This window comes from Rhipicephalus sanguineus, chromosome 4 (assembly GCF_013339695.2).
Source record: "Rhipicephalus sanguineus isolate Rsan-2018 chromosome 4, BIME_Rsan_1.4, whole genome shotgun sequence".
Classification (NCBI taxonomy): domain Eukaryota; kingdom Metazoa; phylum Arthropoda; class Arachnida; order Ixodida; family Ixodidae; genus Rhipicephalus; species Rhipicephalus sanguineus.
Genome location: NC_051179.1, coordinates 127,551,183 through 127,609,042, shown reverse-complemented (window position 1 = coordinate 127,609,042; position 57,860 = coordinate 127,551,183). Strand labels below are relative to the sequence as shown.

Here is a 57,860-nt window from a genome sequence, read left to right as displayed (position 1 = left end):
GCTCGCGCGCTCACGCCGTCGCGTGTCTCAGTGATAATTTCCGCTTGCGCAGTCGCATGTCAAGGTTAGTTTCATTAGACAGTATAGTTTAGCGGGCTTAACGGAATAGTGGGCTTACCGGAATAGCGGGACCGAAATGCGCATGCGCAGTACCGTACGTGACCCGTAGCGTTTACCGTACGAGCACGCTATAGCGTGTTTGCGTGGTTAACGTAGTGTACGTAAAACATGGCGGCGGTTTTCGACGCCTGCTTCGAACTGAATTTAGCGTTGATGTGGACGGATCCACATCTTTCGTAGCAAACGACTGTGCGAAATAGCTTCGCTTGCCTTCAGGTAGCTTCGACGACACGGTATTACGGATAACTTAGCGTAGTTTTGGAGATCGCTTCCCATTTCGAACGTCCCTAGGCCTATCTAGAAGATCGGTGTAAACAAGCCTGCCAACATGAAAATTTCGCTTTGGTGCTTAGTTCATATTAATTATTCTTATACTTTTATTTCACTAAAAAAGGAGCAATATTGCTGCGTGCGGGGATGCAGGCAAGCATTCTCGGTTTTGTTCTTTTCACTTTTTTTTAACGCATTCACAATTCGCAAGGTGGCGCCACCGTCCCGGCTTGGGCACGTAAACGCTATCCCTAAACTAAAACATGCTTTCCGCAACCAACGTTTGCGGCACGGTAACGCTACTCCCTTAACCGCCGCTATGACGCTAACGCTAAATTATAACTGTCTAGTGTCGGAAATTGCTGCGCTTGTCTTTGTGACTCGCGAGATTCGATCGAACATCAACAACAACTTTACATCACTTATGTTAGATCTAACCTTGAATATGCATGCTCGATATGGGACCCTGGCCATGCTACTATGAAAAACATAATCGAAAATGTGAAAAATTGAGCGGCCCGTTTCATCCTTAACAATTACCATCGAACTGGCAGCTTCACAAATATGAAACTAACACTTGGCCTTCCTTTCCTTTCTTCACGTAGGAAGTTAGCTCGTCTTTCCCTCTTTCACAAGTTCTACTATCATAACCATGAGCTCAAGTCCCGATACATCACACCAGCATCTTATATATCCCCACGTGTCGATCATCTTGCAAAGTCATTACTTCACAGCGCAGTCACCTACTCATATTCATTCTTGCCGAAAACATGTCACGAGTGGAATCGCCTGCCTGCGTCACTTGTCGCTATCAGAGACACAGATCGTTTCCGCAAAGCACTAACAAACGCGTTATAAGCCTGCACCAAGCTGCTTCGCTACTGCATTTGCGATTCATTGTTTGATTGCCACTTACTTTTTATACTACGTCTTTTTTTGTTGTTAGTCAATATTGAATTGTGTTTTGCTTTGTTACTTTGTATTCATTTTTACAGCGAAAGCTGTTATGAGATCATTTCACCGGCCGTTTTTGGCGCCGTAGTTGTCCGCCGCCGCCGCCGCCGCCGCCGGTGTCCGTAACCAGTATCGCTCGAAATAAGAAAAAAATTCCAGGATGGAGCGAGGTTCGAACCTGGGCCCTCTGCGTGGGAGCCTAGTATTCAACCTCTGAGCCATGCCGGTGCTTGAAACTGCTTTGCTAAAAGGTCCTATACAGGCTTCATGCCGGGAAGGAACCACATTAGCATATGCAATATAGCGTGGTAGAAGAGTAAAATAAGCACCAAGCGTCGCACAACGCGAATTCTGTAACCAGGCGTCACACAATGCTAATTGCGCAACGAGTAGGTTGTTGAATGCTTCCAACCCATTACAAAGGACTCTGCCATAATTCTTCATCGTCATCAGGCACAGCATCAACAAAGTGCGCATAATCCCTTACATGGGTTTAGCAGGTACCAACGCTCTCCCTAGAATGACGAAAAATGGCACAGTGCCTGCTGCCCTACTTCTCAAAAATTACAATAATTTATAGCGTAGTGGGTTCCTCGCAAGTGCACTTGTATTGGTTGCCAAGGAAGCACATAAGCGCGATCCACTTCCTCGGGGTCTCAGTAAAATTACAATGATTTATAGCGTAGTGGGGTCCTCGCAAGTGCGCTTGTATTGGTTGCCAGGAAGCCCATAAGCGCATGATCCATTTCCTCGGGGTCTCAGTAAAGTTCCTCGCCCCCCCCCCCCCCCCCCCTCCCCGTCTCTCTCCCACGTCAACGTATGTTATACAGCATGACGGGAAAGGGAAATAGCGACCGGGCGTCACCCAATGCAAATTACATAACTGGTGCGCCGTTTAAAGATTCCAACCCATTACAAAGGGCTGAGCCATAATTCTTCATCGTCATCAGTCGTCGCGTCAACAAAGTGCACATAATGCCTTACAGACGTGTAGCTGGTGCCTCACTTCTCCGCAGAATGACGAATAATGGCTTAGTAGGTGGTTCCCAACTTCACAAAAATTGTGATTTATGGCGTAGTGGGTACCTTTCTAGTGTACTTGTATTGTAGCCCCAAGAGAGCTAGCTTACAACGGGCTCTAGAAATGCCGCTCTTCCAGCTTTCGCTGTGACTGTGCTGCGGTTTTAGCGCAGGCCTGGCGTTTTTTTGCCATTCTTGTAATCCGGTATGTTTCCGTTCATCTACCTGTATCATTACTATTTGTATCTATATTTATGCACCAAAGTACATGATTCGATTCTTGTGTTTTTTGTATCCACTGCCATTCTCTGTTTACCACTGCTTTCTTTTTTATCTTGCGTCGTATTTTCGTCAGCTGATGTCTATATAACTATATATATATATATATATATATATATATATATATATATATTCCTTTGTTACCATTTGTGCTCGTTTACCTACACTCTTATATTTTCCTTCCGTTATAATATGGTTTTTTGCTTTATATTTCGTTGTATTATACATATTTTTTGCATGTATCGATGTACCTTAGCCCCTCCCCTCTATAGTGCTTCTTGTAAGACCTGAGGGTATAAATAAATATATAAATTTATAGAATATGGCGCGTCCATTTAATATCTTCGAATGCCCGAATCGTATACGCCACCTGACCAAGCGCTGCAGCACCGAAATCAACGACTTTCCAATGGGTGCCACGCAGGGAACTCCTGCGCTCGAAGTGTGCAAGGAGGAGAACAAAAATATGCTTGTATGCTCCCTGCATTTTCTTGCAGAGGATTACGAAACCAACCGTAACGTAAGCAAGTCGCGCAGCGGTGTTCCGTCGGTCATGTCAGGCAGGGGCGTAGCCAGAAAGATTTTGGGGAGGGGGGGGGGGATGTTCAACCATATTGTATGTATGTTCGTGCGTGCGTTTGTATGTGTGCGCGTATATATACGCAATGAAAACTGAAAAATTTCGGGGGCGTTGAACCCCCCAAACACCCCCCCGGCTACGCTCCTGATGTCAGGACACTGCGTGCCCGTGTGAGGGAAAGGGAGGAATAACGAAATGGTTGAAACGTCATTTGGGCACTTCAGAAGGACCTGCTTTTTTTCTTAGATTCGTGCCTTTTCTTTTGTTATATTTAGTTTCTTCATGCAGTGCAGCGAGCAAAACCAGTAAGTCTAAACTGTGCAATGCTCCTTCCAGCTGCAAATAAAGCCACCATAACCGAGGACCCGAGGTACTCCGGCCGTTATATGAGTTCAAATTGAAAAAGTTTTATGTGACAGTTCCGTCAATCACCTACACGGCACGTTACAAAGACATGCTTCATGTTTCCCAAGGGGACATAAAAAAGCTCAAGATTAAAATTCTGTAGCAGAGAAATTGCAGACTGAGCAAAAAGAGCGAAGCTCGATCCTCAAGCGATAACAAAGGAGATCAAGGACCAAAAGCTCATGTCTGAGCAGGGGGGTGTTCACAGCAGTCTTCCGCCATATATACAGCAACCCCTCCACCGGGCACGAAAAGACCAGAAAGGCACGTATTTTTCCGAGCTGCGGGCATCTGAATTAACGCTGCGCTTCTATATTCTCCATCAGCTTATGTGTGTACGCTCGAAGTTTAATCGAGCACTGTCAGCAGAGCGCACTATACGAGAACGGTATGCAGAATTCCATCTAGGGAAATGCTGGCTTCACAGATGAGTCACCGTCTCGAAAAAGCTAGCCCAATGCCGCAAAAAGGCTCCGTACTCTAGTTTAATTGTTGATGACAAATCAGGAAAGATGTTGAGATTGTGGGCGACTAAGTCGTTAGATATGTGGACTTTGGGACTGGAATGCATGATGACAGACAGATATGTATACACTCGTTGGCTTAAACGACTTAGGATGCCACTTGGACGAAGTTTAATTGATTCATTGACAGTATAAGAGAGAGCCGAGCTAACGAAATAGTATCGAAAAGCTATATATCTATTGTAATAGCGTCTATTGCAAGCTGAATGCCCATATTTGAAGTACGTTCATGCAAAGCCAAAACTATTGGTTTTGGGGGTTTTAAGATTTTCTTGAGAAACGAAATAGCTTTCAAGCCTTGATGAGCATATCCTTCTCGATGAGCATATCCTCGAGTGTGCTGCTTTGGACACCCACATTTATATTCCGCGCAAGGAAAGTGGTCGAACTCCGAATATGCATAAGACTCCGTCACATGACGAATGAAATAAACAGGAAAACTACTGCCGAGAATGTGAGGCGTGCACTTACGAGGATAATTATTTTAAAAAACCAGTGATACAGACCCTTCGTCGGTGTGCATGCTTGCAAGGAAAACGCCAAAAGAAAACTGAATGAATTCCTATCTGCCACTTGGCTTCTTGAAAACTTGTCCTTTAATGCTCGCCATAACCGCGGCGGAGAGACGGGGTCGGCGCGGCGGGCGCGCTATGGCTCCTGTTTCTTGCCTATGGCAAGGTGGCCCCGCCGCGCGCGCGGCGCATGCTTCACTGCGGCTCATTGGTAAGTATAGTTGGCCTCCACTCCAGCAAAATTTATGTAAACCTCCTTGACTGCCACCTCAAAGCTTAATGGGGCGGTCCCATCAAATTGGTGGCTTGCACGTTTTTTTGTTGCAAACGTTTCTATATATAATTATATATATATATATATATATATATATATTATAGATAGATATACTATATATATATATATATATATATATATATATATATAATATATATATATATCATATATATATATTCAGGGAGCGTGATACACGCACTAATATTCACGTATTCTTGCTAAATAATTTTTAATATCGCGTTATTTATGTGCACAACTTTAGTTTCCATGGAAGCAAGCGCTGTTAAAGTCACTGGAACGGGAAAAGTACCGCGACCATCCTGCCTGCCGCCATATTTGGTACAGCGCGGCCGACGCTGCGGCGGCGCGGTGTTGATTTCACGTGGAGTACCGCATGTTTTACGCATTGCGTGCGCTTTTGCAGCCCCGCATGAAGCATACCGTTGTTCTCTACCTGATTAGGAAAGAAATAGCGGCATTTTTCACTTGGCTACACGTGCACGCACGCGTACTAACGCGATAAAGAAATGCGAACTGTGCGGCATTTACGCGCTCGGCTGTCGGCATTTATTAAATGCGAAGCATTTCTTAACCAATTTCTGCGAGTTTGACTATCTATCTATCTATCTATCTATCTATCTATCTATCTATCTATCTATCTATCTATCTATCTATCTATCTATCTATCTATCTATCTATCTATCTATCTATCTATCTATCTATCTATCTATCTATCTATCTATCTATCTATCTATCTATCTATCTATCTATCTATCTATCTATCTATCTATCTATCTATCTATCTATCTATCTATCTATCTATCTATCTATCTATCTATCTATCTATCTATCTATCTATCTATCTATACGTAGCCGCCCATTACTATGTGCTCTCCTGGCCGTTTCGCTATTGGGATGTATACCAAATTTGGTATGGCATAACATGACTGTAGGATGAAAATATTGACATGTATGCCATGTACGGCATGGCTTACATGCCACGCTCATGGAACGCTCGCGGCCGCTTTGCTAGCTTGATACACACCAAAATTGATATGACGTGACAAGAGTGTATGACGAATATAAGTTACTGGTCTTAACGTGCAAATCATGGCAGGCATACCATGTAAAACATGATTTTCATGACATGTTCTAGGGACACTCGCGGTCGTTTAATGAAATGCATATATACCAAAATTGATATGACCAGATATTTCTGTATGAAGAACGTCAGTGACAGGGGGTAACATGAAAATCACGACTTACATGCTATGTACAGCATCACATACTTGGGACGCTCATGGTGCGCTCGCGGCCGGTTCGGTAGCATATATACACTAAAATTGGTATATCGCGAGGTGACTGTATGACGAACATGAATGACAGGTGGTAACGTGAAAATCATGACATGCATGACACGTACGGCGTGGTTTACATTACACTGTTTTTGTGAGCTTCCGGCCGTTTTTTTACCTGGATGTATACCATTTTGGTATGCCATGAGATGGGTGTGTGACGAACATAAATTACAGGTCATGCGTTGTGTATACCAGATTCTACATGCATGTATGCGTGAAAAACATGCGATATATAGTGAACTAGATGTCATGACATGAATGACTTCGTCTGCCTCAAAGACGAACAAGGCGATTATGCACATCTTTACTGGCTGTTTCGCATTAGCTTGATTCCCACAATGCGTGGTATCTGCCGGATTGACACAAAATGCAAAATTTACATGGCTTGTTCACGCTGCCAGGAACTGGGCGACTTGATGCGGAAAAAGAAACACACACAGTCGTCCAGTTCAGCTCGAACAAGACATGTATTCGCACAAGCCCCCATAGCAGCTTTACTTGCACAATTATACAGTCACGTCACGCGCTACCAATCTTGGTGCATATCAAGCAAGCGAACCGGCCGCGAGTGCACCAAGAGCATGGCATGTAAATCACGCCTTACATGACATACGCGCCATTATTTTCATGTTACCGCCTGGTATTTATGTTCGTCATACAGTCACGTCGCGCGCAATACCGATTTTGGTGCATATCAAGCCAGCGAACCGGCCGCGAGTGCACCATGAGCATGGCATATGTGAATGATATGCCTTAGATGACATGCGTGCCATTTTTTTATGGTACACACTGTTATTTATGCTCGTTATACAGTCGCGTCACGCAATACCAATCTGTAGCACTCAGTTTTCATGGTGCACTGATCGTTATATGTGAGCCCAAAGGAGTCAATTTTACACCAAGCATAATTCAGACCTGCCCGGCAATAATTATTGTGCATGAATCTTCCGCGGCAACCACGCGAAACAAGCTGCCCTAGTGCAGCGGAGACGCAAACATTCCCCGAAACAACATTTGCGAATTCTCAATGAAACATTTGCCTCACGAAGGCGGGTATTAGTCGTGGGCAGGGCCGTACCCAGGAATTTTTTTCGGGGGGGGTTCGCGTGTAGAACGGCTGCCATTTTTTAAGATTTATACTGGCTTATTTTCGTGAATAAAACAAGTACATCGCTTACTTGTAATAATTCGATGGTACTTTTCAATTATTTGTACCCAAATAAAGAAATTGGTATGTCAACCTCAAATTCTGGTTAAAGCAAGAAATAAGTTTGGACAATAGCACCACCAAAGCTGGGGACACCGCGACCAACGGCTCCTGATGAAGTAACACAATGTAACCGCGGTACAAAAACGGTATGTATGTGTTACAAGCTGCCACTCTAGCGTCGCCAGCGCAAAGTCGGCGACGGGAATGGCAGCAGGTTAGGTCGTTCCGTACGTAAGCAGAGACAGTAAAGAGATCAGAGACGTGTGAGGGGAGGCGAACCAGAATGTGTAGGTGCCATGCCACTCACCTTCCTTGGGCATTGCCCAGTGGTAAAGGCGTCACTTTGCCCAGCGTTGAACGTAGAACAAAGGTCACTTGGAGTTGCACTGCGGCCACCATCATTTCCCGGCGGCGCATGGGTGTCCTGCTTGTGTTCGTTCTCAGGTGATTCATATAAACCGGTGCATTCTCCTGAGTCGCTACAGAAGTTCGGACGCGCTTGGCTTTCCACCAGTGCTGAGGAGGGCGAAGTTTTATCCTTCGAAGGAGGCGGTTCTTCTCCGTCCGCTTCATCGGTTCGAACTTTCTTGAAGTAAGACGCAAGACTCCTTTGCTTCGTTGTTGCAGAGTGTCTTTTCATTTTGCTGCCGCAATCCTGTGCACGCACACAGAAGTGGCCAGTGGCTCCAAAAAGACGTTTGCGACTGCTTCGACTGCCTGGCGTGAACGGCGGGCGATGTTTTCTTCCTCTCTTATCCACTTTGCAGTGGCTAGAATGTAGAAGTGTGATGAACGCGCCGGCTCCCGCGTGGCGCATGTGTTTTCTGAACGCCGCTACAGCTGGTGTGCATGCAGGCCCATTATTGTACTCCAGCTGCAGCAAACTGGGTTAACGCTACTTAAAGACCTTTTCACAGAAGACTCCACGGGCACTGCATACTCCCCTTAATATACGTGAACCCCCAAGAATGCACTGCCGAAACATTTGCACTCCCCTGGTACAGTCCAGAAAGGAGGTGTTGCTCCGTTCCTGTGAAAAAGTCACCTTTTCACAGACGGCTCCCTGGGCGCCTGCATAATTCTCTCTGGGCTGCGCTAATTAAATAGCCGTGACCCCCCAAAAATGCACTTTGTAGGCTGTGACGTCAGCCTCTGTACTCCCGCGCGCAGCCCAGCTTGGCGGCGTTTTTTCTCTCCTGTGAAAGTTGACCGCTGGTGCCGGATTGTGTGCCGGCTGTATCCTCGCTTTGTGCGCTTTGTAGGGAGGCGCATATACCTTCTGTGTACAGAAGAGGTAGATGTCCTTGCGTGTGGTTAAAGTTGTTCGAAGTTGCTCGGATATGCCAGTCTTTCAGTAGATGTCATCTTCGATGATTCGTTTCGGTGGCGAGGACTACAGTTTGAGAAAAGTTTACCCTGCAGCCTGCGTCCTCGGAATGCGCCGCTGAGTTTTTCCGCTTAGGGGTTTCGTTCCCTGGCAAATTTGCGCACGTCGTGTTGGTGTTGCCGTTGCTGTCGAACTGTTTACCTTCACAGAAGGAGACGCGCTTTTCGTAGGAACCCAAAGCCGACACGTGCGGTCCACACAGACGGATAACTTCTCCAGCGGCAATGCACAAGGAAAGCATCTGGAATCAATAAAGGAGCTGCTACGGGGTGAAAGACGAAAAAAAAAAAAAAAGACTCGAAGGAACGCGAGGGCGAAGTGCAACGCTGTACAAATAGGGCAGGTGCGCGTGCGGAGGAGGGAGCGCTGAGGTGTTCTGGTAAAAGGGTAGGTTTGAAGAAAGGAAGAAGAGGGAAGCAATGCCAGGAAAGTTGCAGTGTAACTTTGGCAGCTGGTGGTCGCTGTGAAGGCGTGTAAATATTTTAGTATCACCCGAAAAGTTAAAGCATCAAAAAAATTTCGGGGGGGGGGGTCAGAACCCCCTCAACCCCCCCCTAGTTACGGGCCTGGTCGTGGGCACAAATTTTTCGCGCCTTATTCTGTGCATGCAGCCACACAACCCGTCGCTTGCCATTCTTTTTCCCGCTGGGAATAGCAAAGAGGGCTTTGCCCGTTTCCCGCCGGTTGCTGAAACCAAAAGCGCAGCACTCAGGCGTTCTTCGATGCCTCGACAGGCTTGCGATGAAGTGTCCAGACGTTTCGGGATGTCGTAATGTACCTTCACGCTTTTCTGGGGCTATGAAAACAATCGCCCTTCAAAGCGCCCTGCGTCGGCGGCCGGGAGACACTAGCGAGGCGGGCGAGCTGGACCATTTCTGTGGCGAAGCCGCCGAAAGGGCGCGGCGGCGAAGAGAAAACGAACGCGGTACTTTTCCCGTTCCAGTGACTTTAAGCGCTGTAGGCGTCTAGCGCCTGCCCTACCGAGTATCATTCCCATGCGCTCTGATCACTGCGATATGCTGTGGCGTCACTAAAGGTTTCGTTGCTCTTCCCATAGATCGACGTCAGTGCGCGCCAGCGATGGGTCTCGATCGCGCGAACGAGCATTTAGGCACTCTTTGGAAGGGAAATAAAATATTTATTACAAGTTTGCGGTGTCCAACCCTTCGTGTTGAGTGTCCTTGCATACAGAAAAACCCTCAAAAGGCTCTTTATAGCCTCGAAATTTGATGGCACCGCCCTTTTAACAAGGAGTGTTCAATAAAGAGCAGTGATACAACACATCTTAAGCGAAGGCTTCTTTGTAAACCTGTGTATAAGAGTGGTATGGTCAAGATGCAATAAAACTATACTACCACCTCAAGCTTAACAAAGAATGTTTAATCAAGATAAGTGATAGATCATATCTGAAAGACTTGTAAAACATAGAAATGCATTATCCTGACGAAGGGAACGCCACCAGCGTAGCTGTTTCAGCGGTGTCCGCAAAGCGGAGCTGGCTGAATTGTTTTTAAAGACGATAGTCTTTCTTGGGGAACTTAAACGCAGAAATTTTGGTCTGTCTTTCTGTCTGTCTTTCTGTTTGTCGGCACGTCCCTCGATTCAGCCACTCGGCCAAAGTTGAACCACTTGCCCAAGGGCCAGCCATCGTGAACGGCTGACTAGGTTCATACTTGTGTACATTGTTGATCAAAAAGCAAACATTACGCATATCTGAGGCGCAACATCACTAGGTAAGTATTAGGTGGTGTGTTCCTTTAATAGAAAATACATAGATACGTAATTTTTTCCACACTTGCGTCTACGGCGTGGCGCGATGCACCGGATTTTGTGCCGTTTCCGTTACAAAAACCTTTACAGGTCACCATTACGAAAACTGACCACCGTAACAAAGTGGCTACACGCACTTTGGAAACAATATTGCATGTGCTTTGAAAGAGCACTTTGGGTGTTGCAACGGCTTAGAACCAAGCTTGCGCTTCTTCGATAAATTTAAGAGTGCTCTTTTGTACTGAACCAAATACACTCTAAGAAAAAGACCGAGTATATGGGGAGTATTTCTGCCACACAACAATAATCGTCATCCACCTCGCGTACTTTCCTCGCGTTATACCATGGTCCCGGCACTTCCCTGTCACGAACGGCGCGCGCGTTATCAGCGTAACGTAGCATTTTTCACGAGAGCTCCGACGAGAGCTTGACGAGAGTCGGGGTTTTCAAGTTTTCAAGAACGGAAACGCAAACAAGCCAGGGCCCGTATTCTCAAACGATCGCGAAAGCGATAGTATAGCCATCAGGGGCGTAGCCAGGGGGGGGGATTGGGGGGGTTCAACCCCCCCCCCCCTCCGAAATTTTTCAGTTTTGCTTGCGTTATATACACGCGCACATAGAAACGCACGCGGGAACATACATAAAGTATGGTTGAACCCCCCCGCCCCCGAAAAAAATTTCTGGCTACGCCCCTGATAGCCATGGTCCCTCACTACTTTTTACTGGTCATGAAACTCCCTCGAAAGTTTCATATAGGGATAAAAGTGGCCACCAGAGGCGCCACTGTACGCAGAAGGGCATTGATCTGCCGCGCTTGGTAGGGCAGTTGCACGTTCGTGGAAGCGTTTGCCGTCAAATACACTTGTTCAGATATTTGAATTCTCCGTGTTCTCGCTAACAAATGATAGCAGTGATTAGTATTGTCAATATGGTACATGATGCGCGTTGTCAAATTGCCCAAGTCATTTACTGTTGGCAATGTTTTGACTGAGGGTGTCTGTCAAGTGACGCGTGTGTTCGTGACGCTCCTACATTTCTCGATTCCTGCGTAGTCGCTTTCGGGCTTAAACCGAACATTGACTAATTCTAGATGACTGACAGGTAGGTGGCGATATTTGCTCTGACAAAGAACTTGTTGTGATGTTACTGTTATTCTTTCCTATGTATGTACCCCACTCCTGCAATAGCCCTGCATTGGGCTGCAGTATTTGAAAATAAATGAAAATAAATAAATATGCATATTTATTCATTTTTATTTATTTTCAAATACTGCAGCCCAATGCAGGGCTATTGCAGGAGTGGGGTACATACATAGGAAAGAATAACAGTAACATCACAAGTTCTTCGTCAGAACAAATATCGCCACCTCCTAAGCACAACCGGGTACATAAATGAGAAAAAAAATAGGTCAACAATGTCATTCAAGTGCCTCCAAAAAATCTGACATATTCATTTCACGAACCGAACCTATAGATCGTTCCAGGAGACAATAACTTTCGAAAAAAAACTGTATTTGAACATATTAGTACGTGCGAAGAATGGCCTTATGTTAAGATTGTGACCACGTCTAGTAGGCAGAGCATTAGCATACAGGATGTAATGGTCATTAGATAGCCGGCATGATGAGTCAACATAAGAGTGCAAAAGTATCAGAGTAAATATCACGCCTAGTGCACAACGGAAATAACTTCAAAGATTTCATTGCAGGGCGAAAAATCATGGTCATAGCAATGAAAAATGAAGCGAACAGATTTCCTTTGGACAGGTTCAATTTTATTCACGTCACACACTTTGTATGGATTCCACACACACTAGCTATCCCCTTTTCCCGACCGGATACTAACACCGTAGTGTACACACTCCTGAGTGAGACTACAGCAGCATATTGGTCTTTACCAAGCCATCGTCACCGCCGGCTTCACGAACTTGACCCAAATATGAGTGTTAGAATCCCACCAACCATGAAAAGGTGTATTACAAGCTTGTTTCACCGACTACGACTAGGTGTGGCATTCACTCGCCGTTACCTACACCTTATCGGCCGTGCCGACAGTCCCAATTGCGAGATGTGTGGCACTCCTGAGACTATCGAACACCTCCTGTGCGTCTGCCCACGATACTTCACGCAAAGAAATTCAATGGCGGCCGTCTTGTTGTCATCGAAGCAACAAGTTTCAGAAAAAGTTCTGTTGGGACCACCACCATGTCATCAGCGCGATAGTCTGAAAGCGCTGAACATGTTTTTGCGCGATACAGAGCTCGACGAGAGACTGTAAATAGTTTTTGGACATTCAAGGACTTATTTCGTCGCCACTTTTTTCCATCATCATCATCCGCATCTTCTCTCCACTCTCTATACTACCACTCTCCCCTTTCCTACTGCTGAGTAGCAGGCCAGAACATTGATTCAGGCCGACCTCTCAGCTTTTCTGCCATAATAAACCATTTCTCTCTTCTCTCTCCACACACACGAAGCGTACTCGAATATAGGGCGGATCAGTGTTTTGTACATTAGTAATTTGGTGGATTTTGGCCATGTAGATAGTGTACGTCTGAAGTAACCTAACTTTTTCATGCTTTAAATGTAATGTAATCTATGTGATGCGACCATTGCATGTTGTGTGTGAACATAACGCCAAGGTATTTGTCTGTGCTCGGGGAACTGGGCTAGAGGTTGCGGAGTAGCCGTGTTCGGGCTGCACGTAACGCTTATTTTCGGACTAATTGTCACTTCATTCTATAGTGCATCACGAAGCTGCAAATAAAAGTTCGCGTGCCAATAAACAAGCCTGTATATCAGTCTAACTTGGTATTAATAGCTTTGAAGTGCCTTTTCAGGGATATCGTTAGTGAAACATAGCTTTAAAAATTAAAAGCGCAGATTCAGATACCAGAAAACGGAGAGAAGTGCTCGTGTTGTTTTCCTTCTTTTTCTTTGGTGTCATAATTTGCGTTTTTGATTTTGAAGATAAAAAAAATAATGAGGTCAAACTGCTGTGAGCTGCTTTTGCTAGAAGTCGGCCATATTGACTGGGCCGATTCTCCTGTCTTGCTTACATGCGGACAGTGCAGCAGAAGGCACGTTTCTCTCTCCGGCTCAAAAACCATGTGGGCGGTGAGGCGCGCGTCCAGTGGCAATCCGAAACGAACGGAAAGGAACACGCCGGGCCAGCGCGATACCGTTGGCGAAATCATTTCGTCCGAGTATTATGCTCTTGCACTGAAAGAAATTTGTGGGAGCATTGTAAGTTATACCGTAAGATCTTGCTTTTATTTGCTTATTTGAAAATGAAGATGATTTATCGGCCGACCGGTCAAATTACTGTTCCGACGACCAAGCGCGTGCAATTTGTATAGCTTTTTTTTAACGCTGTATAGTTTTATGCTGCTGCTATGTTTTCATCTATTCGGGCTTGCAGTCAGACTGCTAGCTAGGTGGCGCGATATGAAAAAGTCCGCATATTCTCACGGCTCAAAGAATGCTCTGCGATTCATACTTGGCGTACGAGAACAAACACGTATTTTGGTCGTGGCTTGAGGAATCGATCGTTTTAACTTACTGAACAAGTGTCGAGTGGCCAAGCAGCGGGGAAATGTGGAGAGCAACAGCGGGCCGACAAGGACGCAAGCTCAAGACAGCGCCGCGGAGTAGATACACTGATGCATGTGGTGTCAATGTTTATACAACTTTTATTCACGCAATGTACAGAAAATACGATCGGCCGTGCGCCGGCTCGCGTGGCTGGATTGCCTCACTCTCACGCGACCCGCTGTCATATGCACCGTCGTCAGCTATATGAAACTGGTGAACTTGTGCACCGTACAGATGTGCCAACGACACTTGAATGCATGCGTGTGCTCTGTGCTGAAAGCGCACTGCTAGGAGTGGGCACCGTGGTCGAGCAAAGCAGGAAACGTGTTTGAACACGCACAAGCAAGTTGTTACTGCAAACGTAAACATATAGAACACGACACTATGATGTCCTCATTTCATCTTGCGGGGCACAAATATTTCGTCCGCTGTCACAAGCAGGAACACTGCACAACCATCACTGACCTGCAAGGCGTTCATCGAGCATATTCTGTAGCGCAGCGGTTCCGTCCTGTCATGGTGCCTTAGCACGATTTCGCTGAGCACTTGAAATTCTTCGTCTGCTTCTTCAACTGCCGGGACAACACTGTGGAGCTTCCAACGTGGCACAAAGAATCAATACTGTCCGCCACTATTCCGCACGTGACCCACGGAAGCACGTACGGGAGCGCACATGCCGCTGCCGCTACACCTACACAGCAGGGCGCGCCACGTAACCATAGCAACGTCGCCATTGTGCGCAGTGGATATGGCCTCTATGATGTCATTTCCTTCACACTTTTCTCACAGAGCGCTGACTGGGCAGGACCTCTCCCTGAGTTTTTCCTTCCTCCATGCGCGCCCGCCATTTGTTGGGCTAACTGTTCCCTTACTCCTTTTTAGTGGAAGTTGTATGTGGTGGGACTTACCCCGTTTCTGTGGCACATACGCGCTTATGATGATGACAGGTTTCTGATAGGCCGCACAGATTTCCTCCACACTTTTCTGAAAGAGCGCTGACTGGGCAGGGCCTCTCCTGAGTTTTTCCTTACTCCATGCGCGCACGCCATTTGTTGGGCTAACTGTTCCCTTACTCCTTTTTAGTGGAAGTTGTACGTGGTGGGACTTACCGCATTTCTGTGGCACATACGCGCTTATGATGATGACAGGTTTCTGATAGGCCGCACAGATTTCCTCCACACTTTTCTCAAAGAGCGCTGACTGGGCAGGGCCTCTCCTGAGTTTTTCCTTCCTCCATGCGCGCACGCCATTTGTTGGGCTAACTGTTCCCTTACTCCTTTTTAGTGGAAGTTGTACGTGGTGGGACTTACCGCATTTCTGTGGCACATACGCGCTTATGATGATGACAGGTTTCTGATAGGCCGCACAGATTTCCTCCACACTTTTCTCAAAGAGCGCTGACTGGGCAGGGCCTCTCCTGAGTTTTTCCTTCCTCCATGCGCGCACGCCATTTGTTGGGCTAACTGTTCCCTTACTCCTTTTTAGTGGAAGTTGTACGTGGTGGGACTTACCGCATTTCTGTGGCACATACGCGCTTATGATGATGACAGGTTTCTGATAGGCCGCACAGATTTCCTCCACACTTTTCTCAAAGAGCGCTGACTGGGCAGGGCCTCTCCTGAGTTTTTCCTTCCTCCATGCGCGCACGCCATTTGTTGGGCTAACTGTTCCCTTACTCCTTTTTAGTGGAAGTTGTACGTGGTGGGACTTACCGCATTTCTGTGGCACATACGCGCTTATGATGATGACAGGTTTCTGATAGGCCGCACAGATTTCCTCCACACTTTTCTCAAAGAGCGCTGACTGGGCAGGGCCTCTCCTGAGTTTTTCCTTCCTCCATGCGCGCACGCCATTTGTTGGGCTAACTGTTCCCTTACTCCTTTTTAGTGGAAGTTGTACGTGGTGGGACTTACCGCATTTCTGTGGCACATACGCGCTTATGATGATGACAGGTTTCTGATAGGCCGCACAGATTTCCTCCACACTTTTCTCAACGAGCGCTGACTGGGCAGGGCCTCTCCTGAGTTTTTCCTTCCTCCATGCGCGCACGCCATTTGTTGGGCTAACTGTGTCCTTACTCCTTTTTAGTGGAAGTTGTACGTGGTGGGACTTACCGCATTTCTGTGGCACATACGCGCTTATGATGACAGGTTTCTGATAGGCCGCACAGATTTCCTCCACACTTTTCTCAAAGAGCGCTGACTGGGCAGGGTCTCTCCTGAGTTTTTCCTTCCTCCATGCGCGCACGCCATTTGTTGGGCTAACTGTGTCCTTACTCCTTTTTAGTGGAAGTTGTACGTGGTGGGACTTACCCCGTTTCTGTGGCACATACGCGCTTATGATGATGACAGGTTTCTGATAGGCCTCACTTTTTTTCTCCACACTTTTCTCAAAGAGCGCTGACTGGGCAGGGCCTCTCCTGAGTTTTTCCTTCCTCCATGCGCGCGCGCCATTTGTTGGGTTAACTGTGTCCTTACTCCTTTTTAGTGGAAGTTGTACGTGGTGGGACTTACCCCGTTTCTGTGGCACATACGCGCTTATGATGATGACAGGTTTCTGATAGGCCTCACTTTTTTTCTCCACACTTTTCTCAAAGAGCGCTGACTGGGCAGGGTCTCTCCTGAGTTTTTCCTTCCTCCATGCGCGCACGCCATTTGTTGGGCTAACTGTGTCCTTACTCCTTTTTAGTGGAAGTTGTACGTGGTGGGACTTACCGCATTTCTGTGGCACATACGCGCTTATGATGATGACAGGTTTCTGATAGGCCTCACTTTTTTTCTCCACACTTTTCTCAAAGAGCGCTGACTGGGCAGGGCCTCTCCTGAGTTTTTCCTTCCTCCATGCGCGCGCGCCATTTGTTGGGCTAACTGTGTCCTTACTCCTTTTTAGTGGAAGTTGTACGTGGTGGGACTTACCCCGTTTCTGTGGCACATACGCGCTTATGATGATGACAGGTTTCTGACAGGCCGCACAGATTTCCTCCACACTTTTCTCAAAGAGCGCTGACTGGGCAGGGCCTCTCCTGAGTTTTTCCTTCCTCCATGCGCACACGCCATTAGTTGGGCTAACTGTTCCCTTACTCCTTTTTAGTGGAAGTTTTACGTGGTGGGACTTACCCCATTTCTGCGGCACATACGCGCTTATGATGATGACAGGTTTCTGATAGGCCGCACAGATTTCCTCCACACTTTTCTCAAAGAGCGCTGACTGGGCAGGGCCTCTCCTGAGTTTTTCCTTCCTCCATGCGCGCACGCCATTTGTTGGGCTAACTGTTCCCTTACTCCTTTTTAGTGGAAGTTGTACGTGGTGGGACTTAGCCCATTTCTGCGGCACATACGCGCTTATGATGATGACAGGTTTCTGATAGGCCGCACAGATTTCCTCCACACTTTCTCTCCGGGCATTTCATTAAAGAATCGTATCTCTCTCTCGCCACACTTTTCTCAAAGAGCGCTGACTGGGCAGGGCCTCTCCTGAGTTTTTCCTTCCTCCATGCGCACACGCCATTTGTTGGGCTAACTGTTCCCTTACTGCTTTTTAGTGGAAGTTTTACGTGGTGGGACTTACCCCATTTCTGCGGCACATACGCGCTTATGATGATGACAGGTTTCTGATAGGCCGCACAGATTTCCTCCACACTTTTCTCAAAGAGCGCTGACTGGGCAGGGCCTCTCCTGAGTTTTTCCTTCCTCCATGCGCGCACGCCATTTGTTGGGCTAACTGTTCCCTTACTCCTTTTTAGTGGAAGTTGTACGTGGTGGGACTTACCCCATTTCTGTGGCACACACGCGCTTATGATGATGACAGGTTACTGATAGGCCGCACAGATTTCCTCCACACTTTTCTCAAAGAGCGCTGACTGGGCAGGGTCTCTCCTGAGTTTTTCCTTCCTCCATGCGCGCACGCCATTTGTTGGGCTAACTGTGTCCTTACTCCTTTTTAGTGGAAGTTGTACGTGGTGGGACTTACCGCATTTCTGTGGCACATACGCGCTTATGATGATGACAGGTTTCTGATAGGCCTCACTTTCTTTCTCCACACTTTTCTCAAAGAGCGCTGACTGGGCAGGGTCTCTCCTGAGTTTTTCCTTCCTCCATGCGCGCGCGCCATTTGTTGGGCTAACTGTGTCCTTACTCCTTTTTAGTGGAAGTTGTACGTGGTGGGACTTACCCCATTTCTGTGGCACACACGCGCTTATGATGATGACAGGTTTCTGATAGGCCGCACAGATTTCCTCCACTTTTCTCGCAGAGCGCTGACTGGGCAGGGCCTCTCCCGAGTTTTTCCTTCCTCCATGAGCGCATGCCATTTGTTGGGCTAACTGTTCCCTTACTGCTTTTTAGTGGAAGTTTTACGTGGTGGGACTTACCCCATTTCTGCGGCACATACGCGCTTATGATGATGACAGGTTTCTGATAGGCCGCACAGATTTCCTCCACTTTTCTCAAAGAGCGCTGACTGGGCAGGGCCTCTCCTGAGTTTTTCCTTCCTCCATGCGCGCACGCCATTTGTTGGGCTAACTGTTCCCTTACTCCTTTTTAGTGGAAGTTGTACGTGGTGGGACTTACCCCATTTCTGTGGCACACACGCGCTTATGATGATGACAGGTTACTGATAGGCCGCACAGATTTCCTCCACACTTTTCTCAAAGAGCGCTGACTGGGCAGGGCCTCTCCTGAGTTTTTCCTTCCTCCATGCGCGCACGCCATTTGTTGGGCTAACTGTTCCCTTACTCCTTTTTAGTGGAAGTTGTACGTGGTGGGACTTACCCCATTTCTGTGGCACACACGCGCTTATGATGATGACAGGTTTCTGATAGGCCGCACAGATTTCCTCCACACTTTTCTCAAAGAGCGCTGACTGGGCAGGGCCTCTCCTGAGTTTTTCCTTCCTCCATGCGCGCACGCCATTTGTTGGGCTAACTGTTCCCTTACTCCTTTTTAGTGGAAGTTGTACGTGGTGGGACTTACCCCATTTCTGTGGCACACACGCGCTTATGATGATGACAGGTTACTGATAGGCCGCACAGATTTCCTCCACACTTTTCTCAAAGAGCGCTGACTGGGCAGGGTCTCTCCTGAGTTTTTCCTTCCTCCATGCGCGCGCGCCATTTGTTGGGCTAACTGTGTCCTTACTCCTTTTTAGTGGAAGTTGTACGTGGTGGGACTTACCCCATTTCTGTGGCACACACGCGCTTATGATGATGACAGGTTTCTGATAGGCCGCACAGATTTCCTCCACTTTTCTCGCAGAGCGCTGACTGGGCAGGGCCTCTCCCGAGTTTTTCCTTCCTCCATGAGCGCATGCCATTTGTTGGGCTAACTGTTCGCTTACTCCTTTTCAGTGGAAGTTGTACGTGGTGGGACTCACCCCATTTCTGTGGCACACACGTGCTTATGATGATGACAGGTTTCTGATAGGCCGCACAGATTTCCTCCACTTTTCTCACAGAGCGCTGACTGGGCAGGGCCTCCTCGAGTTTTTCCTACCTCCATGCGCGCTCGCCATTTGTTGGGCTAACGTTCGCCCATGAACATTTGTGTTGTCGCCACTGTCTTTTGTGCCTTGGCGCTGCCGCAAGACGCGATCGGCCGTTGTGTTCTACTGTGCGTTTCTTTTTTTTTAACAGTGAACACGCTCGCCCTTGAATATCTGTGCTGTCTGCTGTGTCTTTGGGCCCTCGCATTTTTGCAAGACATAATCGTTGCTAAAACTGCTGCTTGGGCGAGTTGGTTCATGATTAACATAGATTTACCAGCGTCGCGGAGCATTTAGGACGGACCATTTAGGAAGGACACACACACACAGCGCTGAACTCACAACTGATTTATTACTTCTGATTTATTACAATTGATTTATTACTATGGCGAGCAAATTGTTAGAGAGATTTTAGAGGCAGCCGAAATTCAGAGGCTGGGTGACAGATGTGTCAGCAGGCCCTCCATTTCCCTCTCAAATAAGGAAGTAAGCTACCTACGGCGCATGCCTTTTCAATAGTTTTTACCCTGTGCTTTACACGTCTTATATTTCATTTCAGTTTCTAACGTTTTAGTTTTTAACGTTTTAGATCCTCTTTATCTTTCTTGTGTGGCTGCCTTGGCTTCTCTGGCTTTAACGTGTTTGCCGGTTGGTTTTAGGATCAATTATACTTTTCACTTTCATATCGGGGGCGTACTTTGTGGCGTAAGAATTTTCGACTGCGCGGTTACCTTTGGCTGATTGTCTTTTCGGCAAGCAGTTGTCACGGTGGTTTTCATCGCTTCTTTTCTTCATGTTATCTTTCTGTTGCTTCGACGCGTGCCTAGAAAAAGGCCCAGCGTTCGAAGTAATAAATCAGTTGTGAGTTCAACATGTGTGTGTGTGTCCTTCCTAAATGCTCCGTCTTTTTTTACGCTGGTAAATCTATCTTAAACATAATCGCTGTTCTGTTGGACTGATTGCTTTTGTTTATTTTTTTAACGCTGAACGCGCTTTCATGTGAATATATGTGTTGTCGCCGTGGGTTCGAGTGTGCGTTGTGTTTTTTTAAATGCGAAGCATTTCTTAGCGAACTTCTGCGACTTTGAGCGTATCTATCTGTCTATCTAGCCGCCTATGACTTTGTGCCCTCCTGGTCGCTTGGCTAATCGGATGTACACCAAAATTGGTATGGCGTAACAAGACTGCATGATAAACATCAATGACAAGTCATAACATGAAAATCATGACACGCATGTCATGTACAGCATGATTTACATCCCCGCTCATGGTGCGCTGGCGGCCGTTTCGCTAGCTTTATATACACCGAAATTGGTATCTTGCGACGTGATTGTGTAATGAACATAAATAACACGAGTTAACATCAAAATTATGACACGCATGTCATGTACAGCATGACTTACGTGCCACGCTCATGGGGCGCTGGCGGCCATTTCGCTAGCTTGATCTACCCCGAAATTGGTATCTTCGGACGTGACTGTGTAATAAACATGAATAACACGAGTTAACATGAAAATCATGACACGCATGTCATGTACAGCATGACTTACGTGCCACGCTAATGGGGCTCTGGCGGCCGTTTCGCTAGCTTGATCGACCCCGAAATTGGTATCTTGGGACGTGACTGTGTGACGAACATAAATACCACGAGCTAACACGAAAATTATGACACGCATGTCATGTACAGCATGACTTACGTGCCACGCTCATGGTGCGCTGGCGGCCGTTTCGCTGGCTTGATATACACCGAAATAGGTATCTTCGGACGCGACTGTTTGACGAACATAAATACCACGAGTTAACACGAAAATTATGACACGCATGTCATGTACAGCATGACTCACGTGCCACGCTCATGGGGCGCTGGCGGCCGTTTCGCTAGCTTGATCTACCCCGAAATTGGTATCTTCGGACGTGACTGTGTGACGAACATAAATACCACGAGTTAACACGAAAATTATGACACGCATGTCATGTACAGCATGACTTACGTGCCACGCTCATGGTGCGCTGGCGGCTGTTTCGCTAGCTTGATATACACCAAAATTGGTATCTTGCGATTTGACTGTGTGACGAACATAAATAACACGAGTTAACATGAAAGTCATGAAACACGTGTCATTTACAGCATGACCTACGTACCGCGCTCATGGTGCGCTGGCGGCCGTTTCGCTAGCTTGATCTACCCCGAAGTTGGTATTGCGCGACGTTACTGTGTGACGAACATAAACAATAGGAGTTAACATGAAAACCATGACACGCATTTTCCTCAATGACATACAAGACGATGTATGCAGCTCGTTGCTGGCTGCTTCGCATTACATCGATTCCCACAATGCGCGGGATCTGCCGGCTTTTATTATTCTTTTTTTTTTCGTGGCTGTTCTTACCAACGCATTTCGCAGCCCTGCAACGCCGGTGTTGTACGGCTATGGCCACGGAAAACAGTGCATGTGAGACGTCGGCGCGCCGCGCGATCGAATACGTTAAAGACAATGACAGTTCATCGCCTGACGTTGACGTGCTTCGGGCGAACATCACTGATGAACAAGATGCCTGCAGCTGGGGAGAAGATTACTTCTTGAAGACGAAGACATCGTGGGTTGTAGACTTCGTGAAGTCATAAGCAAAGTGTGAAAGGTAATACAAAAATGATGTTTTATAACTTCAAGAATAACAGGCGGCATCTTCTGTGGTACGATTTGCGCTTGAACCATTTCTTTATTCTTCCATTTCTCTCACACGGGCACGCCTGACATGGACAGACGGAACAGCGCTGCGCGGATGCAGTACATTGAAGGGCGGGTTGCGCGACTTGCTTACGTTACGGTTGGCTTCGTAATCCTCTGCAAGAAAACGCAAGGAGCATGCAAGTATTTTTTTTTTAATGCGAAGCATTTCTTAGCGAACTTCTGCGAGTTTGAGCGTATCTATCTATCTAGCCGCCTACGACTTTGTGCTCTCCTGGCCGTTTCGTTAATCGGATGCATACCAAAATTGGTATGGAATAACATGACCGTATTAGGAACATAAATGACAGGTCATAACATGAAAATCATGACATGCATGTCATGAACAGCATGATTTACATTTCATGGACTTGGGGCTCTTGCGGCCATTCCGTTAATTTCATATATACCAAAACTGGTATGACGTGACAAGAGTTCATGGCGAACATAACGACAGGTCCTAACGTGCAAATCATGGCACGCATGTCATGTGCGGCATGATTTACATGACATGGTCTCGGGGCGCTCGCGGCTGTTTAAATGAATGGATCTATACGAAAACTGGTATGACGAGACATTTCGACATGACGAACATAACTGACATGTGGGAACATGAAAATCATGACACGCGTGTCATGCACGTCATGATTTACATGTCACGCTCATGACGCACTCGCGGCTGTTTGGCTAGGTTGATATACCCCAAAATTCGTATTGCGCGATGTGACTGTATGAAGAACATGAATAACAGGTGGTAACATGAAAACCATGACATGCATGTCATGTACGTCATGATTTACATGGCACGCTCATGGTGCATTCGCGGCCGTTTCGCTAGATTGATATGCACCGAAATTGGTATTGCGCGATGTGACGGTATCAAGAACATGAATAACAGGTGGTAACATGAAAACAATGACATGCATGTCATGATCTACATGTCACGCTCATGGTGCATTCGCGGACGTTTCACTAGCTTGATATACGGCAAAATTGGTATTGCGCGACGCGCCTGTATGACGAACGTAGAGGTGGTAACATGAAAATCGTGACCAGCAAGTCATGTGCGACATGATTTACATGCCGCGCTCATGATGCGCTCGCGGCCATTTCGCTCGCTTGATATACACCAAAATTGGTATTGCGCAACGTGACTGTATCACAAACATATATGACAGGTGGTAACTTGAAAATTATGATATGCATATCATTTACGGCATGATTTACATGCCACGCTCATTCTCCGATCGCGGCCGTTTCGCTAGCTTGATATACACCAAAATTGGCATTGCGTGACGCGAATGTATGACGAACATAAATGACAGGTGGTAACATGAAAACCATGATATGCATGTCATGTATGGCATGATTTACATGCCACGCTCATGGTGGACTCGCGGCCATTTCGCTCGTTTGATATACACCAAAATTGGTATTGTGCGATGTGACTGTATGACGAACCTAAATGATAGGTCGTAACATGCGAATTATGTTATGCATGTCATGTACGTTATGATATACATGACACTGTTATGGTGGCGCTACCGGCCATTTAGATAACTGGATATATACCAAATTTGGTATGGCATGACAGGAGTGCGTGATGAACATAATTAATGACCGGTCATGCAGTGTATATACCAGAATATACGTTTCATTGGCAAGGTATATACCACATTGTGCATGGCAAACGTGCGATATATGGTGAACTAGATGCCATGGCATGAATGATTTCATTTGGCTCAAAAATAAACAGAGCGATGTATGCAGCTCTTTGCTGGCTGCTTCGCATTACATCGATTCTCACAGTGCGTGGGATCTGCCGGATTTTTTTTTTTTTTTGTTCTTGTTCATCCCACTGTTGCAAAAGTGGGGCATTTGCACACTTCGAGCGTAGGAGTTCCCTGCGTGGCACCCATTGGAAAGTCGCCGATTTCGTTGCTGCAGCGCTTGGTCAAGTGGCGTACACGATTCGGCCATTCGAACATATATGGACGTGGCATATTCTGTAATTTGCAGTTCGATCGAATCTCGCGAGTCAGCAAGACAAGCGCAGCAATTTCCGACAATGAAACTATCCTTGAAATGCGACTACGCAAGCGGAAACTATCACTGAGCCGCGACAGCGTGAGCGAAGCGGGCGGCGAAAACTGAAAAATTTCAACCTTTCGCGCCGTTTTCCAAGGCAACGCAAAAAAAAAAAAAAAAAAATGGCGAAGCTCGCACTAAACCGCGCAAGGCTTGAAACAGCAACTGGACGATTCTGAAGACTAATATGGTTGCTTCTAGGCCATAGCAAGGTGATGCAGATTTTGATTAGGTTGCTTCTAGGTTGTTGCTACGCTTTAGCTAGACTGCTTCCACGTTGATTCTCAACGCAGAGAGGTTAGCGTTAAACCATAGACAGTGAAAGACACAACACGGTTGTCCAAACTCCAAGAGACAGAAACTCGCGCTGAACGCAAGCGTTCGCACTTCTCATAGATCTACGGGCGCATCGTCGTTGGCGCAGGCCTTCCATCGCTTCGGTGTCTTCTCGCAGCCGCCGTTGCTTTTCCCGTTCTCTACTACTTCCTCGTTGTAAGTACTCGGGGTCTTCGGCTCGCCGCCGTCGCATCGCGGCAATTTCTTGGGCTAACGACTACCTTCTTCATTTTTAGTGTACCGGTGGCGAGTAGCGGTACTTACCCAATTTCTGCTCCACATAACCGTTTGCGATGATGACAGTTCTGATTGGCCGCACAGTGGCGTACACTCATTTAGATGATGATAGCTTTCTGCGATCGACTCACGAGGAAGGATTTGCTCAACAGCTTCGCTGTTAGGTTCTTTATTTCATGACTCAAATAGTAACCCACAAGCAGTATTCAAGTGCGTTTCGTAATGCACGGAACGTTATTTTTCCTTATAAGTAGCCTGAGTACTAGTGAGTACTGTATTCGGGACTCTTGACGTCATCGGGCTCATTCCAAAATGTCCCACTTGTGGCGCATATTGTGCGCTATACTTACATAAATTTCTCGTCTATTAGAGCACTGCTGCTAACACTGACGTTTTAGACGTTCTCAAATATTGGCCTTTCATTCTTACATAAAATGTTATTAATTTGTATTTAGGGTCCCTTGAAACCAAACTTTCACAGTGACTTTTACTGAACAAACTCTGCTCTCTCGGCCACACCTCTTAAGAAAAGCCCATAGGCCCGTCACATTCATGGCTTCTCATTTTTATGATGGCGGGAAATGTGGTCTATGAGGAGGCGTTTTCGTGGAAAGGATGCATTGCAGTGGGCACAGAAGGGACGCTCTCCCGTGTGAGTGCGGAGGTGTCTCTCGAGGCCCTTTTTCTGCTTAAAGGATGCATCGCAATGGACACAGGAGAAGGGACGTTCTTCTGTGTGAGTCAGTATATGTGTCACGAGGCTCCATTTGCGCGAAAAGGATGCACCGCAGTGAACACAGGAGAAGGGACGCTCTCCTGTGTGAGAGCGCATGTGCTCAACGAGGTAGCATTTAGTCACAAACGATGCATTGCATTGGACACAGGAAAAGCATCCCTCTCCTGTGTGCATGCGGACGTGTTTCAAGAGGTTCTTTTTCTGCGTAAAGGATGCATTGCAGTGGACACAGGAGAATAGGGGTTGTGCTGTGTGAATGCGCATGTGCGGCACGAGGTCGGCTTGCATCACAAACGATGCATTGCAGTGGGCACAGGTAATGGGACGCTCTCCCGTGTGCCTGCGGATGTGCCTCACGAGGTGGTATTTCTGCACAAAGGTTGCACTGCAGTGCACACAGGAAAAGGGGCGCTCTCCTGTGTGCGTGCGGATGTGTCTCACGAGGTGAGATTTTGTCGTAAAGCATGCACTGCAGTGGACACAGGAAAAGGGGCGCTCTCCTGTGTGAGAGCGTATGTGAGTCACCAGCTTCGACTCCGCAGTGAATGCAGCTGGGCACATGTGACACTGAAAGGGGAGCTCGCCCATATGTTTCTGAAGGTGTCTGTTCATCGTTGACTTGTCCAGGGTCACATAGGTGCACTGCTGGCAGGAATGGAGTCGACCTCGAACAGACGCCAAAGAATAAGACTGCTCCGGGGACGCAAAGGACAAGGAACCTGCAAATCCACCGAGAGCACACAAAGGTGATGCAAATTATATGTCATACTCTATATGGAACTATGCTGTTCCAGCAGGCAACAGTATAGTACACAATGGTTGCTCATCATGTAAGTGCAGTAGATGATCACCTTGTCTCAATCAAACGAAAGCAACTGTTATGCAACAGTACACCGACCCAGTACATTGGCATCAAAATATCTTGGAGCACATAAGTGCTATGCTTTATACATGCGAACACCAGGTGCCAAAAAAAAGTTGATTTAAATGTCATTCCGATGCTATATCTAAAGAGGCAAAGTTGTTTGAATACGCGCCAATAAACACATTGAAGTATGGACTTTTGTTTGCATAGAAATATCCACAAAACACTGCACAGCAAAAGGACCATTTCATATTCTCACGCATGAAGCATATGAAATAAAGTATGGGTGAAAGACTTATATATCAACCAAACTGGAAAAAAATGAATACTGAAAAAAATTGCAAGGATTACAATGGCACCACGCTTTTTGGTGTTGAGGACTACAAGTCGATCAATGTCCATTAGATATGGCGCTGTTTCTTTATTTAACGCCACAGTTTACACATTTCCCACTAATGTCTGTATCCTAGCTGCTTCAATGAAAGCGTAGTGATACCACGGAATGCAACGTCACTTACTCGCCAGATGATGCTTGAGTCACTTACACACCCCCTTACGGATCATTATTTACATCTTGCAATGTCAAATCAAAGGGCTATTGCAGAACATTGCGTCAGCTTATCTGCAAAACTGTTTCCTCAGCACAGACAATATGTAAAAAAAAACATGGTTGATCCCTCCGTCATAGGAATCGAAATAACACGAAAGTAAAGCGTGCCCTTACAGAAGTAACTGAATGTTCATTGTACATTGACATAAGAGAGTTTGCACAATGTATATTGATGTCTTGCAGCTATGGCACCGTTTAACGTGTATGCACCCACTTTGATGATTGGTGGCACATCTCCATCCCGACGACTAACGTCTATGTTAAATTATTAAACAAACCCTTGTGGTAGCTGTAGTAGTTAACGGTGAAAGCGTAATCAGAGAACGAGGTGTGACAGCCAGAAGAGCGTCGCATATTGGACGCAGAACTTGGTCGCCATGCCGCGGCATGTTAAAATGTGATTGAACACCACGGCCGGACTAGAGGGAAACGCAAAGTGCGTCGTGCCGCCCCGGTAGCCCGGCCGCGATTTTTCTCGGGGCGAGCGCGTGATCGGGGAACGAGGTGTTACAGCCAGGTGAGGCAGGCGCGCGTCGCAGAGCTATTTGTGGTTTGGATTAGCGTGATGCTATGAGCGAGGCCGACGCTTATACGACGCTTGGGCTAAGATCGCCACCTCGCGGTGCGTTAAGGCATTGACAAAATTGAACTTCTATTGAAGACGCGCCGAATGGGACGGACGTGTAACGCGTTGCAGGTGCTAATCGCGGAGGCCACAGTAATCACGAGTTACTTTACCGCTCCCAGAGGACAACACCACCCCGCAGACCGGGAGAGTGGTAGATATAAAAAAGGCGCGTTTGTAAAGCCCCCTAGAGCCCGTGACCGTGGCGCAGTGGATAACGTGCCCGGCATCTGTTGTTGCGGACCGAGCGGTCATGGGTTCGATGCCCCTTTGACGGAACTTTTAAAGACGATAGTCTTTCTTGGGGAACTTAAACGCAGAAGTTTTGGTCTGTCTTTCTGTCTTTCTGTTTGTCGGCACGTCACCCGATTCAGCCAACCGGCCAAAGTTGAACCACTTGCTTACCGCCCACACATCTTGAACTGGTACGGCTGTTCATACTTGTGAACGTTGTCGATCAAAAAGTAAATATTACGCATATCTGAGGCGTAACATCATTAGGTAAGTATTAGGTGGTGTGTTCCTTTAATATAAAATACATAGATACGCAATTTTAAAGACCTTGATGGTATGCGTTTAACGTTGAGACAGTAACGCGTTCATTAAAAGATTGCCACAGCTGAAGCGATCAGCGGTCCAAGCCGAGCAAGCGCGAGCGCCAACAACAACCGTCTTCGTCTTCTGCTTTCGCAGGCGTTCTTGTCTGCGCCCTACCATGTTACAAATCACTCCCCCGCGGAAAAGGAGCCATCCTGGCGACCTAAGGAACAGGTACAACTGGTGGATGCTGGGGATGCTTGACGTAGGACGCGGTTGGGGCCTTCGTATACTTAGACAGTAGCTTTGTGGAAAGGCCAGGAGCGGAGGAGGGAACGCGAAGCCACACCAACGTTCCAGGCGAATACGACTGAGGAGGCAGGTTTTCGTCGTGACGGTCCTTCTGGCCCTACTCGCCCTACCATGTTACAACCCTAGTTTCTTAAGGTGCGCTGAAAATGCGACTGCGCTGAAACGTGTCTTCCTCCGTGCCCTCTGCACAAGCTCATGTTGTGTTTCGGTTTCGGTTCAGTATCGCATTGTACGAACGACAGGGGGCGCCGCTCTGGCATTCCTGTTTTACCCAGGCGACGTGTAAATAAGAGAGTTTGTGGAGAGTACTCGTTGAATGCGGACGTTTCTCCTCCTTCGGCGCATCGCGCCAAACAGCGTGTTCGGGCTGGCCGGCGTCCCCACCGGTCAAGTTGGTCACCGCCGGTCTTCGCATGCCGCTGCGCCGGGACTACCAGCCCGCAACACAGCACTCATGTTTCCCAACGTATTGCCAGATGGCGTCCATATCTCACGCAGCGCCTCTTCTATCGTCTTTAGACGACATTTGCAGCGAAGCACGCAGATACGCGGCCAATTTTTTTTTCTTTGCCATCTGATCGTGTAAATTTTTTCGACGTCATTTCCGTGACGGAAATACGTCACTGAAATCTCGGTGAACCCCGGTATAAAACACTTTCGTGTTAAAATAGAACCATGTATTATTAATTACGTAGTCTGAATGAGCAATTTGCGAGACAAGCGTAATTTCTTCGCGCTGATGATTGAGACTTGCATATTGTAGTGATATGCATTATTTTATTCCCTGTTCAATAGACTAGAAGTGCAAAAAGTGAACAGTCAGTTCCATACGTTTCAATATAGCCAATGCAATGCAGCAGTCTAGAAATGGTCATATCATCATCACAATCCCAAGTTTATAATGGATTAGGCTGCAAAATAAGCGTAAAATGGTAAATGATTTCCAAGAACAGCCTGTTGCAATGTCGTTTTGGCAATATTCAAAGCATGCAACATTTTGGTTGATAATTAGGGCGAATATAAACACGTGCAACAGCTCACATACCACTGATAAAGCGAGCACAAACAACACAGTACACCCGCAGATACTTTTACCCTTGACACCAATCCGGCTTGAACGTTAAAAATTCCTTAATCAATTACATTTTCTTAGCATTGTAATTCAGTGATTACATTTGTTTTACTTATTTCACACAACTGGCTATCTGTTTCAAAAGACAGGAGCAATATCACTGCTTTTTCGCTCACAACCAATGACGCCGACAGCGGAATTTCTGCGAAACGAGCTCTTTAACACTATCGCATTAATATCCAGCGAAGGGACGTCCGCAGACACTACGAGGTTTACTGCGTTCTTTAGAAAAATAAATCCGGAAGTATACTGGGGAGCAGTGCTGCCAGTAATGCGTTACAAATACGCCGTTACCGGTAACGCTTCACTTTTTTTCGGTAATTTAGTAACGTACTAGTTACCATTTCTTGACTATAACGGGTAACGTACTTACGCTAACATTTTTGGTAACGTGAGCTATCACTTTACTCGCTACTTTTTATTCGAATTATCCAGGAAGTCTTACACAAAACTCCTTCGTCTCGTAGGCGCCGCATTCCCAGAGCTATCCTTATGACGCAGCCGCGGACTGCTGTCGGCCTGCCAGCTGTTGACAATACGAGCGGACGTGTTAACTAAAAAGCGAGGCATGCTGTCCGACGACAGCTTAGAAGTAGAGCCGTTGCTTCAATTCTACAAGTTGTAGTTGCCAGCAAGTTGTCCCTGCAATACTATACACAGCTTACACCTATGTCACTTGATGTCACTGTTCGGAGTGAGTCGGCCATATTGGCGAACAGCGGTTACACCTTGTTCAGCGCTGCCTTGTAGCATCTGCGAGCTTCTTCCTCCACTATAAAAACGGCAGGAAGTGGAAGATGGAAGCTTGCGATGAAAAAATCCGTAAACAGGGGGTGGGTGCTCGAGGCGACGTTTCGACAAGTGGACTTGTCTTCTTGTTCCAGCCTTGAAGAAGACAAGTCCACTTGTCGAAACGTCGGCTCCAGCACCCACGCCCTGTTTACGGATTTTTTCCTCCACTATGGTTATATGCGCAGTTGTATGCAGCTCTAATCGCATCGACAGCTGCGGAAGAAAGAAGCAGCCCACTAGTATGCGCTTCTTTCAAATACCAAAGATTATTAAGGCCAATGCGAGCGTGCTAATAAAATGCTCAGCGCATCGGAGGACCTGGCTGGCGCGCATAAGGTGTGCGAATTTCGACGAAGGAAACCCCAACGTTCGTGTGTGCGGAGCACACTTCGTAGCATGCAAGCGAAGAAGATAGGAGATATGAAGACACTAATTAACGCGGATGCTCTTGTGTTCCTAGGGGAGCCGTCGGCATTCGACGAGACGAACCCAGGCTGGGCGCCGCCGATCTCTAGGACTCGGCTACAGCTGCAAGCATGCAGGCTCAGCGCGACATGGCGCGCGGAAAAGCGGCGTCACGAAAAGCGGCAAGCGGAGGCCGAACGGCGCCGAGCACAGGCGGATGCATGTTCACGAAGCCGAATGCACTGCGTTCACACACGTACTACCTCCCTCTACGTTTATGACAAAACGGACAGCAAAGGGGACGCGCGATCGAAAAACTCGCTGCCGCGTGAGCACCGCCCTGCATTCAGACGAGAACTAAGCGCAAACATCAGCATTTGTTGATTTAGCAGCGTTCGTGCATCGCTGTTTGATAACTAGGCGCTGGCGAATGGGTGACGCGAAGTTACTAGCCATCACATGCAACTCTACAGTAAACATTACGTTAAAGTTTTCTAGTTAAATCAGTAATTCAGCTAAAATCGTAGGTTCGGTTATAGGTTTTATGCGAAACATAAATATGAGGTTTATAAAATTATTATTCTGGTTCTTGCAGCAAGGGCGCACTGATTCCAATTTCTGACCCTGGAGTAACGGCAAAAGTAACGTGCGTTACTTTTTTCGGTAACGGTAACGCGTTACCTTTTTTGTAGGTAACGTACAGGCGGTAACGCGTTCCTTTTTCGTTAGCGTAACGAGTAACGTTTTTAGTTACATTTCTTTCGGTAATGCATACAACACTTCTGGGGAGCTGGCGTTTGAGCAGCGGTTGGAAATATGTGAACAGATTAACGAAACAACTTCAAGCAAAGCGTAGGGTATCATGAGATCCCTTCTGGGCCAGCGCAAAATATCTGATGGCGCAGCACGTGTTGTACTGAAGGAAGGCATCACCAGTGCAGAACTCTCAGAAAAACTAAGACATCTTTTTTACGCAGACAAATGTTGCCACGCAGAGAACCTATGCGAGGGATGATGCCCGAGCGGGAGACGACGCTTTAAAGCAACCTTTCACGGTCACCGAAATGGAAGAGAACGAACACACGTGGTGCGCCAGGCGCTGACGGAATACCAGGCGCTACGGTAGCGACATGGTGTAGCGTCGACGGTAGCGAGGACTTGCCGCCAGGAAACGTGGCAAGCCATCCGAAATACAAAGTTGTGGCGCTTATTTTTTGCGTTTAGTGTGTAGTGCTCCACACACCAGCCAAGGCGCAGGTGATCTATGGCTGCGACAGCACCAAGAAAACTGTGATGAATGAATGCGACGTACGCCACTTGTTCTGCAAAGGCCACAGACAAGCAAACAACCCCACCACAACATGGTTCAAATCCATTTACTGTTCAATTCTTTTTGTCTGCCTTCCTTTGAATGTCGGCTGTTTTCCCTTACGATGTACAGAAGGAACTTTGACTGTTTATTCACAACAAACACTTCTACAGCCAGCATAGAAGAGGAGAGGAACCTTCATCTGTGCTGTCTGCTCACCTTCCTCCACTGCATTCACCCCTAATAGTCACAGCTATGCTGAATGTTCAAAGGGTCCTCTTCGAAAACGGGAGGCGCGAGGTGCGGTTCCCAGTGCCTGTAGCAGCTCACCAGTTTTTGTGATGGAGAGTCATCCTGTGCTCGCCCTCGTTAGTGTCAATGTTCGAGTAGTAAGGGAGCACGGCTCAGCGTCATTGTCGAAAGAGAAGACAGCTGGGAGTGACAGAAGCTAGAGAAAAGAAGAATGAACCTTCTCGATAAATGAGTACCCACAACACCAAGCTAATGGCCACTTTCTCTGCCCATTAGAAAAACGACGGTACCGGGAATAGAACCCAACACCTTCGATAAGCTCGCCTCTTTATTCTGCTTTCTCTTCAACTACTCCTGTTCCCTCGCACGAGGTGGTGTCATTCTCGCCTTCGAGTGGCCGAACTAAGCATCTTTCAGTGCTTTTTCAGTGCTGTTCTTTCAGTGCTGCAGCATCTTTCAGTGCTGTTTCAGTGCTTTGAGAGCGGTTTCTGTCACGTCATTACTCTACAAGCTTATACAAAGCACGGTCAATACAAGGTTAGTATGGTGGTTAGAAGAAGACAGCCTTCTACCGAACACCCAACACAGATTCAGAGTTGTTCTTTCCAATCAGGATATTATATGCTTCGCCTAGTGGCCGAACTAAGCATCTTTCCTAACCTTAAATTGACACTAAAGGCAACTTACAGCTCGGTACGCGATATCACGTGCACATCGGTAGCGCACATCAATTACAGTAGCGCCTAGCAAGAAGCTCACCGCAGGATGCAAAATCACTCTTCTGGAGGAGATCAACCTTATAGGAAAAATGGATATTTTTCAGCGGATTGACGTCCTTCAGTTTTCAAATCTATTCCGAAACCGAACAAGTCACCGAACTGTTTCAGTTATTTGAGAGCGGTTCATGTCACGTCATTACTCTGCAAGCTTATCAAAAGCACGGTCAATACAAGGTTAGTATGGTGGTTAGAAGAAGACAGCCTTCTACCGAACACCCAACACAGATTCAGACTTGTTCTTTCCAATCAAGACATTATGCTTCGCCTAATGGAGAACGTGGACACCTCGCTTTTATGCCGTCGTATAGTCGCTGGAGTATAGAGGTCCAAACGACCGCAGAAAGCCCTCCCCTTGTATGAATTATGCAAGCTGCACAAGAAACGGACATCAAGGGCAATATGTACAACTTTAATGCCGCGTTTCTGGAATGCAAAACGTTTCAGGTTCAAGTTGGCGACGAGCGCAGCTCTTATCTTCACAACCGGATTAGTCTTCTGCAGGGGGCCGTAATCTCCCCTACGCTATTCAATCTTGTCCTAAAGCCTATTTTCCTCTAAGACCTGAAGAAATCGAACGCATTGGGAATGTTACTCATGCTGAAGATGTGACGCTATAGGGACTATACGAAAGGTGCGTTCCCTGGAAAAGCAATAGGAGTCCATGCAAATCAAGCTAACTATAGCATCGATGACTTCACCAGAGATATTGGACTCACACTGGCGCCAGAAAAGACCGACTTTCTTGTCGTCCATAGGGGCAAAAGGTAAAAGGCAATCGACGAAGAAAAAGCCAGCGTCCATCTCTCCACCGGACAGGCACCCATCTCAGCAAGCATGTGATCCGCGTACAGTGAAACCTCGTTAACAGGTATCCGCTTTACTCGTACTAACGGTTAAAACGTAGTCACGACGAATCCCCGACCGAGTCTCATTGAGACTAATGCATTCGCTCACCGCGTAATCAGTAGTGGTTCGTCCTATGCCTTTACTGGTTATTGTTTATGCTTTTTTTGCTATGTATACGCCCCCCTCTCTGCAATGTATTTATACCTTAAGGGTACTATAAATAAATAAATAAATAAATAAGCGTTAGTGCGTACTCGCAGGACACCGCGATAACTTTTTGTAAGATAAAGTTTACTGCGCCGCTGAACTTGCCGACACCAAAATGTGCTGCGAAAGGTCTTCCATGCATCTTTTCTATAGAAGTGCAGACATCGGTGGATAAACGATTCTGACTTTCGCGCGATTTCCGCAACGCCTTTGCGGGTAAGCATCCGGAAAGAATAAAGGCGAGATGGCGGCCACCGACGAATGCGTCAAGTATTACTAATGGCCGACAACCCAGTCACCTTCAGTTACCTGCTTGGGCACGAGCGTGGCGTAGCACTACTTGAAACCTACTGCCCCCTTTTGATAGGCGACAACCTGAGCGCGCTGAGCCGCCGATCGCTGCCAGCTCTTTGTGCGGGACCGTATTCAAGTGCACGCCGCTTTGCAGAAGCGAAAGCAGCTTGCTGTTGCCGATGGCCAATTCCACTGGGAGAGCTGGTGGGGCCACCAAAATTCTGGAGCGAGCACTTGGATTGCACGAAGCTAAATCTGCCAATGGAACATGTGAATGCTTCGCGTGAGGTAACTTCGCAAGTTGTTTATGCACACGTAACGTAAACAGGCTCCGTTTTATTTTAACGGCGCCTTAATTTTAATTAAAACAGCGTTTTAATTTGTCCGGCACACCGCTATACGCAAAATGCTTTGCGCGTACCGGAATAATGGGTGTTAACTGCGCATGCGCCCTCCCGGTAAACATGGCCGCGCCGCCGAAAGCGATTGCCGTCCACCTCGAATCTAGCAAGTGGCCGTCGTGCGCTCTGTAGCTCCTTAGCTCCGAACTGATGCTTTTATTTGCTTTATATTCACGCCCGTGAATATAAAGCATTTGTGTCGATTCGGCACCGTTTTCGAGAGTCATACATTCGTGTCGATTCGGCACTGTTTTCGAGAGCCATACTCAAATAATCAATGCTGCAGGCTTAGCGAGTAGCAATCCTGAAATCTCGGAGGACATAGGTTACTGTTCGTTGTTTTTATGCTCCATAGCTGGCGCCACTTGAAGTGGCGAAAGCTATGGCACACGCCATCCGGTATTACGCTATGCCTTCGCATTACCGGAATACCAAACAGACTAAAAAACGGTTCTGTCACTACCCCGCATGTCGATACAGTATCCTTTTCGGCAGGGGCGTAGCCAAGGGGGGTGGGGGGTTGAAATCCCCCCCCCCCGAAAATTTTCAATTTTGCTTTAGTATATATACACGAATACATACAAACGCACGCACGAACAACATGACGTATGGTTGACCCCCCCCCCCCCCCCCCCCGCGGAAAAAAATTTCTGGCTACGCCCCAGTTCTTCGGTACCCAGGAAACGCACGCTATATTTGTGTATCCTATTCTAAAACTAGGCAGTTTTAGATCAGGGTGCGCGTTCTTTCCGTACACACGCTTTGCCAGTCTTTAGGCATTTTAGTATAGCATACGCAAAGATAGCATTCGTTGCGGTCGCCCGCTATTTCCGTCACTTTACGGGGGCCCCCCCAAGATGATTTCGTACGACGTATATGCGCAGTGGCGACAAACGCTAACGTAAAGCTTTGCGTACGCTATTCTAAGACTCCCTAGCGTCAATGCAGCGAGATGTCTCGGTCCGGAAGAGGATTTCACGATTTTTCACGGTCCGAAAGCGGATATATCGTATGAATATGACGCATGCACGCGCACTGGCGAGAGACGCCACTGCGAATGCTGCATACGCATGCGCGGTGTCTATAACTGTCTAATTATGTGTAAAAATTGTCTTACTTTAGTTTAGCGTGAGCGTGATAGCGGGAATTAAGGAAATAGTGTTACCGTGTCGAAAACGTTCGTTGCGGATAGCGCGTTCAGTGTAGCCGGATAGCGTTTGCGTGCCTAAGCACTGACTGGGCCGTCACCGAAGTATGAATGCGCTACAGAAATGAAAAAAAAAAAGAAAAGAGAAATGCTCGCCTGTATCTCCGCATGCAGCACTATTGCTACTTTTTTAGTAATAATAAAAGTATATATGAACCACGTACTGAAAGCGAAAATTTATATGTTGCAGATTTGTTCACACCGATCTTCTTGTTTGGTTTACGAACGTTCGGAATGGTAAGCTATACCTCAAAAACGGGAGAGTGCAGATTGTTGTGATTAGTGATGACCACGTGCAGGCTTTGTGCTGTATCTTTATATGTTGTTCTCTCGGTTTTATCGATCCACTGTTATTGTATAAAAAGCATGTGCGATCGCAAATAAAACCATTAGTTGCAAGTTAGCGCTCTGTGTGTGCGTCCCTCTTCTCTGTCCCTGTCGTGGTGCGCTATACGCCATATGAATTATGATTCCGAGCTAACTAGCCCTGTAACGTGCCTTGGCGATTCTTTGGGCTCTTCAGGCATATTGTCCCTAAAGCCAGGTACAGCTTAGAACGAAATGTTCTGATTTCACAGGCATAGCGACGTAAAGTCCCTGACGAATAACGACTAGCTATCGCCATGCTATCCGCGCCGTCGAAACCACAGGAACACATATTGTGCAAGGAACCAGAAGAAATTGAAACACACAGCGACTGGTACTATCCCAGGGATGTAAGAGCCCAAGAAAGAAATTACACCGGTGTAGTGATCTCTTCGCAGTATACAAAACCTTCGACATACCTCCTCTCGTCCCCTAAAGCGCCGACACCCCTCTTCGCCTTTAAGAGTTTAACGCGATAGCGATATCCGCACGCACGCACATATTCACACACACACAGTATATATAGCGCTTGTCGAATGGCTGCCGCAGTGTTATAGTTAACGTGCCGAGAGGGGCTGAGCCCCTAGTTAAATGTCGAGAAGGGGGCACTAAACCCTAACCCTGGTGGCCTAGACACCTCAGACGTTGACGTCTACAGCCCCTGCAACACTGGGGCGGACCTCAAAGACCTCATCTGAGACTGCTCGCTGAACGCAGACCCCAGACAATGCCTTAATCGCCCTGAATGGCAACCGCCTTCTTTCCAGGACCGCATACAACACGGGCGCAGCATCGCAGCGGCCGCCAACGAGCTATGACGGTCGCTGCACGAGTACCTGAATGAACCCGAGGCTCCAACACTGGTAGCAGTCTTCATCTCGGGCGAGACAGCCATGGCAGCCGCTTGCAAAACGCACATTTATTGTTCCTCCTCAGTTCGCCCTGTTTCTTTTTTCTCCCCCGTCTCAATGCGGATCATTCAACGCCGCTCTCCAAGAGGAAAAACGTAAATAAAGACGTGTTAACAACCCCCAACGCCGGCGTTTTGTAGAACGAAGCGAGATGGAATCATAAAGTGAGCTGGCAGCCGCACGCGGTACAACATTCCGATTTGCTGCTATATTATTCATTGCTTCGCTCTTGCCGCAAAACAATCAGTTTTTTTTTTATCTCACGGCAAATGCGGAGACATACCTGAAGAAACAGATTCAGGCTCTGTTTGTGTAGCACATGTTGACAGAATTTTCTTTTCATCCGCTTGTGATGCTTCGTGGTGGATTAGTAGGCGCACTTGAACAGATTTATCGGTGACACTGGCCCGGCTCACACGCTGGCCCTGATGACGTTTCTACAGCTTTTCCCGACTCACAAACCAGTCTCGGTGCTGCCTGATGTACTGGCTCTGCTGCGATGTCACCCTGAAATAAATCGGCTTGCGTTGTTGCGAGTGGTAACGCTAAAGATCATTGCCGAGAAAAAAATGAAAGCCCTCTTACATTATCTCTTTTGCTACAAAGACTTGGTTTTGGCGTGGGCCCGGTGGTTCCATCTTCAGAGAGCAGCGTTCCAAAAATCTGCAACAGGGTATGAAAAGATGGGTTACTGACACATACGCAACAAAACGGGTATGTATGGCAATTATTAGGATGAATACTTTTCAGACGTGTTTAAAAGGATATGCACCCTCTCCGAAACCACCACTGAAGCTTGTGCATTTTGGGTTAGGTTCATGCTTACGTTGTTCGACAATGTGTCGCACCGATTAAGCCAACAACTCAAAGAGGAGGAGGAGACGTTGAGGACAGAAAAATACGCTATTTATGCAACCCTAAATGGGAACACGTTTCGGCGTCTGCAGGTGAATGGGTAGAGGGAAATATAGATTGGAAGCGGAGAGTGGTGTCCATGGCCGAGGACGCGGTGGGCGGCTTCTGGCCGGCTGTCCAGTCCAGCGTCTCCCTCGAAGCGAAGAGCCGCATTGAAGACCTGGCTGTGACAGTGGGCGGGAAACACGAGGTCCCTCTGTGTAGCCGCGGGTAGACCCTGGCGGCGAAGTGCGGCGATCAAGGCGACTCGTTCAGCATGAAACGCGGGGCATAAACACAGGAGGTGTTCGACTCTTTTATCTGCCCAGAACGGAGTGCGGGCAGATGACGAGGCTATGCCAAGGCGATGACGCCGAGCCGCAGGCCAGGGGCAGCCGATACGTAGAAGCAGTAGGAGGGACCCCTTGGAGAGAGCCCCGTCAGGCAGCCGGGTCGGTGGTTTCTGCCTGGCTACTGAAGGGTTCGCGCCGTCGTGCTGCCAAGGAAGTGATGCTGGCCGGTTGAACTCAAAAATACACGTTTAATAACACTAAAAGAACTATGCGAAAGATACAGGGAAACAATAACGTGGGCACATGCACTCGCCCCTAACCTTGGCCCCGGCGGGGCACACCACTCCCGAGCACACAGCGTTCCGTCACCTACTGTCTGGGCCGTGCCACGGCTACCGCTTTTTAAAGCCCGAGTGTGGGCCACGCGCTAGAGCACTGCACGGGCCGCGATTTTCGGCCCGGGCCCGGCCCGAACCCGAGAAAAAGTTCGGCGCGGCCCGGCCCGACGGTTGATCGGGCCCGACATGGGCCCGAGCCTGTAATCTAGGTGGTGTTGCCCGCATATATGGAATCGGCAGCAAGACGTTCTAAGTAGCAAATACCTACGTTTTTATGCCGCATGCTTTGCTAACAAGTATGCATTAACCTATGGCAATTTCTTGTACAAGAGCGTCTCACGGGGGAAATAGTTGAGTGGACATACTAGGTACGATGAACATTTGTTCGGCAGCGGCACACTGTACGTATTTTGTTCTGCAAATACAGATCGCAATCGTCATAAGCGTTTTGTAGCAGATACTGTAGCAAGGAAAGTGGTTTCCAGCATGACTTCAGTTTCAGTAGGGAGCCCGATAAAAAACATAGGGGACAGAGAACAGAACGCTCTGTTCCCTTTCTGTTTTTATTGCGCTCTTTATTGAACGTTAAAGCATGTTCTGTCAACAAACCCCACGGTACACACTTCTGGACATGTAGCACCTGTCTTCAGCGTAGTAGCACCTTCCCAGGGCAAGAGAAATAGAGGGGGAAAAAGCGAAATTTATTACGTTTTCTGTAAATATGCTAACTTAGATAAAAATTATCACGAACGACGTGCACCACGTGTACTTTTCGAAAGTCGTATGGACCGCCGGAAAGAAAAAAAAAACACTATTTGTGGTACCATTATTTTCATGCATCACGATACTGGTAGTATTTAGACTATAAGTTTTTTGTTGCATAGTTTAGTTTACGTCCTCACACGTTATTGTGCGAAAAAGCTAATCATCGAGAGATTCCGGCTTTAAGCATGCCCTACGCAATTGCATCACATATCCTGCAGCGCCGAAGTTGCTCTCGCTGATTGCGGTAGCCGCAGGGGCGCACAAAATCAGCCCTCCGAGTTGTGAAGGCGTCGGCACTCGTTTTTCTTAGACTTCACCACTGGAGCAAATTTCAATGTCTTTGCGGACCTTTGCACAATCAATGTAGCTCGTTCCCGAACAGCGTGCTACTCTTCAATATCACCCATAAAGCTCCTCTTTGTGGTTTTCTTTTCGATTGTGCACGGATTGTGTCGTACTCTTTTTTTGCTATTTAATGGTGTATGCCTTCATAACGATGTTGTACCGGTAGAAAGTGGCTATCGGACTACACGGGTACGAATGGCAGGATGTTAACGAAAAGATTTCGATCTATTTTTGGGGTTCGTTCCAGATTGGTGATATAGGCGTGGATAGCTTCTCGACGCTTTTTCTCATTGGATGCATTCGGTTCGAGGTAAGGGGACACCACCTGGCACGGAATTCATAATTTGTTTTTTTTTCTTTCTCTTTTTTTACAGGGAAAGCTGTTATCAGATCGAAACGGCAGTGGGGTAGTTGTCCGCCGCCGCCGGTGTCCGTAACCACTATCACGCGAAATAAGAAAAAATAAACAAGAAAAAAATATCCAGGATCGAATGAGACTTGAAACCGGGCCCTCTGCGTGGCAGTCGAGTATTCTACCACAGAACTACTCTGGTGCTTGAAACACATTTGAAAAAAGACCCGTACAAGCGTCATCTCGGGCAAGGAATCGCGTTAACATGTCTAATATATTGCCACGCCCGCTTCTTCTTATATTTTGATGTATTCGGGTTTGACCAGCAAGGGCGGTTATCAACGCTCGACGCTGACCGCGCCGCAGTGTTCGAGAAGCTTCGCGAGTGTAGTAGATCGTTTTGTTAAGATTGCACGCAGGACGCGAATAGTCTAGATTACTCCAGTGCTTGCGCGACAACCAGTGATAAGACTGGAAAGTTCGATGCGTGATGTATAAAAAGTCACAGTTTCGCCGCAAGGGCGAAGCAATGAATGCGATAGAAGGAAACTAATGCTATACGAAGTGAGGCTCGCCAATGGATACTCTTAGTTTGAACAGCGCTCCTGTTACAAAGGCGGCCGAAGCAGCGAAGAAAACTAGCGTGCTTCAAGTGTCGAGCTGTGACACTTGATAGTTCGCGCTCATCGTCTGTTTGTTCGTTTAGCGGCGTCCCTTCAGATCGAGTGACTTCCGCTCCGTAACATGAGCGCGGATACCACGGTGAAAGCTTGAAACAACCCTCTTCCCCTCACCACTAGAAAACCACGCGAGCAGACAGCGGAAGGGCAAGGTTCTCCCTGCGCAATAAGAAGAAGCGAGCGAGCTCGCCGACGACTTTTAAATGCGCCCGTCGTTCTCCTAACGCCATCTCGCTGGTAATGAAGAAACGCTTATAAGCGCAGCCTTCTCTGAGTCCTCCAGCGGTAAATGGTGTGTATATAACGCTCGCCGTTACCTACGTGGAGGATCTGCGTTTCGTGGCGTAGTGGCTAGCGCCACTAGCTGCGAAGCAAGAGGTCCCTGGTTCGATTCCGCGCTTCGGGAGCATTTTTCTGAATTATTTTTCTTTGGGGCTTTTATATATATATACATACTTATACATATACGGTGCATGACGGCGACGGCGACGGCAAAATTCAGCCGAGACTGTCCATATAATTGCTATCGCAATAAAAGACGGCGAATCTCAACCATGAGCAGTTGATCGACCGTCGACGCTCTGTTCGCCGCTATCAGTGTATTGCTGTAGTTTGACTTTCAGTTTCGCGGGCCAAATAAACGGTTTCATCTCGGTCGTGCTGACTGCTGTCTTCGTCGACGTCATGACCACGTGACCATATAACGTGGCAGAATAGTAAAATAACAACCAGGCGTCACGCAATGCCAATCGCACAACTAGTGTGTGGTTTAAAACTTCCTGCCCACAACAAAGCGCTCAACCATAATTCATCATCAGCCACATGCAGCATCAACTAAATACACAAATTGCAGATGTGTAGCGGGCACTTCGCTCATCCGCAGAAAGACGAATAATGACATTGTTGGTGCTTCCCTACTTCACAAAAATGATGATTTGTGGCGTATAGTGGATACCTTACATGTGTACTTTTATTAGTTTCCACAAGAGAGTTTCGAACGGGGTCTAGAAAGGCCGATCTTCCAGTTTTCGCTCTGTCTGTGCTGCGCAGGCCCGGCGTTTATTTTTGCCCCTTTTTTTTTTTCAAGCCAGATATTTCGTCCGGTGAATATACTTTGCCCCACATCTTGTTTAATGAATGCTATTCCTGCACATTCCCACGCTTTTGCTGCAGTATTATGTAGCTCTCACACCATATAGCGGAACAAGACGAAATCTCAGACGTTAACAATGTGGGCCCACAGAGCAGGCTGTGCATGTCAATCTCGCGTCACATGACCACTGGGAGCCGTGACGGAGCCACGGAAAAAGAATGTTTCTCTACAGAGACTCTATGTAACGAGACTCCGCGCAGATCTTTTGTTTTAGTGGACAGCTGAAACTTCCAACAATGTTTCCCGCTCGGCAGTTCTGTGATCGCTTTTGCAATGATAAGTTATAGGTATAAATAATTTATTACATTTAGTACTGCGATTACAAAATAACATTTGGGATATAAAATGACAACGAATGCAAATAAAGCACATATCAGTGAGATGTTCACTATATAAGCGTCTCGTCTATTAACGTTTGGCTCGCCCGTTTCACATCAGTCAAGTAGCTCCGTGCAATGAGCAAACGAAGTTCTGTATTTGTCCCTCAGAAAACTTCTCTAAAGAGCGTGGCACACGTAATAACAGCGTTTTCTTGAGATAAAATTAGAACTGAGCAAAGTCCAAGTCCGGCCCGACCTGACCCGAGTCCGCCACCTGAAACCTGGGCCCGGCCCTAAGCCCGGAGCTGCAGGCCCGAGCCCGGCCCGGGCCCGCCGTTAAAACTACCGGGCCTGGTCCGGGCTTTCGGGTAGGCCCGAGCCCGTGCAGAGCTCTACCACGCGCATCACTAGTGCGCAGCACGTGTCAAGCCAGCCTGGAGATGGTCGAGATTTCCACACTACACACTCGTCTGCGTGGCATATCAGCAGTCGCCTCAAGGTGCTTCTCGAATAGTCAGACGCGACCGCAGCATGGCAGGTGTTGTGATGCGCTTCTTTTGCCTGCTCATTTCCCTGGACTCCCTCCCATGTGAGAAGGGACCCAACGCAGGGAGACTTCGACGCCACCGGCAAGGAGGGAATGCAGCTCGGTGGCGAGCACTTAGGGCCCGAAACCTGCCTGTTCCGGTTTTACAAAAATGGGGACGAGCGGATGCTTTGCGCCAATCTTTTATGAACCTCGCGCATCTGATTTTCGCCACCGCTCGCCGCATGTAGCGCCACCAGTACACCTCAAAGCGCCATCGCACGATGTGCGTAGCCATGCCGATGGCGCCCACGAACAGCACTCCAGGGACGGCCGCTTCCTACAATAAATCTCAACGCTTACGCATCACCTAAACAACTTTCAAATGAGATTCTGCGTGGATTTTTTACAGCGGAGCTGTTTAAGATCGGAGGTAGAAAACTCGGCGGGTATGCGCCACAGAAAGCGGATATGTGCCAAGTACCCCGAGAACGAACCCTAGCGGCGCGGCAGTCAGCAGACGAACGAGAGGCTGGCAGGGCCAGCCATGCTTCAAGACCCAAGTCGAGAACAGTGGTTGAGACAAAGTACCAGCCTCACGGAACACCCAACCACGGCCGCTAAAAAAGTGACCCAACACATCCGTAACCGTCCGCCATGTTTAAACGCCATGTGTGTGTGTGTGTGTGTGTGTGTGTGTGTGTGTGTGTGTGTGTGTGTGTGTGTGTGTGTGTGTGTGTGTGTGTGTGTGTGTGTGTGTGTGTGTGTGTGTGTGTGTGTGTGTGTGTGTGTGTGTGTGTGTGTGTGTGTGTGTGAGCGCATTGAGCGACACCTTACTTACTTTACTTACTTCCTCACTCACTCACTCACTCACTTAGTTACAGCGATGTGACATCACGGCAAGGACTCGCTTGCTCCGCGGCCGAGGATCGCCTTTTTCTGCGCCCGCCGCGTACCTGCTCTTTCGCGTTACTGTGGTGATTACTGCTCATTCTTGCGATGCAAATCTCCCAAGGTAGAAGGTGGAAGTTTACACTATTAGCGAAAGTTATGTAAGCTGTAGAAAGTTTAGATAATATAGTATATAATGGGCAAATTCCTGTCCGAACGGAAGATTCACTGTGAAAATGGCGATGCACGAGAGCAAGACATTCGTTGTTTTCACCGCGTACTCCATCACATCGCTGCTAATAAAATTTACGCTAATGGCGCTATCTTCACTATACAACTTGGCATAGACTCCACGATTAGAACATGCATCCCGAAGAATTACAAACGAAATTAGGACGTTTTCAATTCCCTAACTATATTGTGGTTTATCGTACAAGTGATGTCTGCCTTTGCAGATTATCTAGGTGATTTGACAGAATTGCGCTTTCTGCTACATGAGATCTTAGATTAATATGTCTGTCGTAAAGAATCACTTAATACACCCAGAACATTAAACAAAATAATATATGTAAAGATTTCTTCTCGCCACTCGTCTGGGATTATGTGGCCCTATACCCTGATCTGCATAAACTGCTCATCCGATCAATCGCCGCGTCACAAGCGGTAACGATTCATAGTTGGTCGAAGTAAACAGCGCAAAAAACGAAGACAGAGTAAAGGAGGGACACAACACGAGCGCTGACTTTTAACTGAAAACTTTAATGAAGAAACACCAAACATATACATTTTTTGCGCATGCTCTCACAAGGCAAGGAAAAAAAGAAGAAAACACTTCTGTGTGGCACGAGGCAACTATCTTAACAACGTTAGCGGTTACAATACTCTAAAAAAGATATTTCATTGTCATGGAGGGCAACTGACTGTTGACTGACGCAATTTTGCCAGCTGACAAGGGAAATATTCGAGGCCCACAGAATTCAAAAGGCAGGGCAAAATTGCGTCAGTCAGCAGTCAATTGCCCTCCATGACAATGAAATATCTTTTTTAGAGTATTGTAACCGCTAACGTTGTTAAGATAGTTGCCTCGTGCCACACAGAAGTGTTTTCTTCTTTTTTTCCTTGCCTTGTGAGAGCATGCGCAAAAAAATGTATATGTTTGGTGTTTCTTCATTAAAGTTTTCATTTGAAAGTCGGCGCTCGTGTTGTGTCCCTCCTTTACTCTGTCTTCGTTTTTTTGCGCTGTTTACCTCGACCAACTATGAATCGTTACCAACTTGCCCAGCTTTCAATTCTACTTAGCGGTAATGTTCAATTCGCGTGGGAGCACTGTTGCTAGAAATCGTTTGCAAAACAAACGCTTGAAAGTAGCAATGAGCGTTCTGAACTGTTTCGATCCCAGCGACGTGGCCCACGTATTAATTAAACGGACTTCGACTCAATGAGTCAATGAATGGCCTCGCACGTCGTCATCCACGTAAAGGTTGATGATGCTGAGGGGCATATCAAACGCAAAACTAATTTACGAGTCAGCTATCTAAACTTGTACTAACAGAAGTGTAACAGCACCGCTGCTGCGATGCTGCGTGAAGACACAATCTGACAGCAATAAGAAGTTTCCGCAAATAACCTCAACTTGTTTTTGTAATGAAATGAAGCCCTGAAATTATTGCGAGAAAAACGCGAAGCTAAACAACATGATGATGAGCGAGTACACAAGAAAAACAAACACAACAACTGCGGCGGTATTCTCAGGCGAGCGCTTTCGAGATATTTTGCGAAGCTCAATACTGAATGCGCTTTTGTAATCGTGAGCGGGGCTTGGCACACCGGCAAAAACGCTGTCGGCAGGTCGCGGATGCGTCCGATGTATATAACACTTGTGGAGGCGAGGCCATCATATTTTTTAAAGGAATCGCCCATGCACAACGCAACCTAATAATGTGAAGAAGGTGTCTCGCGTGCCAAGACTACAACACGATTGTGAGGCACGTTGCAAATTAATTTTGTGCGCCTCGAATTCTTTAACGTGCTCCTGTATCTAAGCAGAGGCATGCTGCTTTTCTCACCCGTCTGAATGCGGCTGCTGTGGTTGGGATCAGACACATCCCCGAGGTTAGCAGCGCGACACACCAACAAACCTCATCACCCCTTTCAAAGTGCGCACTACGGAGCGCGGGCACCGTTGGCGACTGTGAAGAAAAAAAAATGTATAGCTTTTTGTCGTTTTACTAGGAACATTATCGATGCTGTTTTCGTCATTCATCTGAAGTTTGAGACAGGCAAAAAATTACACCGTCTCCCACTGAAGGGAACCATGTGGGGATGCGAAGCAGCGCATGGGTCGACTTAATGTTCCGTTCATCACGGGCACCTTGCCCGATGTTAACGCGTCCTTGCAAGTGGAGCACACCATGAATTCACTGTTGTTGCTGTTGCTGTTACTCGTCCCGAACTCTTGTTGGAGCACGGCACGCGGGTTCATCGCGCGTCTGCAGAAAATCGTTCCCTGACGCCATCACGTGATTGCTGAGAGAGTGTAAGGGGAAGAGGCCACAGCGTCTTACCCAGCCCCTTAAAGGCCCGAACACACGTACGCGTTGCAGCGCGTCAACGCGTGACTTTTTGACGCGGCGCCGCGCCCTCTCCCTACGGGGAGAGAGGGCGCGCTGCTATGCGAAGCTGCGCGCCCTCTCCCTATGGGGAGAGAGGGCGCGCGGCTACGCGAAGCTGCGCGCCCGTGCTCTCCATAGGGAGAGGTCGCGACGCCGCGTCAGAAAGTCACGCGTTGACGCGCTGCAACGCGTACGTGTGTTCGGGCCTTTACACAGGCCCGAACGCGTTAGCACGTGCCAGCACACATGGTTCTAAAGGCGTGAACACACGTACGCGTTGCAGCGTGTCAGCGCGCGACTTTTTGACGCGGCGCCGCGCCCTCTCCCTATGCAGAGAGAGGGCGCGCAGCTTCGCGTAGCCGCACGCCCTGTCTCTCCATAGGCTTCCCAAGCAACGCTTAGCGGCGCTACTGCTCTTGACAGGCAGCGCCATCTCTGGCAGAAAAAGAGAAACTGGGGTGTTAGCAACGCGCGTTTTCCCTTCTCTCCATCGCGTTGCCGCTCGCTTTGCACGTGCAGAGCTCTCGCGGTGCACTTGCACCGCCTCACAATGTACCGCTTGCAGTGCGGCTTCAAAAGGATTTTCAAGCTTGACTGGCACTTCCGAAAAGCGAACTTGATAAAATGAGAAAGGCTCGTCAATCACGTTAACGGTGAAGAGCAGACGATCGACCACAACGACGCCCAACTCAAAGCGAAATGCATTTCCCAAGTCGCGATTACACCGTGTAGGAGGTCCACATGCACTCCGAAATGAAGCCGTACACGCTATCGATGTTCTGCGGCGTGGACTACGAATCATATGATTGTTGTTTTGATATGGCACGCTTACAGTAGCAGCCGTGTACTTTCGTGAACAAACGTTTGCGGCGTGCGAAAAAAAGATTATACGGCCATGGCACTGCTTCCTGAGAAGGTCAGAGTCAAGTCCTCCGTGCCGCTGGAGGATCACCCGCCCATTAAGACGCGAGGCAGCTAGCTGAGCTTTAACCACTGTGAAGCAAGATGAACTGCTCGCCTCGTTTTTTCGGCTCTCGCGTCATGCTTGCAGTCTCTTTTTATGATACCGACTTGACAGGCGTATAAAACCTGCTGCGTGAACGCGGCTAGAAAATCGCACAAAGTCAGAAGGTGGTTACCTCAAGGTTGCAATTGCAAAGCATGTATTAAGTGCCAGTTATGTTTAGCGGCTTAAATATATATATCACCCTAATAAAGTGACAAAAACAAAGCAAACGTGCAGAACGATGTCAAAGCTTGCTGCAAATGCACAGACGTCCGTTCCGGCGTGATAAAGCAGCCTTCCCGACGCGTGGAATGCAGGCGCCGAACTTCTGACAATGTGCCGCGTTCAGTTGAATTCAACCAACCGCGCAATGCTAACGGTATAACGCGAATGTGAACGTTCAACAACGACGGGTAGGTTTCACGAACACGGGGAATCAAAACGCAAAGTTGCTTCACCTACAACCGTAACTGGACTTCAACAATACGAGAAGACAGCGAGTAATCATTAATGTAGTCGCTGCGTGCATGCGCCGCGTTACTTACCGATTCAGGTAGTCGGAACGAACGAAAGCGATGAACTCAGACAGCCAAAATAGAAGGCGAGACAGCGCTGTCAGCTATCCACGCTTGCCGCCTTTATTTCTCGTACGACACGCCCGGGAAACGATACAGTTTAACACGTGAATCGTGTGCCTTGGTGTTGTCTGCACTGTTGTGGCTGGCCGCTAAACCGCAATACTTCGGACCACGCTTGCGCTTCCGCGGGGTCGCTTCTGCCATCGCGGAAATGCGCAGCTTCGCACAGCAAGCCTCTCGGTTCAACGTACCCAGCTGACGGCCCCCCAGTTACCCGCACCGAGAGAAGAACGCGTGCGCACGTGCGCTACCGCTACCGTGAAAGGGGCTGAGTCTGCCGCGCAGAAGGTTCAGAGCTTTCCGACAGAGCCGCAGCGCGGCTGGCGCGGCGCTGTCGTCGCGCCGCAAACTTGAGCTTCGGTTCCCATAGGAAGAGGGCGTGGCGCCGCGTCAAAAGTTCACGCGCTGACACGCTGCAACGCGTACGTGTGTTCAGGCCTTTAAGGGGGAGAGGCCACAGCGTCTTAACCAGCTCCTTACACAGGCCCGAACGCGGTAGCGCGTGCCAGCACACATGGTTCCCGAGCGGACGGTCGCCAATGGAAGGGAAAACGCACAAATGAAGAAAGATCTAAGCGACACAAGGAAACAACTGATAGATCTACAGCAATATTCAAGACGTAACAACATTGAACTGAAAGGCATTCCCTATGCTGAGAAGGAAAACCTAGTGGAGATTGTGGGAAAGATTGCAGAGTGCTTACGTGTTGAGGTCACCGGCCAAGATTTTGATGTCGTCCACAGAGTTCCGGCGAAGGCAAGTAATGTCCCAAACGTCGTGGTTAAGTTTCTGTCGCGCTCCAAACGTGATCTTATGAAGTCAGCAAGGAAGAACAGGCTTAACACGTCGATGCTTGGGTTCAATGCAAATCAACCTGTGTTCGTGAACGAACATTTGTGTCTTGAAAATAAGATCCTATTAGGTAAGGCCATACAGAGAAAGAAAGATAAGAACTGGAGATTTGTCTGGGTTTCCGAAGGAAAAATTCTGGCAAGGAAGTCGGAGAACTCAAAGGTAATTCGCATTACATGCGAGGATGATCTCGCGAAACTAGTGTAGGTGCTCCTCTTGAGTGCCTGCTGAAAGGGTTTTTCAGAGAAATGGCTTTCACAATAGCTCAAGTAGATCCACTCCTCGATGAAAAATGTACAGGTATATTCCACTGCAATATCCGTAGCATAAGGAAAAACGTAAACTCGCTTCTTGCCTTCCTATCTAAACATGTAAACAGCTTCGACGTGATAGCAACCACAGAAACGTGGTTAAAAAAGGAGAGAATGTTACAATTCCCGGATACGAAACCATATCACATCAACGCGACTCATGTTCGCGTGGTGCCGGAGTGGCGCTTTTTGTGAAAAAAGGCTGCGCATATACAGTTATATCCTCGCTGAACTGCAGTTCTCCATATCTAGAAGCCCTCTTTATCAGACTGCACTGTTTTGGCATAATCGGCGTTCTTTATCGTCCACCAAATTCTAGTGCAACGCACTTCCTCGATAGGATGGAAGAAACTCTCTTCTATCTATCGACTAAGTACCAAAATCAAGCCGTCATCGTTGGGGATATGAATATTGACACCAATAACTCTAGTTACATTCAGTACACACAATTGGTTAATTCATTCAGTTTTTATAATCTCATAGACACCCCTACAAGAGTGACTAGCACTTCAGCAACAACGATTGATCATATTTTAACCAACGTAACATCGAAATTGAACGCTGGTGTTTATGATGAACCAATAGCAGATCACCTTTCCACCTTTGTTTCCATAAAGAAAACAACAAACAAGAACGCGCAATTTTCCACCGCTACCAGCAAAATAGGTTACAACTTACTACGAGATAACATTCTCGCCATTGAATTTGAAACTTTGTATGACGAAGATGTCAATATTGAACTTGAAAACATAACAAAAGCCCTTCGCCATGCCATTGAAAAAAGCCGCTCAAACGTATCTGCACGCTCATATAAAACCCCGCTAACTCCTTGGATGACAACAGAGATCCTTGCACTGCTGAAGAAGAAGGACTTCTGGTACCACAAGTGGAGACAGCATAAAGAAAATAAATATTATTTAGGCCAGTTTAAACTGTTGAGGAATAAGACTGTGCTTCTCATGAGGCAACGAAAGAAGGACTATTATTCTCGTCTTATTTTTCAAGCGCAAGGCGATTCTAAAAAAACATGGAAAATTGTAAAAGAAGTTGTCGGTAATGAACCATCACAGCGTGTATTACCTGACGCTGTTGATGGGCATACACTTGATAAATTTAATTTATTCTTTACTGAAATTGGTCCAACTTTAGCAGCAATGTTCCCTCATAGCGAAATTAAATGTTTTTCACCCTCATTATCAAATTCGTTTGCTCTTCCCAACATTACCTATGATGAAATATACGACACTGTTGCCAATATAAACACAAATAAAGCCAGTGGTCTAGATGGCATTCCAGCTCGGTTAGTAAAAGATAATATTCATATCCTGGGTCCCATCCTATGTCACGTATTTAACCATTGCTTGCGCACATCAACGTACCCATCTTGTTTAAAAAACGCTAAAGTTGTACCGGTATATAAAGATGGCGATCGCTCTGATCCTTCGAGCTATCGGCCTATATCCGTTTTAAGCATTATAAATACCATATTCGAGAAGATTCTTGGAAAACGAATGCGCATATTCCTTGAAAAATATCGTGCATTTTGCCCGGAGCAACATGGATTTAGATCGCATCATTCCACATCAACCGCTGTGTTATCGTTACCACAGAAGATTAACACGGCATTACACAACAACCTTCTTGTGGCAGTAGTTTTTATTGACCTAAAAAAAGCGTTTGATACTGTTGACCACGATATCCTACTTATGAAATTAAAACACTACGGATTCCGCGGAAAAGTATTTAATTTATTCTCTAGCTACATAGATGGACGTCATCAAATGGTCAAAATGCAAAATCTTACGTCTTCTTTATTAAACATAAAGACGGGAGTACCGCAGGGGTCAGTCCTCGGGCCGTTATTATTTTCACTATACGTAAACGACTTGCCATGCATACTCAAATCGGCTGAGTTGCTAATGTACGCTGACGATACAGCTTTAGTAGTTACCGCCGACAACATAGCCGACCTAGAATGTAAAGCTAATGAAGAGTTAGAAAATATTTTTATGTGGTTTACGGTGAATAAATTAACACTCACTACACAGAAAACTAAATATACTATTTTTCACTCCCGCCACCGAAATGTAAACGATGATTCCTTTCGGCTTACAATGAACAACTGCCAACTTGAGCAGGTAAAAGAATTTAAATATCTAGGTGTAGTATTCGACAGCCAATTACACTGGAAAAAGCAAATAAATTATGTATGTACTAAGCTAGTATCCGGCTGTAGCATGCTCCTAGCTGCTAGGAATTATTTTAGTAGTAATATTGTCAGAGTGCTTTATTTCGCATTTGTTCATTGTCACCTGTCATACTGCGTAGACTCATGGGGATGGACCTATAAAACCTACCTTGAACCTATCCGCACATTACAAAGGCGAGCACTTAGAATAATAGATAATGCGGCCTATAATCAACACAGCGCTCCTTTGTTTAACAAGTTGGAAATTCTACCTTTTGATTATATACGGCAACATAAAACAGCAGTCACCGTCAGTAATATCATTACATACAGTGTACCTTTCAATGTATCAATATTTTCTTCCTCCAACCGCGTAACTAGATGCATGACATCGCGCAATTTTAATCTTCCACCTACAAACAACGTCTATGGTGAACGCTTACTGCAGTTCGCAGGAGTTAAAGCATGGAATAAAATACCACTTCGGATAAAAGATGCAAAGGGTTTCCCACATGCACTTAAAAATCATTTGCTCCATGAAGAACAATAAAATATAACCATGCACAAAACCTTACGCATATTTTTGGCGCTTCGACTATACTCGTTTTGATTATATAATGATGTACAAAAGTAAAAAGAATGTTGTAATGATTACCTACATTTGAGTATGTGCTATCATGCATATGAGTTATGCACTACCTCATCTTAAATCCTAACGAAATCTTTTTTGTATACTTTTGTTTCCTTTCCGTAATTATTTTTGTTTTGATGATGTTGTGCTTTGTTTCACAAGTTGTTATTGTGCTTATATAATTTTTTTTTTCGTTAGACCCCCTACTAGCCTGTGGCTATGGGTCTAATCAGTGTTGTGAATTTACATGAACTGTATCGTAAACAACCTCAATAAAGTCTTGAAGTCTTGAAGCCCCGAGCAAAAGCTGCTTCGCATCTAAAATCAAGCACAAACAGCAGAACAGAGTACGAAGCAAGCGCATGACATGCCGGCGCGTCACGGCGGGCGTCGAAGAGTCCGTACCATGACGTCAACCAGGCCACCCGCCAGGCGGCGCCACCCCAACTTCTCGGGGCTATATAGCTATGTCTAACAAGGGGGCACAAAGGAAAGTGAGGGTGAGGATGAGTAATGTGAAGGAGGAAGGAAAGGAGGGGAAGAGGGTAAATAACGATGTAGCAAGTATATGGGGAAAAAGAGTAAGGGTGAGGACTGATGTAAGGGTGAGGAGGGAAAGGAGGAGGTGAGAGGGCAAACCATAGAATAGTCATGTACACTGTAGCACAGCAAGGGGCGGGAAATAAAAGTAAGGGTGAGGAGAGGCGATGTGAGGAGGTGGGAAAGGAGGAGAGAGGCCAATATAGAAAGAGAGAAAGGAGATTAAGGCAGCTTCGCACTAGTGGTGACAAGCCTGAAGGATGTGCGCAGTTATGACTTAACTTTTTGCAGGTGTAACATTTTTGGATAAGGCTCGCTTTCTGAACATGTAATGAATAGGGAGTTTTAGCTTGAACGTAGACTTCTTTACGTTACCGTTACCGGATTACGTTTACCGTTTTACCGGAACTTGAGTTTTGGTAAAGTATTTTAGCTGCCCAAACGTAAACCTTTACGTTTGCGCAAACCACTAAATGGTGATGACAACTGCATTTAAACTACATTTAATTTAGATAATATTGAATTACGCTGCGGCAAAATCAAAAGAGAGGTTTTTTAGCATGTGCAGTATACAGGTATAAGCGAAGGGGTGTAGGAATACCAGGGGCGTAGCTAAGGGGGGGGTTGGGGGGGTTCAAACTCCCCCGAAATTTTTCAATTTTGCTTGCGTATATATACACGCACACATACAAACGCACGAACGAGCATACGTAAAGTATGGTTGAACCCCCCCCCCCCCCGAAAAAAATTTCTGGCTACGCCCCTGAGCAATACCAGGTTACCGGGCGATGGTGTCGACATCTTGTGACGCTTCGTGCAACCACAATCATGGACACGTTTGTTTTCGCTTAGTGTTCTTCAGGGAAAAAATATTAAAAAGGCAACTCATTCGTAATAACGCCGCGGCAAGGCATTTACATTGGGAGTAGAATGCCCGATGCTTCTGCAATAACAATTTTGTGCTTGCCTGGTACACCTTGGCCCCGCTAGATGGCGCCACCTATCCAGCCTGTCAGCGTCTTTAGGCTTCTCACGTTTGCGGATTCGGTATTCTACGTCACTCTAGCCTCGGTAATCCGGCTGAAATAAAGTGGTCGTATGTGGCGCTCGCACTTCGGCTTATTTTGACTCGGCGGCTGGAGTCGCCGCGAAGCGGATATCGCGAGTAACCACGAACGAAGATGGACGAAGATGGATTTGCGAGACAGGGCCGTGAACGTAAAGCCTATCCGGCGAGTAGTTTACGTTCCGCAAAGGTTCGCGCATACGCAGATTCCATCCGGTATTCAAGCTAAAGCTTCCTAATAGTGCAGCTTTTTCGGCTTTTAACGCTTATTTAAGTCGGTTTCGCTCAATATAAATCAGATTTAGCTAATTAGCCGAGAGTTTGTTGCAACTTTTTATTTTTGTCTGTGAACTAGAAGAATTCGGCAGGACGGGACACAGGCGAAGGCTTAATGGGCACCGTATAAAGAAGCCCGCACTCACCAGTCATATAGACAACACTTTTTACAAAGTCGCGCGATAAGAACGCACGCGGCTTCGAAACGGGAGAACGTCTGAAAATGTCAGAGTGCCAGTAAGAATAAAAAATCACAGCATATCCACGGAGTGAATGATGATGAGTGGGCGAAGCTGCGGAGGTTCATCGGTAAACCGTGCATCTTCCGTGAATTCTGCCCAGTACATCATCACCGACGTGAGATCGGGCGCGTTTATACTAAAGGTTCGATGAGTTATGACGACTTGCAGCTCACTTTAATTTTACATGTACGCTGTGAATTTTCATTGTTTAGAAAACCATTGCTTTAGAAAACATCTGGCGTCTTTCGTTAAGCAGCTGGCGTCTTTTCGTTTTGCTTTAGAAACATCTGGCGTTCTTTCGTTTTGCTTTTACAAAACATCTGGCGTCTTTCGTTGGTTTATTTCATCAATCAACGGCGTTTTGAACAAAATTTTTATTGTTTAATCACGCACACGAGAAATCTCACCAGGCACTACCTTGGAGGTAAACAATGGCTGCTAATGGGAATGAGAGACAGAAGAAGTCGGCTTTTAGCTAACACTTACACTTCTACTAACGTTTCCTACTGGAACATGCCAATGGCTGCTAATGGGGAATGAGAGACAGAAGAATTCGGCTTTTAGTTAACGCGCACGCTGCGAATTTTTTATTGTTCAACAACGCACAGGAAAAATCTCCCACCGGCACCACCCTGGAGGTCAAAGCGTAAGACTGGTTACGCACTACGACTACTACTACGACTACGAGGGACGAACGGGTGCCGCCTTAAGGAGCTTCGCCCCTAAAAGAACCACTCAGGCGCAATACGTATCCTGGCACTTGTTATCGTTATGGTTTTTACAAAGAAACACTGTGCAATCACTATTCCTGAACTCTAGCAGCTCGACGAGTTCTGCGTTCAATCAATGCACGGCGCCTGCACGCGACTTGCAAAAGCTAACGTTACCCCTATGAACTCACGAGTTTTATTATTATTATTATTATTATTATTATTATTATTATTATTATTATTATTATTATTATTATTATAGTTGTTGTTGTTGTTACTGCTATCACAATATATTAGTACAAAATTTGGCGAACGCAACGAGCTTGCACCGCAGCGAGCGGCAGCACGCGCCCTCGCTATTCTAGCCACTGTACCCTCGCGAACGAAGCTCGCTTGCGGGCTGCTGCGCCATCTGCCGTCTGTATCGCAAGCGCTTTCTGCCCAGCCGGCGCACTCATGAGTCACGACACTAGGTAAACATTTCTAGCCAGTAGCCACTACACAACACACCGTCTACTGTACTACAGGGGAAACAACCTGACGGAACTCGCTGCGGACGACACGTATCTCATCTGCCGTAACAAGCAAGTCGATATAGAGCAGCAAAAAATGGCGCGCAAATTGCACACCGAGTTTGCGAATCTCCCAACAAGATTCCACTCGTGCCGAGGAAACCCTACATGCTTACCTCAAACATGACCGTCATCAACGGCTCGGTAAACGTAGTATGAACTGCACGAAGGAGAATCACTAGGTCCCCATGTTATGCACTTCCTCAGGTTTCACAGAGCGGCACTAAGCGCAGGATTTTGAACTGTACGAATCGCAATTCTTTTTTTAAGTGGGGCATATAAATCTCCAATTATGATACGATGTAGCACCTGCAGTTTTCGTCTCTTCGAGAATGCTGTCCTCGGTGCCTGCCATTAATTCCGTTCGTCAAAAAAGATCGACGCCACTACGCCTTATATGAGCAGCAGATTTCACCGTAATTCTCATTACACGGTTTAGGGGTGGACTCTGATGGTAGTGACTGTCACGACAACGCTCCGAGGGGATAACGACGACTCACGGAGGCTTGAAATTACTTCCTCTCACAGCAGTAGTCCACTGAGCAGCTCGTTTGTTTTTGTTTGTTTGTTTTTCTCGCGTATGAAGTTCCCAAACACTACTTACATCGTCTCGGCCGTCGGTGCGGCTACAGCCGAGCGCAGAGCAATAGGCAGCCATCGTGACACAATGAGACGAAGTTCTCCGCCCGGCAGCTCTTCTTTGAAGCGTAAACCATAAGCGTAGGCTGGGGACGTTGATTATCTACGATAACAGGAACGACTGATGCGAAAAACTTGCACACGGTGACGGTGCGAGCGCCCGGGACGCGTCTTTTCTACGGTGGCACAACGTAAACAAACTACCCCCCTTCGCGTCGTGGGCGCTGCCATCTTGGCTTCAAAACGAACAAACAAAAGCAAAAGTTACCACCAGCGTGCATAAGGCCACGTGACCGCCAGCGGCCAATAGTGGCCGCAGCGTCGGTCCTGTGCATTATAGAGTCAGTCTGCAACCGCTGTCCGGCGTGCGGAGCGGCGGAAAGGTCCCTGATCCGATTGTTAGGGGGCGCTGCTGTTGGATGGTGAGCGCTCATCTCGGGCGCTTGCACGCTTCCCTGCAATGCAGAAACTCGTTTCAGTTGCGCTTGTGGCAGATTATTTTTACAGCCAGGCTATCTGTGGCGGGGCGAAACCAAAATTTGTCCGTCCCATGTACGCTAAAGCTAATACTCGATATGTGCCACAGAGGTTGGGCAATCCCTGCTGCAGTCATGAGAAAAAAGCCACCTAAACATCGCCCAACGTAAGCTGTGTAAGCATGTTTTTTTTATAGTCACCCTGTGATGCTATATTTGTAAAATCAACGAGAACACGACAAAGACACAAGACGAGAAGGACACGGTACGAGCGCTGTCTAACAACTGAATTTTATTGAAACAAAAACTAACACACGAAAGACCAACACCATCCACGAAAAATAACACCGCCAGAACAACACCGCTCATTGGCGTACCAACTCGTTCGCGATTGGGGGGGGGGGGGGGGCGCTGGCGTCGCTCACTCTGTCCACCGTGTATGTATATATATATATATACATTGAGAGAGAGAGAGCTACATTTTCTCTGAAAATAACGTGATTTTTCATAGAGATGATTAGATGATTCGCTTTTCAAAACTGTTCGTTTTAAATCAAGGAAGAATCTGCACAAACAGATTGTGCAGGCTGGGGCAACCTATACCGCGACAACACAGCAGTGTTTAATAACATTTTGGAAATATTACCGTGAAGTTTAAAAAGTACAGCCACATTTAACCTGTTCTTCATCTGAGCATTTCATCTGCAAACTTCACAGTCTCAGTTTGAGGTCCTAAATACGATGACTATGAAGAACCTGCTACGACACTTGTACCTTATATTCTCACTTATTCAACAAAACATGTGGCTGACAAAGCAAGGTACTTCGCAGAAG

General features: G+C 47.1%; 1 long non-coding RNA gene across 1 annotated transcript; it reads right to left on the bottom strand.

Moving 5' to 3' along the window:
• Positions 1 to 25,263: 25,263 nt before the first annotated feature.
• On the bottom strand, positions 25,264 to 56,816 carry LOC125756188 (uncharacterized). The gene is made up of 4 exons (XR_005183434.2): positions 56,516 to 56,816; positions 38,295 to 38,372; positions 37,993 to 38,216; positions 25,264 to 26,578 (listed from the first exon to the last, which is right to left on the bottom strand). It is a non-coding gene; the product is annotated as an uncharacterized LOC125756188 (long non-coding RNA).
• Between the last annotated feature and the right edge of the window lie 1,044 nt (positions 56,817 to 57,860).